This window comes from Populus nigra, chromosome 1 (genome assembly GCF_951802175.1).
Source record: "Populus nigra chromosome 1, ddPopNigr1.1, whole genome shotgun sequence".
Taxonomy (NCBI): Eukaryota; Viridiplantae; Streptophyta; class Magnoliopsida; order Malpighiales; family Salicaceae; genus Populus; species Populus nigra.
The window spans coordinates 46846241-46918329 of record NC_084852.1 but is presented as its reverse complement, the minus strand read 5'-3'; the positions used below and the strand labels follow the sequence as shown (position 1 = coordinate 46918329).

Here is a 72089-nt window from a genome sequence, read left to right as displayed (position 1 = left end):
AATAACAAACACTTATTGAATAAATTTATAGTTCATCGTAATGACAAAAACTTATTGAGTAAATTAAAGTTGACTGTTATGATGAAGATTCTTTATGGCTGGTTGTAATGCCGAAGACTTGTTCGATAAATTCAAAGTTGATTGTTATAACGGAGACTTAATGTAAGGGTAAAGAATATTCAACTGCTCTTATTCATTGTTTGTATTACTATGTATTGCAAGTTCATCCTACCCGCCACCACAACAGTGATCTTGTTGTTGGGATTGCATAGCTTTTGTTATTAGATAGGATTTTGTAATTACTACTTTATGTCTTTATGTCATGTAATTAAACTTGATGCATAGGTTAATAATTAATATTTTCAAGCTGTAACAAGTAAAAGAATAAATTAGTAATTATTCTAGTTTTTTTTTTTATAATAGTTCGAGCTACGCTGCGGATCGTATTAAATTTTTGTTGAACATAAAAAAATATTCAGGTGCTGTTGGTAGCAGCCGTGGTTGGGCTTCCTGCTGCCGTCCAGGAGGCTTATGGAGGGAAAGAGAGAGCTGGGTCTCTGTCCGATCACGTGTTGCTCCTGCAACTGAGAGGGAAGAGAGGGGGCGGCTTGTTGGCTGGGAGGAGAAAGGTGGAACCAGGGGGGATGCCTTGATCTTCTGGTTTTTTAAAAGGGAGGGGAAGATGGCCCGGGTCTAGGCAAGCAGGGGGGGGCGCCGCTCCTTCTATTTTCTCTGGTTTTGGCCCAAAAAAAGAGAGGAGGGGCTGCCTTGTGCAGAGGGCAAGGGGGCCACGGCGCTGGTTTAGGTGGGAGCTGCCGAAATGCAGAGGGGGAAGGTCTCCGCCGAGGGGGATCTGGTTTTTTGATAAAGGGAGGGGGCGCGGCGGCCTGGAAAATGGAGAAGAAAGTGATAGGCTTTTTAGGGTTTTTTTTTGTTTAGCTGATGGACCCCCTGTTAAATTCCTCCGCCACAATGCCCCTCAATTTTTCTCCCCCCTTTCCTATTTCACTGTAGCATAGTATTAATAGAAGAAATATTTTAGGGTTTCCAAACTAGTCCCTCAACTTTTCTTTTTCTTTTCTTTTTTTTTTATATTTTTTAAAGCGAGCAATATCAACGTCGACTCAAAAAATCAGTGATTGTAAAATTAACGCGTTAAAAGTTAAACGTGTTCAAAATACCTTTGAAAATTTAAATTCTTCTAAGATGACGTTGAAAATGCTAAAAATGATGCAAATATATCAAAATGCATTTTTTTGGGGGGTTTTTGTTGTTTTTTTGCAATTTTTAATTTTTTCTGAAAATTTATCAAAAACATGGGTCAAAAATTAGGTAGCAACACATCTCATGGTGAACCACTAATAAATATTAAAACATGGTGATTTAGATGATTGCATTTTTCCCGTTGTTATTGTATAATAAAAACAAAGTTCGCTGAATCGCTGTAAAACACTGAAATTTTGTCTCTGTTTTCCATGGGAGAATAGCGTAAATAATATATTCTGAATACAAAATGGTTGAGCAATTACAAGTGCAGAAGGCTATATTTGAGCTGAAATTTATATCCACATGAAAGTTCTTGTTTGTTTGTTTTTTATGCGAAAGTAGATCCAATGAAATTTATACCCTACATAAATTTTAAAGATGCATTATTTCTTCTCAATGTTCACTTTCTGATTGGACCCAAGAAATGTAGGGTAAGCTATCAGCTTTTGGCCTTCATACTGATGCTTTAGCTTTTATTAATCTTTCTCTGCTCGACAATGCAAAAGATCGACATAATGGAAACAAAAGATGCTGAACTACATGAACAAAGACTTGACCATAAATTTTAAAGATGCATTATTTCTTCTCAATGTTCACTTTCTGATTGGACCCAAGAAATGTAGGGTAAGCTATCAGCTTTTGGCCTTCATACTGATGCTTTAGCTTTTTTTAAATGCAAAAGATTAACAAAAGATGCTGAACTACATGAACAAAGACTTGACCATAAATTTTACAGATTCCATGGGTTCAATCATACACATTATTATTTTTCTGATAACGTCACAAAATCAATTCATTTCATGATGTATCAAATTTTTTTTTTTTTGAAAGGAGCTGATATAATTAATTAGAATATAAGTTTGTTCTGCCATCACAAGAAAACCTAACATAATATCACATAGAAAAGAAAAACGAAAACAATAAGCTGTCTAAACCGGAGGAAAACCAAGCTCCAGGAAAGCTATGAACAACAGAAACACTGGAAAGGTATAAGCTTAAGTTTCTTTATTTCACACAGAAACACCTCCAATAACTTAAGTTTGAGATTTCACATTTGAAATTTCGGTTAAGTTTCTCCATGATATAGATTTTCTATAAAAAATTGATTTAATCAACGGACAAAACTTGAAATATATAAGCTTTAATTTAAGAGTTATAATGGATTATTATTTTTTGTTGAAAAGTAAAACAGAAGAAAAAAATTGTAACTTCCTCTTAGATTATTTAAAATTCTATGATAATACAATAGTTAAATTATCAAGTAATTGTCATGTACTTCTTCACTGCGAGTCGGACTAGAATTTTTTAAAACAAAACACTTGCTAATATTATATAAAAAAAATCCTACAATATTCTTGTTCGAAAACAAAATAAAACATTAATAAAGATATCGTTTGTTCAAATTTTTCTCTCTACTCTCTTTCTTTTTATGGATTTTTCTATCCCTTTTGTATATGTTCATTACATCCTATAACATTAACTAGACACAATCTTACAATCTCTATATAACTCTTTTTGAATTAGGCTTGCTAGTTGATTGCTGATTAATTTCTAAAGATATGTTCATTCTAAGTACTTATCTACTATTTCTAGGTATTCCACATTATAATAAGATCTTGGCACTCTAAAGCAATGGTCAGTGGCGGAGCCACATAGGAGCAAGAGGGGGCAATTGCCCCCCCTCCCTCCCAATTAGCATCTGCCACTCTCGATCCCACTTTAATTATTCCATGGTATAAAGCTGTGTTACTTTTTTAAGTGATTCATATAAATTAATAGTAGATAAATCAATATCCAAATTAAATAAAATATAGAGATTTAACAGCTAAATCAAACATAATATAATAGAAAAGGAGTTGATCAAAACTAATATAAAGCTGTGTTACTTTTCTATTTGTTTCATTATATAATTTTAGTTTTATTTCTTTATAATTAGTTATTAAAAATGTTAGGGTTTATAATAATCTATGGGTTTGTTGAATTAATATGTATATGGGTAATATTATATGCTAATAGATATGAATTGAAATGAGTTTTGATGAATTGATAAGTATTTTGTTATGAATTTCATATGAAAAATGATGATAATGAATTTACTAATGATTAAAAATGAAGTACATAATAAATAAATAAATAAAAACATTTAATATTTATGTTTAATACACTTGTACAAAACAACAAGCCAGCAAGAACAACATCAATTTTAAACAATCCTTTTAAGCTATGATTTTAGATGTTATGTATCATATGTCAGCATAGAATTGTTGTCAAGAACTTTTCTAATCCTTGGAAAATTTAGAAATAGATAAATGAAAATTTGTTGTATATATTGAAAAAGATATTTTTAATGAGATTAAAAATAAAATCATTATGAAACAGTTTTAAAATATAAAATCTCGAAGATAACAATTATAATATAAGTTTTTTCATTTTAAAAGTATTCTTAAATTAATTTTGCTTAACTTTAGCTGGTATATATATTTCAAATTAATTTCTCTATATAACACATGTATGTTTAACATATAATATAAAATATTTGTTAGTAATTTGCCCCCTCATTTAATCATCCTTTATTTGCTTTTTCAAACGCTATAGATTCATATATGGTAAGATGACAATATAATGTTAGATCATCATTAATTAGATTAGTTACTTCATACAAGTCATCAAGGCTCCTCGTCTTTCTTGGTGGACTAAGAGGGCTTCCACTATTGGAACTTCCACTAGAAGAGGAAGATAAAGGTGAAGTTAAGTTCATTGGTGATTGTGAAGGTGTTACAAGTTCTTGATGATCTTCATATCTCTCATCCTCTTCATCAAGAACTGGTAGAAAGTCATATTTCTCACCATCATCTACCTTTGAATCTCATACTCTTTCTTCATCAAATTTGACATCTTTACTAATCATTGTCTTTCCTTTATTGAGATTGTAAAGCTTGTATCCTTTAGACTTTTGATCATAACCCATAAAGATCATCTTTTTGCTTTTGTCATCTAGTTTAGTCCTTATTTGATCATCTACATGCACATAGTCAATACTTCCAAACACTTTCTAGTGAGTAGGAATTGGCTTTCTTTCATTTCATGCTTCTTGTGGAGTTATGACATTCAAGCCTTTTGTAGGACACCTATTTGACAAGTAAATAACACAATCTACAGCTTCAGCCCAAAACTCTTTTAGCATCTTCTTGGTTTTGAGCATGCTTTTTTGCCATATTGAGTATGCTTTATGCTTTCTCTTTACCATGCCATTTTGTTATGGTGATCTAAGCACTATTAGGAGTCTTTTCTACCACGAGCTTCACAAAACTCATTAAACTTATTAGAAAGAAAATTTACCCCTATTTTTCTCAAGTGATTTTATAGAATAATCACTTTTTCAACTATTGTCTTAAACTTCTTAAAATAATTAAATACATTGGACTTTTCTTTGAAAAAGTATACCCATGTTCTATTATAATTATCAATAAAAAGTAGAAAATACAATTTTTTTACCAAATAAGCATGGTTGAATAGGACCACATATGTCTACATGTATCTCTTGTAGGAGTTGATTTGCTCTAGATATAGACTCATTTGGAAAGCTCTTGCGGAATTGTTTGCCAATTAAACATCCTTCACACAACTGATTTGGATATATACTGGATGGTAGACCCTTCAACATCTTTTTTTGTTCCATCATCTTCAAGCTATCAAAGTTTACATGCCTAAGCCTTATATGCCAAAGCCAAGTCTCATCTTTCACACATGTCTTTAAGTATTTAGGCATATTTGTCTCTATGTTTAGCAAAAACATTATTTTCTTTGTCTTTGTAACCTTTGCAATCATAGCTTAATGAGTTTCAAGTAATGTCAAAGTACGATCTTTCATCTTAATCTCATAACCTTTCTCCAACAATTATCTCATACTCAATATATTGCTTTTTACAGTTGAGATATAACAAGCATTACCAATAAATTAATGACTACCATTTTTTAATATAATGAGAATCATACATTTCCCTTTGATAGAAACCTTTGAATGATCCACGAAGGTGACATTACCTTTAATTGATTCATTAAGCTCTATAAACGTTTCTTTATATCCACACATGTGATTGTTGGAACCATTGTCTAGATACCATATTTTTTCTTTGGCTTGCATTCGTTCATCATGGACTAGTAATAGGGTGGCTTCCTCCTCTTCCTCTGCCTTGACTGTTGCTACCAATTTTTGACCCATGTTTTTGATAAATTTTCAGAAAAAAACTAAAAATAGTAAAAAACAATGAAAACCCCAAAAAAAATGCATTTTGATATATCTGCATCATTTTTAGCATTTTCAACGTCATCTCAGAAGAATTTAAATTTTCAAAGATATTTTGAACGCGTTCAACTTTTAAAGCGTTAATTTTACAATCATTGATTTTTCTTGTTGAGTCGACGTTAATATTGCTCGTTTTCAAAAATACAAAAAAATAAGAAAAATCAAAATTTACAAAAAAAATAAAAGAAAATGAAAAGTTGAGGGACCAGTTTGGAAACTTAGGAATATTTCTTCTATAAATACCATGCTACAGTGAAATAGTAGAGGGGAGAAAAATTTAGGGGCATGGTGGCGGAGGAAATTAACAGGAGGGGCCATCAGCTAAACAAAAAAAACCCTAAAAAGCCTATCACTTTCTTCTCCATTTTCCAGGCCGCCGTGCCCCCTCCCTTTATCAAAAAACCAGTGATCTTGTTGTAATGAAGATTCTTTATGGCTGGTTGTAATGCCGAAGACTTAATGTAAGGGTAAAGAATATTCAACTGCTCTTATTCATTGTTTGTATTACTATGTATTGCAAGTTCATCCTACCCGCCACCACAACAGTGATCTTGTTGTTGGGATTGCATAGCTTTTGTTATTAGATAGAATTTTGTAATTACTACTTTGTTTGTTTTTTATGCGAAAGTAGATCCAATGAAATTTATACCCTACATAAATTTTAAAGATGCATTATTTCTTCTCAATGTTCACTTTCTGATTGGACCCAAGAAATGCAGGGTAAGCTATCAGCTTTTGGCCTTCATACTGATGCTTTAGCTTTTATTAATCTTTCTCTGCTCGACAATGCAAAAGATCGACATAATGGAAACAAAAGATGCTGAACTACATGAACAAAGACTTGACCATAAATTTTAAAGATGCATTATTTCTTCTCAATGTTCACTTTCCGATTGGACCCAAGAAATGCAGGGTAAGCTATCAGCTTTTGGCCTTCATACTGATGCTTTAGCTTTTATTAATCTTTCTCTGCTCGACAATGCAAAAGATCGACATAATGGAAACAAAAGATGCTGAACTACATGAACAAAGACTTGACCATAAATTTTAAAGATGCATTATTTCTTCTCAATGTTCACTTTCTGATTGGACCCAAGAAATGTAGGGTAAGCTATCAGCTTTTGGCCTTCATACTGATGCTTTAGCTTTTATTAATCTTTCTCTGCTCGACAATGCAAAAGATCGACATAATGGAAACAAAAGATGCTGAACTACATGAACAAAGACTTGACCATAAATTTTAAAGATGCATTATTTCTTCTCAATGTTCACTTTCTGATTGGACCCAAGAAATGTAGGGTAAGCTATCAGCTTTTGGCCTTCATACTGATGCTTTAGCTTTTTTTAAATGCAAAAGATTAACAAAAGATGCTGAACTACATGAACAAAGACTTGACCATAAATTTTACAGATTCCATGGGTTCAATCATACACATTATTATTTTTCTGATAACGTCACAAAATCAATTCATTTCATGATGTATCAAATTTTTTTTTTTTTGAAAGGAGCTGATATAATTAATTAGAATATAAGTTTGTTCTGCCATCACAAGAAAACCTAACATAATATCACATAGAAAAGAAAAACGAAAACAATAAGCTGTCTAAACCGGAGGAAAACCAAGCTCCAGGAAAGCTATGAACAACAGAAACACTGGAAAGGTATAAGCTTAAGTTTCTTTATTTCACACAGAAACACCTCCAATAACTTAAGTTTGAGATTTCACATTTGAAATTTCGGTTAAGTTTCTCCATGATATAGATTTTCTATAAAAAATTGATTTAATCAACGGACAAAACTTGAAATATATAAGCTTTAATTTAAGAGTTATAATGGATTATTATTTTTTGTTGAAAAGTAAAACAGAAGAAAAAAATTGTAACTTCCTCTTAGATTATTTAAAATTCTATGATAATACAATAGTTAAATTATCAAGTAATTGTCCTGTACTTCTTCACTGCGAGTCGGACTAGAATTTTTTAAAACAAAACACTTGCTAATATTATATAAAAAAAATCCTACAATATTCTTGTTCGAAAACAAAATAAAACATTAATAAAGATATCATTTGTTCAAATTTTTCTCTCTACTCTCTTTCTTTTTATGGATTTTTCTATCCCTTTTGTATATGTTCATTACATCCTATAACATTAACTAGACACAATCTTACAATCTCTATATAACTCTTTTTGAATTAGGCTTGCTAGTTGATTGCTGATTAATTTCTAAAGATATGTTCATTCTAAGTGTAGCACCCACCCGAGAGCTCGACGTCGCGGCGACACTTCCTTCATAGCGAGGATTTGATGTGGGGGTCTTTCTGTTGTAAAAAAGGGAGTCGCCACCTAGTATTATGGTCACTAGAAAACCTAACTAGTCTTTCAGAGATTCTAAGGCAGGGGACTGGTTGCGTAAAGGGAAGGTTTTAGCACCCCTAGTACGCCCTACCTAAGGTAAGCTGCTTGGTGTTTGATTTGCCTTATAATTGTTGTGGTGTTGATGTTCTCTAATCCCATTAGTTTCCTAGGATAAGTCTGCTCTGATGAACGAAATCTAGGGTGCTTTAAAAACCTATTTTTTTTGTCTCGTAAACCATGGAGTAAAAAAAATTGAAATGTCCTCGATTATAATCAAGGCTTCTTTCAAGGATTTGTGCGGATTTATTATTCCGAGAAAATTATTTTGGATATTTACCACTCCGGGTTTCTTTATCCAAATATTAACAGTGAATAATAACAAATTATTCCTAATAATATTTTGGATATTCGTCCTTTAAGGATTTCTTTATCCAAACATTAGCGGTGAATAATAGATGAATTCCCCAAAAATAAGATTTTTATATTTTTTGGAATATTGGCCAATACCCTTTGGAGTTTTACAAACATGTTGTAAAATCCAGAAATGCAAGAAAAATGATTTTTGTTGTGTTTAAGAAATCCATGCGAAAACACATTTTCAAAACTTCAAATATTTGTTTTTTATATAAAAAAAAAAGTAAAAACAATGTTAGGGTATTGGTCGTATGCAGGAAAACAAAACATTTTTTCATTTTATATTTTTTTTTATGTCTCGACAAAAACCGGGTATTTTCATATCGGACTTGTATCTTTACCATATACAAAATAAAAGCAGATATTGATAAACAATGCATCAACAAACTTTCAGAAAATAACATATTGAAAATTTTCCGAACGGGCCAGACCTGGCCCACAAAGAAACTGGGCCGAAATCAGCCCAACATAAAATGGGCCAACTTTCTACAGGGCTGGACTCAGCCCAGCCCAAAACAACATGGACTGGTTACTGTTCACCTGCATAGTAATCTCGTTACTGTTCAAGTGAAATTTAATTCACTTGAATAGTGCAAACACAAAGCAAAAAAATGCACGGTGTGGGAGGTTACAGTTCAATCAAAGCTGGCGGGTTACTGTTCAAGTGAATTAATTCACTTGAACAGTGCACATAAGGTGAAATGCATGCAAAGAGAATTAAAATGCATGCAAAGAGACCCCATTACTGTTCAAGTGAATTTTAATTCACTTGAACAGTGCAAATACAAAGAAAACAAATGCACACAGAAGGTGAAGAGAACAAACCTGGAGACGAAGAAGCTGTCTGTGTTCGTCTGTTTCCAATCTTTTCCTCCTGTCCTGTATTGGCGTCGGTTTTCCTGTTTTTTCCTTTACTCTATGTCTTTGTCACTCTCTCTCCCTGGTTTTATGCTCTTTCTTCTTCCCTGTTCTGCAAATGTTATATGTGAAAAAAAATGAAAGCAAAGACCGAAAGAGATGATGAGCTGGTGCGGTTGGTGGTGTCGCTGCGGCTGCTCTTCCTCCTCTCTAGTGCAGCTGCTGGTGCGGTTGGTGGTGTTGCTGCGGCTGCTCTTCCTCCTGGTGTGGCTGCTGGTTTTTGAGAAGATGACGACGACGGTGGTGCTGCGATATCTCTTCGCCGTGTCCTCTGCTTCCGTTCAGTCAGCTTCCTCTTCTCCCCCTGTTACTCCCTCACTATGTATCAATATCTCCTCTGCTTCCTTACGTTCTTCCCCTGTCTATCTCTCTTTTCGTTTTCTTCAAAAGATCTCCCACTCCCTGTTTCTTTCTTCTTATGCTGCCCAGTTCCCCTTCATATCTCCATTCGTTCCTTTTCTTTTTTCAGGTCCTCCTCCCTTCTTCGTTTCTTTCCTGTTCTTCTTTCCTGCATTCCCCTCTCAACGGTTCTTGGCGTGGCTGCTGGGATGAAGAAAATGATGAGCTGGCGATGGCGTTCTTCCCTCTGTTTTTGTTCCTGCTCCTTCTCTGCTTTCCCGTGGGCTGCTGCTTCGTTGCACCGCTGGAGGAGAAGGAACTGCTGATAAGAAAATGGTTGCTGCTGTTGTGGGGTTCGGTGGAGGCTGGTCTTAAGAGAAGCTGCTGGATCGTGTGGGAGAATCTAGTGGTGTTGGGAGGAAGCCGACGATGCCTCACGGTGGTTAGGAAGGTGGCGGTGTGCTTCCAAACGGTGGAGGGAGAGAGCAGAGAGAGAGGTTACCGTTCTTCTCTTCCCCCTGTTTTCCTCCTTTAACTGTCATTTTTCTTTCGTTCAAAACTTTCCCCCCTCTTTTAGTTTTCCAGCCCTCTCTCCTGTTTTAAAAAAAACTCTCCCTGCTTTTCAAAAACTCTCATCCCCCCCTTGGTTAATTAATTGTGAGCGGTATTCATAGGCACAAGTGGAGCGGGGCAGCTGCATGCGCATGGGGAGCAGGGGACACCAAGCCAGGGCAGCCTGCGCTGCTCCCACGCCTGTGCTGCTCCCCACTCCTGAGGGTCTCGGGCAGCGGCATGCACATGGGAGGAACGGTGTCTACACTATTTTGGTTTTTTTCTTTTTTTCTTTTTATTTTTTTATTTTTATGGGGATCCAAAAATGGGTTACAACACTAAGTACTTATCTAGTATTTCTAGGTATTCCACATTATAATAAGATCTTGTTTCGACTTCTAAACAATGGATTTACAATCTTTCTTCTCTTCTTTCTGTAGCAGCCAAACAAGAAATAAAATTAACGGTAAAAAAAAAAAACTTGAAAGAATTGGAAATAAAAAATTGTAACTCAGTTGATGTTAGTGTTTTTTGTTGGAATAAAAAACTAGTGTTGTAGGAGTTTAATGACAACAAAACAAAGATATAAAACTAAAGAATAAGAAGAAGATTTGAGATGTACTAAAGAACATCTTGTGATTTCTTAATGATTTAATTATGCTTAGAAATTGTTTGAAAGTTTGCAATTTAAAAGGTTTTGTGTACTAACTAAATTTTGATTGAGAAGTTAATAATAAAAAGTATAAAATTGTAATTTGAGAAACAATTAGTACTATGAAAAGAATGACGATGCGATTGAATAAGTATAAACGATGAGTTAAAATGATTTGGGATACTAATTGGAAATGTTTCCTTAAAAATCAAGAGAGATGTCCAGGGTTGATCTTACTTCTTTATTGATTCATATATGTGTGTATGTTTGTGTGTGTGTCATGAGCTTCAAAGTGTTCAAAGTGTGTCATTAGCTTCAAAGATGTCCAGGGTTATAATGACATGACGAAGACTTATTGAACAAATTTAGAGTTCATCTTAATGACAAAAACTTATTGAGTAAATTAAAGTCAATTGTTATGATGGAGACTTTTTATATAATTTTTAAGTGAGTTATTATAATGGAGACTTAATGATTCAATTCATAGTCGATCATGATGATAAAGACTAACTGAATAGACTTAAAGTTGGCTACAATGACAAGGACTTATATGTGATAATGAAATGATGGAGTTATAGTTGAAAATAAATAATTAAAATTAAATGAAATTATGGTAATTGTGTCTGTACCTAAGTTTTAGTATAGAATGTAAGGGTAAAGAATATTCACGTGCTCTTATTCATTATTTGTATTACTATGTATTGCGAGTTCATATTAATTACACGCCACCACAACATTGATCTTGTTGTTGGGATTGCACATAGCTTTTGTTTGTTTTTTTTATAGTAATCAAGTATATTATAAATAAGGCGACCCCATTAAGAAGATGAGGGCTGCAATAAGGAAGATTACAGGGGAAAATTAAAACATAAAGAGAGCGAGGAATTTACAACCCCAACTAGTTAGTCCAGTTCATGATACATTCAGGATTTCTATAAAGATCGGAGCCTGTGTAACTGAAATTTTTGACAGAGGACTTCAACCAAAAGGCCAACCGATGAAAGGTGAGGTCAAAAATCACATCCTAGTCTGGAGTTTTGGAGTCGAAGATCATATTGTTGCGCGCTATCCAAATTGACCAGTATAATCCTTTACAAAGAAGGGTAATTGCTTGACGTTGGAAATTTCCTTTTAACAGCCCGGACCATTCCTGAAGGTTGTGATTTGGGTCTTTTGGCAGACAACCTACACACCCAAACCAACTAAAGAGTCTACACCAGAGAGACCAAGATGTAGGACAGAGATGGAAGAGATGATGTATAGTCTCAATCTCCTTGCAGCAGAAAGGGCAAAGAGCTTCCTCATAATTGATGATTCTTCTCTTAGCTAAGAAATCTTTTGTGCAAACACTGCCGTTTAGGAGAAGCCATATGAACACATCTATTTTCGGAGGCGCAAACCCTTTCCAAAGCAGAGCAGGGGAGTGAAGGTTTGTTGAAACAATTAAACCATCAAGAAGATGGCACCCTGAGGAGACTGTGTAAACGTTGGAGCTGTGGGATTTCCAAATCTTGTTGTCTTCACCATCAGAGAAGACTAGACCACGTTCCACTTCTGCTATCAAGCTTTCCCGCATGCAGAGCTCGCGTGATCGAAGGGGTCTTCTCCAAGAAAGATTGATTGAGTTATCACTTGGGTTATGAACTTCTGCAATGCTTAAAGATTGCTGCAGGGAGAGGTTGTAAAGCCTAGGAAACATGAACTGGAGAGGGGTTGCGTGGCCTAGCTAGGAATCAAACCAGAACCTGATGTTTCTCCCATCGCCCACCTTGAACCCGACATTGGATTGGAGGGGAGCGGATATGCTGTGATTTAAGGAAATTGCAGATACCATGACACGCCAAGTTGGAGATAAAGAGCCTGCAAACACAGGAAGGCCATTTACGAAGTATGGCCGGTGCTTTCGTAGGATAAGATCTTGCCAACCTCCTACCACTCTTTTATCAAGGTTCCAGAGCCATTTAAACATCAGAGCCAGATTTTTGTTGTGAATAGAACCCAACCCGAGACCTCCAAGGGGCTTACTCTTAATTACCTTGTGCCAAGCAACCTTACAAATACCATGTGAATTTGAAGTACCCTTCCAAAGAAAACAACGATTGATGGAGGATATAGCCTTTGTAATGCCCTTTGGCATAGTAAAATCAGACATGTAGTATAGAGGTAGAGAGTTTAAGACAGATTTAATAAGACATATTCTCCCAGCCATGCTCAGAAACTTCCCTTTCCATTTGCTTAACATTGCTATGATTGTTGACAATACCGGTTTCCAAGTGGAGAGCCTAGTTGGGTTAGCACCAAGAGGCAGCCCAAGGTATATGACTGGGAAAGTGTCACTGCGACAGAAAATTGCGTTAGCCAGACTTGAACTGTATTCGTTGTCCAAATTAATTCCTATAAGTGAGCTCTTATAGAAATTAACTTTCAGTCCGGAAATGATCTCAAACCAGCGAAGGATCCTCTTGGCATGCAGAAGAGAGGAATAATCATTTGGCAGGAAAATCAAAGTGTCATCTGCATATTGCAAATGAGTTATGTGATGCCCTGGAAAAGTCTGCAAGCCTTTGAAGTAACCCGAATCAGATGCCCTGTTGAATAAAACCGTTAGCCCCTGAACTGCTATGTCAAATAGGAAAGGAGAGAGGGGGTCCCCTTGCCTAAGACCCCTCTCGACACTGAATTCTCTGCTAGGAGAGCCGTTTATGAGGATGGCCAATTTAGATGTGGACAAACATTCAGAAATCAATTTCCTCCAATGAGAGCCGAAACCCATATAGCCCATAGTAGAATCGATATGCTCCCACAAAATCGAGTTGAAGGCTTTATGAAATCTACCTTTAGCAAAAACCTGTGGTCCTTCTTGCTGCGAATAGCATGGACAACCTCGTTTGCTATCATGAACCCATCTAGAATCTGACGCCCAGCAATGAAAGCATACTGGTTTACACTTATCACATCTGGCATGACGCTTTTGAGCCTAGTGGACAATAGTTTTGCCATTATTTTATATAACCCATGAATCAAACTAATCGGCCAAAATTGGGAGAATCTGCACGACCCTTTAGTCTTCGGAATCAACGTTACAAAGGATGAGCCAATCCCCTTTGGTAATTTACCTGTTCTGAAAAATTCTTTGACCATCACAAAGATGTCGGAGCTGATAAGATTCCATGTCTTTTTATAGAAGGAGTAGGTAAACCCGTCAGGACCGGGGGCTTTTGAACAGTCACAATCCCATACAGCTTGCTTCACTTCCTCCAATGAAGGTAATCTTTCTAACCAAACTGATTTTGATTCTGAGATTTTAGAGAATCCCGAGCCTCCCATTTCAATTCTTTTGCATTGTGGCTTGGCAAATAGAGTTGAGAAGAAGTTGACAGCACCCTTTTTGATGTCATTTGGAGAGACTAAAAATGTATCATTCAGTTCAATCTTGCTAATGTGGTTGCGGCCATTCCTCAAACTTGCCGAAAGGTGGAAGAAATGGGTGTTTTTATCCCCTATTTTACACCAATTTTGGCGGGATTTCTGTCTCCAAATATCCTCAACCTTCCTCCTAACCTCCCAAAGCTCGGAGTTCAGATTCTTAAGCTTTGTTTTTTCAGTCTCAGACAAAAGGCGCACCTCGCTTATATCTTCGATGGTTGTGATGGAGTTCTGAATGTCTTCAAGTTTTGTATTTTGATTACCGAAAGTGGATTTGTTCCATTGTCTCAGTTTTTTCCCCAAAGTTCCTAGTTTCTTTACCAATCTATAGTCCCCTGGAAATTCCTTGCAGCTATCAGACCAGAGGATATGAAAATCAGCTAAGAATGAAGGTGTGACAACCAACAGTTAAGGAAGCGGAAAGGCTTCCATCCCCAATCAACCTTTGGGGTCTGAAGAAGCAATTGACAGTGATCAGACATCCCCCTAGGGTAGCGGCAGAGTGATAAGAATGGAAATTGAAGGTGGAACTCTGGAGATGCAAAGGCCTTATCGATACAGCTCATGGAACCCCCCCTAAACCAAGTGAAGCGGCTGCCTTGCAGTTTGAATTCAATCAGAGCACAATCGGATAGGAATTTACGGAGAGCAGCTGACCCTGAATGATTAATATAGCTGCTACTTCTCTCATGAGCATGAAGAGTTTCATTGAAATCACCTATCACAACCATTGGTAATTCAAAGGCAAACTTCAGAGTGGTGATGTCTTCCCACAGCTTAGCACGGTCTTGCATAGAAGATGCAGCATATACACCAACTACCATGCAGTTAAAGGAAGAATTAACATGTTTGCCGCTTAGGCTAATCCATTGGCCCCCAAATTCTATGGAATTAACCTCAAAGATAGAGCTATCCCACATCACTATGATCCCTCCTGATTTGCCAACAGACTCTAGAAAAGCCCATTTAACAGTTACAACATTCCACAGATTTCTGATAAAGGAATCGCAGCAGTTATTTTTTTTTGTTTCTAATAGAAAGCAGATGCCAACATTACTATTGAGCAACCTATTCCGAATGGAATATCGTTTGTTCAACATACCCAACCCACAACTGTTCCAAGCAAAGATATTCATAGATATAGCAAGACCAAGACTGATCAAACTTAGTAGGGTGAGGAACTTACAGTTGATTGGCTGATGTCCACTCGTCTACTTCTCTGTCAATGTTCCTCCGAACTCCCTCTTCATACCCTATAAGATCTTGGTAGATTCCCAATCCCAGAGCCGCTGCATTATGTAACATTTCCCGAGTCTCCTTGACTCTATCAAAACCATCAGCCTGATTATCCTTGTAGGCTGCTTCAAACCGGACATTTCCTTTCTGAATTCCTGAATTGAGGGAATCAGAAGAGACACCTTTCTCGGTAGTGTTGGCTACACTACCACTAGCTTGCAACCGTTTCAGTTTCCTTGTTTTGCTTCTAGCATTCCTGTTGTTTTCTTTGATCGCTTCTGAGGAGGCCTGCTGGCTGCACTGAGAGCTCAAAGGGCTTGGTAGACTAGTATGTGCATCACTGGTCTCTGTATCCATGGAGGCATGATTTGAGGTAATATCTGCATGTTTATCAGAAGATGACGTAATAGCAGGGGATGAGCTATTGTCTTTTAGATATGTGTTTCTGTAAGAGTCAGGAGCAACATTTGCTAAGCCTCTGTTAGCCAAAGCATGTCTGTTTTTCTTCACTTTCTTCCTTTTTATGCATGTATATTTAGGGCCAATTCTTCTTATTTGTCTAAGCTTCTTCCTTTTTCTTTCCTTTAGTTCTATATCCACTACTTCTTGAGGTTCCGCCAGATCATGTATGAAATTCGAGTAGGAGTTCTGCAATTGATTCTGGTCTAAATTCAAGGTTCTTGCTGTTTTGGAGAAGGACCTTAAAACCTAGGCTGAAGAAGTGTTAGATAGCCTTGTTCCTTTCACCTGGCCTGTGATGCCTTTTTTTACAAAGCCCACTCCTGTAACTGATTGTACTGAGACATCTGTGTTGTTGTCACTGTCGGCTACCTCGTGCATGTTTTCCTTTAATATGTTATCGTGTGACATTGCAGGGGGTGGATGATATGTATCATTGTGTAGTTGCTGATCTATCGTCTGGAGGTTATGTGTTTCATCTGTTTCAGGGAAAAGGCAGGCATTTTTTGAAATTGTGTCAGTATGATCCCAGTTGTTTGTTGGCCCAGTGTGCCCCTGACAGAAGATGAGAGAGAAATCGCTATCCACATCCTTCTTTTGTTGCTCTGTTATAGAAGTGTCCATTGCACAACGGTCACCGCCAGGGTCAGTAGTCTTTAAGCTCGTTGCCGTAATCTCATCTGAAGTTGCAAAGTCGCTGCATGACTCTTCATCTAATGTTGCAGTAATATCAATTGAATGTTTGATTGTAGACAGTAGGGGACAAAAATCCGGTTTCATTTCCATGATTGAGATATCAAATTCGTCGCCGTCTAAAACCAGTAAGACATGCTCATTTAGAGTTTCAAAGGAAGTTGTGCTCAGCAACACTTTTACCCCCGTGAGAGATCCGTGGCTCACGCTAGTGATGTCGTATCCAACCATCTTCCCTGCTTTCTCAATAATGGATTCAATACATCTGCGGTTCCATCCTATCAAAGGTAATCCCAATATAGACACCCTCACAAATCTATCTGTAGCTTTAGCTCCCTTTTTCCATGGTTTCAGATGAGAGAATGATGTTTTCAAAACAGAGGATCCATTAACCAGCTCTTTCTCCATAGATTCTCGATTTGTAAAGGTAATGACTGCTTGGCTTGCTCCCAGAAAATGAAAGCCCACTGTCTGCCTAATATTTGTTAGAACCATATGCTCAAGGTGAGCAAAGTCCACGTTTGTGTTTATGGATCCCACTAAACTTCTCAGAAGCCATTCCTTGTCATCAGGGATAGACTCATAGTACACCATCTTCTTTGGGTGCTTTGTGACAGAGAGAGCTTCAACAAATGTCCGGGAGTCCCTAAAGGTGAGTTTAGGCATGGCTTTTGGTTGTGGTTTTATAACAAGGTTTGGTTTTTTCCCCTCAGGAGGTTTTTGAAATCTGACTGGGTTTGCACGAATTTTGTATGAATCGAACCAGATAAGGTTCAAGCTGTCACAAATTTCTGATTCTGTTAAAGTGGAGAGGAAGGAAACATAGCTTTTGTTATTAGGTAGAATTTTATAATTATTACTTTATGTCATGTAACTAAACTTGATGCATAGGTTAATAATTAATATTTTCAAGTTGTTACAAGTAAAATAATTAATTAGTAATTATTCTACTTTTTACTAGATAATTGTTTGCGCTATGCCGCGGGTCATATCAAATTTTTATTGAACTTAAAAAAAATATCCAAGTGTTGTTAACATGTTTTCTAAAAAAAAAATTATGTGGAGGTTAACCCGATGTGACATAGTCAACTTTACATGTCCAAATACAACTCGAACAACCGGTACAAAATATAGTATGACTAAAAAAAATCAAGATGATATCTTTTTTTTAAAAAAAAATTAGATGACAACATATTGGATCTACTTGGATTTACTTGAATCGACTCGGATTTACTTGGATCAACTCATATTAACTTGCCAAATCTTCAACCGAAATCATGAAACCTTAATAACCCTATAGAAAGCAAAAAAAATAAATAGTTTATTAAGCTCAATTCTCAATTAATATAATATTGAAGGATAAAATTGAAAAAACATCAATTAGAAAAATAAGTTGAGTCAGCCCGGGTATTAAACCTGAGTCATGAGACTGAAATAACCGTATAGAAAGAAAATTGAAATAAATTATAAAGCTGAATTCTCAATCGATGTTGAAGAATGAAATTGAAAAGAATCAATTAAAAAAAGAACACGAAAGAGTCAACCCAAACTAACCGACCAAACTCGTTATTCAAGTCATGAGACTGAGATAACCTTGTAGAAAGCAAACTCAAATAAATTATGCAGTCTAATTCTCAATTAACCTAATATTAAAGGATGAAATTGAAAAAAAAATTAAAAAAGAACAAAAAAAACTGAGGTAACTTGGCTATTGCGTGACCCTGTTTATGAGATCATGATAACCCCATAAAAAAACAAAATGAAGTACAATTCTTAATCAACCCAATGTTGAAGGATTAAATTGAAAAAAAAATGAATAAGAAAACAAACAAAAAAAGTCCCAAGTCAACTCGGGTTAACTTGCCGAACTCGAATCATGAGACCGAGATAAATACATAGAAATAAAAAAAAATATAAAGTCAATTTTTTAATCAACACAATATTGAATGATCAAAATTGAAGAAAAAAAATCAATTAAAAAAGGACAAAAAAAAACCCGAGCCAATTTGGCTAATCCATAAAACTTGCGACCCGGGTTATGAGACCATCATAACCCCACAGAAAGTAAATAAAAGAAACATGAAGCTAAATTCTCAATCAACCAAATATTGAAGGATGAAGTTGAGAAACAAATCAATTAAAAAAAAGAACAAAAAAATTACTTGAGTCAACCTGGGTTAACCTGTCAAACTTGGATCATAAGACCAGGATAACCCCATAAAATATAAATCAAAACAAATTATAAAGTCTAATATCTTTTAAACCTAATATTAGATGATGGAATTGTAAAAAAAAATCTTTGAGGACCCAATTGTAAAAAGCCAAATCATTTCATTGTTAATTGCTATAATGAAATGTCAAGAACTTTTAATATATGTTAATAATGTAAAAATAAATTCATGATATAAATCTCAATCAATATTATGAATTCTACTTTACATGAATGTGGAGATTAACTGTGATTGAAGTTCTTTTAGTAGTAAGACTGAATTTGCCTAAGCATTGGTTGTGTACGCCAAATGTGGTTTGAGTTGTCGTTATGCAAATTTTAGATAAAGCTCCTGTGTAAGGTAGATTCTCCTGGAATTTTATTAAATTAAATAAATTATTTGTTTGAATGGAATATATATATATATATATATATATATATATATATATATATATATATATATTTGGGCGCGCGCGGGGACGTGTGTTATGCCTTGATTGAGAAGGAACCTTATATTAGATTTTTTAGAAAAATATCATATTCTTCCCTACATGTTTCTCTGAAATATAGGGTTGTATAACCTAAAAGGGCTTAGTGTTGGATGCTCACGACGTCAGGAAATTAAACTGAATCTTGGTTGATGCTCCATTTAGAAAAATAAAATAAAATTGAATTGAATTAAAAAATATTAAAGCTATTGTGACTGGATTTGAACACTAGACAAGTGTTGAGCCTCTTTTCTTGCAAACATCGAGGAAGAGATTTAGCTCTTTTTGTTTTTTTTAGATCCCTTGATTTTTTTTCCTTTTATATGGGATCCCATAATGTTGAGGAAAAGTATTTGATACTCTGTTTTGCGGAAAAAAAAAACAATTTCATTGATGTAAAATTAACAATTAAGGCTCGAGAGATCAATTTTTTAAAAAAAATCAGGGACCAAAAAGGACGGGCGGGTAACTTGGCAGCGGTTGCAGGATGAGACCGTGGCGCTATATCGATGCATGCGGCCTCTTTCGGCTGCATTGGAAACGTCACAGCAGATCTTTCTATTTTGTGCAAGTCCTTAACAGAAAGTCGAAGTCTAGCCATGCATTTGATTTTGCAAGTCAATAGTTTTTAGATTAATTTTGTCAAAGAATAATGTCGTTCGATGTCAACTTCTGCTGTAATAAAGGAGGAGAGAAAAATAGGAGGATTAGGGTCCACACAGAAACACTCAGTCCAATAACTTAAGTTTGAGATTTCACGTTGGAAATTTCGGTTAAGTTTCTCCATGATATAGATTTTCTATAAAAAAAATTGATATTCACTTCTTCACTGCGAGTCGGACTAGAATTTTTTAAAACAAAACACTTGCTAATATTATATATAAAAAAATCCTATGATATTCGAAACAAAGTAAAACATTAATAAGGATTTCGTTTGTTCAAATTTTTCTCTCTACTCTCTGTTTTTTTTTTTTATTGATTTTTCTATCCCTTTTGTATATGTTCATTACATCCTATAACATTAACTAAACACAATCTTGCAATCTCTATATAACTCTTTTTGAATCAGGCTTTCTAGTTGAATATTGCTGATTAATTTCTAAAGATATGTTCATTCTAAGTACTTATCTACTGGATATTCCACATTATAATAAGATCTTGGCATGCACTCTAGAGAAACGACTTTTCTTCCCCTGTTTTATTCATAGCATCGTCGCCTACACGCTACCTTTCTATTATCTTTAATTTCTCTATTCTGAGTTCCAACACATTTAAGTGGTCCAAAGCAGACATTTAGCACTGATTCTTTTATTAATTGATTACTGTTCTCTTATCTGACATTTGTTTATATATGCTATAGTAGAAAGGTTATACACGTTATCTAGTCTCTCTTTATTTGCACTGAAACAATGCTAACTAATTCTCTTAACTGACAAACAATACTAACAGCTACTAACAGCATTCTAACAATTTCATTCTCTAATCTTTTGACATGTGGCAGGACTAGAGCCTTTGATTCTGTTAAACAGAGAAACGACTTTTCTTCCCCTGTTTTATTCATAGCATCGTCGTCTACACGCTATTCTCTTTAGTTTTAAACTAATCGTCTTTGAATTGGTTAGACGAAAGTCACCATCACTCAATTTGAGAGCCTTAATTTATAGTCTTGTGTAATTTATACATTATTAATCAAAGCTTGGAAGTTGGGAAGAAACATCCCAACTCCAATTAATCTTACGAATACTCGAATTAAAAATATGGGTGCATTGCTTCAAAGGCCACCATGTTATATATATAGATAGATTGAGAGAGAACTTTTCATTGAATTTGCTTCCAATGATTTGGACAGTTCGCTTACTCTTTTAAGGCAGTCTTCTCTGTCTAAATTCGTATTTTTTTTCTCACAAATATAGGGAGCAAAGAAAGATCTTTCCCCCCTCTCTCTCTATCCTTCCATTATTGATCTCCAGCAGTATCTAAATCTGCAATAGAAGGGAAGGCATGATTCCTCGTGGTGTCTCTTTAATTTTTTTCCCGCTATTTCTAGTTCCTGAAATAGCAACTGTATCAGCACTAATTATGGCGAGGCCTAATTGTACAGAGACTTGTGGAAACATTAGCATCCCTTTTCCATTTGGAATAGGAACAGGTTGTTACATGAATGACTGGTTCTCAGTTGATTGCAACAAAACAACTGCGGATTCTCCCAGCAGGGCTTTCTTAAGCAGAATCAACATGGAGGTCTTCAAGATTTCATTAGGGAGCACTGTGGTTCGAGTAAACAGTCCAATAATTTCCTCCGGCTGTTCTGGTAGAGGTGCCAACTTAGCCATTAATATGACTGGAAGTCCTTTCTCCTTCTCTTCCTCAAATATCTTCACCGCAATGGGCTGCAACAATCGTGCTTTATTGAACGGAATTGAGCCAGAAATTGTTGGGTGCACGTCAACTTGCGGTGCTAGTACAGAAGGTAAAAAAAATAGCTACTGTTCTGGTAACAATTGCTGCCAGACCACAATTCCCTCGAGTCTCCAGGTGTTCAACGCGAGTTTGGGGACCCCAGAGCACCCTATTAATGATCAAGGCAGAAATCAATGCAAGGCAGCTTTTATAGTAGAGGAAGAATGGTTCCGGAACAATATATCAAGTCGCGAGGTGGTGCTATATATGCAATATGTTCCAGTAATCCTGCGTTGGCTTATGTATTATGGTACTGACATCCCTGAAGGTGTAACATTGTATTCTGATGCAAATAATTCTGATGCAAAGAATTCTGATGCAAAGTATTGCGACACCCCTGTGAACTTAACTTCTGGGAGGTGGGGTTCGAGAATAGTAACATTGTATTCCAATTCAACTACTTGTTGGTGCAGCCCGGGCTATGATGGCAATCCGTATCTTCCTGATGGATGCACTGGTATGATTCGAAGACGCTTAATGTGATTTAATCTTCTTCTTTTTTTAAGAAAAAATAATGGAGTACTGAAGCAATATCATTCTACTTTTGGATGGCTCCAATCACAAGAACATACTCACTAATTGGATTTCCTGAATCAGATATCGATGAGTGCAAAATTCCCAGGGGAAATTCGTGTTCGGGGATGACAAAATGTGTGAATGTGCCGGGGTGGTACAAGTGCGAGCTGGACAAAGCTAAGATCACTTTCTTGAGTAAGTTCCTGTCTCTTATTCTTTTTTCCTTCGTAATTTATAGGAACCTGAAACATTGGTTTAGAGGATAAATTGTGTTTGGGAGACAGTAGAAATTATATATTTTCCCTTGTCTGAGAGAATGGAATGGGAGCTACGAGAAAATCAATTCTCGTCCATGACTGCCTAAGTACATCTTTACCCTTCTATAAGTACCCTTGGTTCTCCCTGTAAATCATAGCATACGATATAATTCTGTTCTTTTTAATTTCACCTTCTTTTTCTTTTTTTTTTAATTAATTAAATACATACAAGAACTGGATACTTAATGTATAATTATCTATAATTACGCTTTTCCACTTATATGAGAAAATTTTAAATTTTTTGTATGGTTTTTTCTTTTTTGCGTGTTTGAGGTGTTTGACATTGCTATTGTTGAACAGTGTTTTTTATACTGATCGATTCAGTATGTTTGACTTGGAAAGTTCTCCATTTGCACTTCAAGAAGAAAAAAACTAGCTATTTGTAAAATAAAATACTGATTTTATTTGTGGGAATAAAAAGAAAAGTGGTATGTTAATTAAAAAAATTAGGTTAATATATAATTGATTTATTTATCTTTATGTATTGGATTTATTCTTCCATCTGTTATTTTTAAAAAAAATTCATTTTAAGAAATTAGGTTATATAGATATTTTCTCTTATATACTCTTTTGTTACTGTTTGGATGAAAATACCCCTAAGACCTCCAACATAAAAATTAAGTCTTAAAATATATCAAAGTAAAAAAAATAATTTTTGAAAACTTAACAAAACATGAAAAAAATATTAAAAACATATTTTTTTTAAAAAAAAACTAGAATTAAAAAACCTGGAGAATACCAAAACATTTTAAATAGATCATAGATATTTTTTTAAAAATGGTAACTAATAAATTTTTTGAAAATCCATATCCTGTGGAACTTATTTTGTTGCCATAGATATAATTAATTTCTAGTTGTGAGGCTTTGTTGGCATGATTTTTTTATTTTTTATATTATTCAAGTAAGTTTTTTTTTTTCACTTTTCAATTTTTTTTATTTTCTTATGTTTTGTGGGCTTTTCATGCTTTTTTTAATTTATTTTTGTAATTGTTTTAGGCTTTTTAAAATTAAATTTTCTTTTGGAGGTTGTTGTGGCCTTTTTGTTCAAAATAGTGAAAGGATATATGAGGAAACAAATATGAATATACAATAACATATAGGAATTTAAAAATATATATATATATATAAAAAATATACGGCAGAAGGTTACCTCAACCCAAAAAAGATTCAACCACCTTGTTGACATGGATTGTTGTTCAATAGTAATACGTATGTATGTATCTAACAATTGTTTTTTTTTTCCCCTTGCGAGCAATGGCAGTTCTAGGTGCGGCCACTGGATTGTTGCTGCTGCTTGTTGGTATTTGGCGGTTATATAAACTTCTAAAAAAAAGGAAGAACATTGAACTGAAGAAGAAGTTCTTCAAACGAAATGGTGGTTTATTGCTGCAGCAACAATTATCATCAAGTGATGGAAGCATTCAGAAAACAAAAATATTTACTTCCAAGGAGTTGGAAAAGGCAACCGATCGTTTTAATGATAATAGAATACTTGGTCAAGGTGGCCAAGGAACTGTTTATAAAGGAATGCTAGCAGATGGAATGATCGTTGCTGTTAAAAAATCCAAAATGGTGGATGAAGAAAAGTTGGAAGAATTTATCAATGAGGTCGTCATCCTTTCACAAGTCAATCATAGAAATGTGGTCAAGTTGCTAGGTTGTTGTTTAGAGACGGAGGTTCCTCTGCTAGTCTATGAATTCATTCCCAATGGAAATCTCTTTGAGTATATTCATGACCAGAAGGAGGAGTTCGAGTTTTCATGGGAAATGCGACTAAGGATTGCTACTGAAGTTGCTAGGGCACTTTCTTATCTTCATTCCGCAGCATCCATTCCGGTTTATCACCGTGATATCAAGTCTACAAATATAATGTTAGATGAGAAGTTCAGAGCAAAAGTATCAGATTTCGGAACTTCAAGATCGATCGCCATTGATCAAACTCATCTAACCACTCATGTTCAAGGCACTTTTGGATACTTGGACCCAGAGTACTTCCAGTCTAGCCAGTTTACCGGAAAAAGTGACGTCTACAGTTTTGGTGTTGTTCTTGCAGAGCTCTTGAGTGGGCAAAAACCAATTTCTTATGAAAGGCCGGAAGAAAGGAGAAGCTTAGCCACTCATTTTATTCTTTTGATGGAAGAGAACAAGATATTTGATATTCTTGATGAACGACTTATGGGGCAGGACCGTGAAGAAGAAGTTATCGCAGTCGCTAATCTTGCAAGAAGATGCTTGAACTTGAATGGAAGGAAACGACCAACAATGAGAGAAGTCGCGATAGAGTTGGAGCAGATTCGGCTGTCAAAAGGAGCTCTTCATGCACAACAAAGTATTAAAGAACTTGAAAACATCAGGAATGAAGTTCCCAACGTATGGGAAATTGCTGGACCTACTACTTCAGTAACAATTGGAGATTCTAGAAATGGCACGGATCCATCTATGGATGTCCAACCATTGATTGCTCATGAAACGTGGTGATTAAGGACATCCACGACATTTATGTTCATTTGATTTGCAAGAGTTTTAGACAATTTTATAATTTTCTCGTTGTATTTCCCTTCATCAGACGTTCCGAAACTAATCAAACAACATGTATAATTTAGTATTTTGTGCCTTGAGGCAGTTCTATTAATTTATGAACTCTCCGTGTGATTTTATCACTCCTTTGATTTTCTCTATCTCACCCCAGTACTCCCAACAAAAGTTGCTCTAAATCCGAAAGTTGAAAGATTATATTTTAGTTTCAGTCATAGTTTTTAAATTTGGTCTATTTTGGCTCAGGTTTTAATTTAAACAAAAAAAAAAGATATTAATCCTGTCAAGTTCAATCTAACTCGGCAATAGATCAACACCAAGTATTGTTTTTTTTTTTAAAAAAAAAAAACAAAGAATGAAATAATATCATTTATAGAAAAAAAAATTTGATCCAAGGATCCAATTATATGTACTTTTTTTAAATTAGACCTCAAATCAGGTTAAAGAACACTTGATTAATATTTGTGAATTAACAAATAATTACTTATATGGAGGATTCCAATTGCATATTTAGTGGAAACAGTGGTATTGAAAGGTATATTAAGTAATACTCTAAATGAAATGGAAAAAATATTGTTCCCCGCACCATTATTCATCAAGAAACAAATCATTATGGATTGCTGCAATGATTTTTTTTAATCCCTTTTTTTTTTTAATTAACAAATCATAATTGATAACTAATTATAGCACATTTATTAAGGAATGCAAGATTCAAAGATAGGTAATTAAAATGAAAAACACAATAAAAGGAAATGGTTTTGCTAAAATTGAGACTAAACATATATTTTAGTTCCTTAACTTTTAAAATTATAAACTTTCAGTCCTTAACAATTTATGAAATTCAATTTTGATCCTCAATTTTATTTAATTTTTTTTTTATCCATCGTTTGAGAGAATGGCTGGATTCTCATTGTTGTAACCTATTTTTGGGTCCCCCACAAAATATATATATATAAAATATATATATATATATAGCCAAAGAAGGTTAAGAAAAAATAACAGGAGGCAAAAGCGCTCAGAAAATGGTCGGAAAATTGGTCAATGAGGTTAAGAATACAAAGATTGGATTTTTGACAGTATATTCTTGAAGGAGAAGAGCCCTGTTGAGAAGGAAAATTTGAAATTTGAGGTGAAAAGCCCAAATTTGGATGTTTATGGACTTAATTGGATTTTTAAATGAATTTTTAGGGGATTTGATTCCAAGAAAAATTGATTTTTAAGTCAATTTGGGCTTTAATTAGAAGAAATTTAAGTTCTGGGGCAAAAATATATTTTTTAGGAATTTATTAGGTCAAATCAGGGGCCTAATTGCATAAATATTGAAGTTTAAGGGCCAATTAGGGACTTAATTGAAGAAATCCGAAACCAAGGACCAAATTGAAGAAGGCGCGTAAGTATAGGGGCTGGAATTAATTGATTCAGGGGCCTAATTGAAGAAATTGGAAGTTTATTGATCAATTAAGGGCTCAATTGCATAAATCAGAGGCCAAAGACTAAAGTGAAAAACACGGCCAAATGTAGGGACGAGGATCGAATTTGGCAGGGACACAATTGAAATAAACAAAAGATGATTGAGGGCTGATTTGGACTTTGGTGTGTTCTGGCGCCATTTTTTTTAAAATGAAACGGCGCGTTTTATCCAAAGCGACGCCGTTTCATACTTAAAAAAAAAAAAAAAAACAAAAGGCTGAATGGTGCCGTTTTGAACGGCACTGTTCCCCTTTCTTCTTCCCCCCAAACCTGCAACAGGAAGAAAACAAGAAAAAAAGAAGGACCGAAGCAATGGTTTTCTTCTTTAAGCCTCTCCCTCCTCGCGCCCACCAACCCGAAGCCCCACACCTGTGGACCACCGGTCGAAGTTACTGGCCAACCACCCGCCGCGCGCCTACCAGAAAAACGGGGAAGTCGTACCTCTACAGCTGCACCCGAATGGCTGACCAACCGCCGCAGTCCTTGCTCCCCATGTGCAACCATAAAAAGCCCCGCCCCTTGGCTCTATAAATAGACCCAAGAACACTGAAAAGAAGGAGGAGAAAGAAGGGAGAGAAGACCGAAAGAGAGGGGAGAATGAAGGAGAGAAAAGGAAGAGAAAAAAAGGGACCCGAAGCAGGAAGAGAAAACCAGAGGGAGGAAAGGAACCGAAATTTGAGAAGGGAAAGCTAGAAACGGGTAGTGCCGCTGCTTGACCCCGCCACCGGCCTCCACCGCAGAACCGCAATCAGAGCAGCCTCCATAGCAACGCTCCGCCACAGCCCCGCCAGGTGACCCTTCTTCCCCTATATCTCCGACGTTTATCTTTTTCCTTCTCTGCATGCAGAACGAATAGCGTTCTGCATGCAGGGGTGGGGGGAAATTAATTCCCCCTGCCCGTTTTGGGTTGCTGGGCCAGGCGGATCCTGGCCCAGCCATCTCTTCTGGGTTGGGCCTGGCCTAGAAGAGGATAATTTTCCGGGCTGAGATCGGCCCAATCCATTTTGGGCCGAAATCGGCCCAACACCTTTGGGGCTGAGTCCGGGCCAGCCCAGTTGGTTGGGCCGGACCAGCCCAGCCCATTTAATATTATATATTATATATTATATTGTTTTGTATTATATATATATATATATATAAATTAAAAATTTTAAGAAAATTCTGCAAAAATTATTTCAAAAATATGTGATTTTCTGTAATTTTATTATTGTATTTTGATTAATATCGGTTTGTATTTTTATACTGTAAAAATACAAATCCGGTATTAAAATACCCGGTTTTCATCAAAACAACAAAGATTTTCAAAATAAAAAATGTCTTTTGCTTTCAAGAATTTTCTAAATATCTTAAAAAATATTGTTGATTTTTCTGCATATTTTTATCAAAGTGGATTAATATTTGGTTGTATTTTTATACCGTAAGGATACCAACCCAGTATTAAAATACCCGATTGGCGTCAAAACATCAAAAAAAAATATAATTAAAAAATGTTTTGTTTTAAAATACGGCCTAGTCTCTCCAATATATATATAAATATAATATCATATTTTCATACAACAAAGAAAGTTTCAAAAAAATATATGTATTAGCATGCATTTTGGCTTTAATAACCAGTTTATTCAAGCCATGAGAACTAGGCCAATATTTCAAAAATTCCAAAAAAATCTTTTTGTCTTCTTTTTAGTATATGAGATTACGAATTTATACGTAAAATGTATTCCTGATATTAAATATGTTTTTTTACGTAGATGTCAGAACAGTTAGGTTCTACCCGATAAGATAAGGACCTCCTTATTGAGGAGGACTTTTCTTGAACCATAGACGGACCAACAACTAGGAAACACAACGAGACCTTGAATTTTATCAGACAAATAAACAATGCAGCTTACCTAAGGTAGGGCGTATTTGGGGTGCTAATACCTTCCCTTTACGCAACCAGTCCCTGTGCCCGATCTCTGAGACCAGTTAGGGTTCCTAGTGACCAAAATACTAGGTGGCGACTCCCATTCCATTTTCTACCAACAAAAGACAATATTTTCTTGTCTCCCCACATTTGCCAAATATATACCCACACTTGAGGGTGGACGATCGCCGCGACGTTGCGCACCCGCGACACTCATGATAAAAAAAAAATCTTGATTGAGATTGATACAAGAAAGACATGAAACATGTCTCTTCTATCTCGCCCCAATCATGTCCATCCTTTTTTATCTAGAGATAGTACAAAACACTATCTTAGCAACGTGTTAATAAATTAAATTTATTTTCATTTTATTGTTTTCTTTTTTAAATTTCAAAACTATAAAAAAATACTAAATTAGAGAGAACAAATTAAACAGATACATAGGCTAGGCTTCAGCTGCTTAATTTACATAAAACACATAAATTCAAAATTTATTAGTCTTCAATTTTAAGTCATCATTATCAATTTTTCAAGAATATCTTTAATTGGATTTCCATTAGTTTAGCAAAAAAAAGTTGAGTGCCTATGAATGCAAACTTGAATTAATGCAAAACAAATCAGAATATATAGCTAGCTACTTGGGGGGGGGGGGGGGGGGGGGTGGGGGTATCCGCATAAAATCGAGGAACTTGGAATTAAAAAGTTAAAGCGAAAAAAAAAGAGACGACCCTGAAAATATTTTATAGACCTGAGAGTACAACTCCATTGATATTCCTTCAAACTAGAGTGGCCATGAATGTATCAGGTGCGTAAGTGAATCCTAACCAGCATTCACACAGTCCAAACATCATTCCCTCATAGCCATTCAATTTCTTGAGATCAATTTTAGCACACGACTCCTTGAATCTCACGAATGTTTGAAGAGTTAACAAGCTATCAGATCCTGCCTGGTGCCTTCTTCCCGTTATTCGTTCAACACCAAGTAACATAGCTACCCTCTCCAATCCACCGTGCAAGCCGCCAATTGGGTATGCCGCTTGGTGATTTTTCGTTGTTTGCTTGATTTGATTTGTTATGAGTCGCCACCTAGTATTTAATTGAAGGTTACTAGGAAACCCGGATGTACTGGTCTTGTCAGAGATTCGAAGACAAGGGACTGGTTGTGGCTAGGGAAGGTATTAGCACCCCTAGCACACCCTACCTGAGGTAAACTGCTTTGCGGTTTGATATGATTTGAAAATTTGAAATATTAATCAAATTCTAAGGCTTTAATAAATCAGTTATTAAATCCCGGAATATATGTAGAAACATATTCTTACATTTTCAAGGAAATACAACTTGATTTTATTTATCCTTGAGATATTTAATCATATTCAAATTAAACACTCAATTCTTTGTCTTTTTTATTTTTATAGTTCAATAACATAAATAAAAAGAGATACAAACACACACATCCCTTTCTACTATTTTCTCACCCATAATTACATGTTTACTGATTGTGCATCAAAAATATCATTAAGTCTCTTATTTTACATATGTATTTATTATTTTTATTTGGGTTTTTTATAATAATTGATGTGCTTTTTAGTAATGAAGTTTCTTTTAATGTCTCGATAGGTTTTTGGAGCTTAAATGAATTATTTCAGAAAATTCAACGTCAGAATTCGGAACAAAGAATTGAAGAGAAATTTAGTTGAAGATTGAAGCAAATCTTGGTTCAAATAAGTGCTCCAAATTTGCCCCAAAAATCAATTCTAGTTCAATTCTAGAAAAGAATATCATATGATCTATTTCAAGCCCAAACATGCCTTATGTTGTGTGCAAACTTCAACCATCAAACACTCAAGGTTTCAATGTCAATCTTAGCCCAAATAATAGGTGCATTTGTATCCTTATTTGATGCTTAAATTCAGCCCCAAATCAGCCCCAAATCACCCTCCAAATCAGCCCAAACACAATCCATGATCCTACATGTCCACACAATAAATAACATTTGATTTATTTGGGTAATTCATTGATCCAAGAGGGCAAGCACATGGATGGAAAGCTGGAGGGGACATTGTGACATTATTTTGGGTCAAAAGAAGAAAGAGACAACTCATAAAGGAGGAAGAAAAACGTGCACCAAAGTGTTCTCCAAGCTGGCCTGGTTTGATTTTCCAGAACACCTTTCGGTGTTTTGTCCATAACTTTTGACTCAGATGTCCAAATGAGCTGTTCTTTAATGATCTGGAAAGATAACAGAATGGCCTATAAATATGTCTCTAATAGCCATCTCCAGAGGAGGCTTCCAAAAGGGTCGAATTGCTGTCCAAAGTTAGAGTCAGATTTGTGTCCGAATTTTTACTGAAATTGTGTTGTGTTCTTCTTTATAGATTTCGGTTCTTTAGCTTGTAAAACTCATTATTTCAGTTTGATTCAAGTCATTTTATGTTTATTAAAGTGTTATTATATATAATCATGGTTGGCTAATCTTCTTCTTGGATCCAAATCAAGGATGATGGTGGTTGAGGTGAGTTCTTTAAGATATGAATGAATCTTAATGTCTATCTTTTCATTTTCTTCATGAATGTTTATTATTGCAAAGAAATTTTAGAAATCATTTAGGTAATGTTATAATCTTGAATTTTTATGCACAAACCTTAGTTTTGGTATAGAGATTGCTTGATTCAATGTCTTACTTAATATGAAAATACTTGTTCATTCTTAAGCAATAATCAATCCTCATCTTTTTAAACTTCATTGTAATATCTTCCGATCTAATATCACCATCGTTGATATTAGGTTGAGTTATCTTATATATATTGAAGGAATCACCAATACATCACCATTAAAATTGATTTGGACCAAGACTTATTTTTTCTTGTCATTTAAAATCTATTTACACTTTTTCATCTTTGAAAACAAATCCATCAATCATTTTCAACCAAGTTATTGTTAATTTAATTTCTCTTGAGTTTTGTTTTGTTACCTAGCTTAATTTCCAGATCTAGCTCTCTGTGGATATGACCTCGATCTTACCGAGTTAATTGCTACATCGCACACTCGTGCACTTGCGAGTTAAAACAAGCCGAACATAAAAAGCGGTCAAGCATTTACAAAATAACCAAAAAAAAAACAAGTAAATCAAAACACCACAGTATCCAGACATATACAACAACATTTAAAAATTACAAAAAATAGCTTCGGGAACAGGCTGGAGAATTCTGGGCATCTTCTGTGACTATGAACAGTGGTGGCGCGTCTCCTACACGCGCCACCGCCCTTGGCGGCGCGTGGGTTCATGCACCGCCGCGAAAATCAACCGGGAAACAGGGGGCTGTAACAGCTTCCTCCCCTCTTCCTTTCCCTGCCGGCGGTGAGGAAATTGGTCACCTACAACAGAAAGAAAACGCATAAACAGCAGTGGGTTTTGTTTTTTTAGATATGTTCGGTTCCAACTCCTTCTCCCTTCTCTGTTTATTTTCCTTCTGCCGATGATGGATTTGGTGGCTGGGAGAGCTTCTTCTTCTCATCTGCCTCAGGTGGCGGCAAGACCAAGGGGGTATCGCTGTTGAGCTGGCTTCGGGCGGCCAGTTCAGGCGGAGACGCTTGTGGCGCTGCTTGTGGTCGGTTGCAGAAGATGAAGAAGAGCTAGGGCTGTCTTGGCTTCGGTGGAGGCCAACCTGTGGGGAGATGAAGGGAAAGTTCTCTTGAGGGAAGAGGTAGTGACGAGTGTGGAGGCAGATGGAGAGAAAGGGCTAGTCTGTTGCTGTTGGCAGGATGGTGGAACCGGCTGAAGAGGAAAACCATAAACGTGGGGGGGGGGGGGCGGCTCCTCTTGAAAAAAGATGGGTTTAGGGTTAGGTTTTTTTTGTATTTTTTTCTGATGTTGTCAAAAATGCCCCCCCTTTGAAAATTCAGTGTAGCATGGTATTTATAGGAAAAGTTTTGCTAGGTTTTCAAATTAGTCCCTCAACTTTTCCTTTCCTTCTCTTTTCCTCTTTTTTTTGTAAATTTTGATTTTTTTGATTTTTTGTATTTTTGAAAGCGAGCAAATATCAACATCGACTCAATGTGGAAAATCAATGATTTTAAAAATGATGCGTTAAAAGTTGAACGCGTTCCAAATATCTTTGAAAATTTAAATTCTTTTGAGACGATGCTAAAAATGATAAAAACGATGCAAATGTATTAAAAACATCTTTTTTGGGTTTTCAATGCTTTTCACTATTTTTGGATTTTTCTGAAAATTTACCGAAAACATGGGTCAAAAATTAGGTAGCAACAAACTCGAACCCCAAAGCAAAACCTCATCATCCCCAAAAAAGACCGCATATCACTTGGCAACTCTCGTTTAGTTAAAATCTTGACCAAGAATCCAAAATCATAAGCGTTGTCGCACGTGTGCAGCGTCACGGTGAATATGGTTCCACTTTAAATCTAAAATGTAAATATCTATCTATCTGGCAAATATCTTGTCGTTTATCGGTGAAAAATGGAATGGGAGTCGCCACCTAGTATTTTAGTCACTAGGAACCCTAACTGGTCTCAAAGATCGGGTACGGGGACTGATTGCGTAAAGGGAATGTTGTAACCCATTTTTGGGTCCCCACAAAAAAAATAAAAATAAAAAAGCCAAAGGAGGTTAGAAAAATAACAGGAGGTAGAAGCGCTCAGAAAATGATCGGAAAATTGGTCAAGGAGGTTAAAAATACAAAGATTTGATTTTTGACAATATATTCTTGAAGCATGAGAGCCCTGTTGAGAAGGAAAATTTGAATTTTGAGGAGAAAAGCCCAAATTTGGATGTTTATGGACTTAATTGGATTTTCATTTTTGAATTTATAGAGGATTTGATTGCAAGAAAAATTGATTTTTAAGTCAATTTGGGCTTTAATTTGAAGAAATTAAAGTTTTGGGGCCAAATTATCATTTTTAGGAATTTATTAGGTCCAATCAGAGGCTTAATTGCATAAATATTGAAGTTTAATGGCCAATTAGGGACTTAATTGAGAAAATCCAAAACCAAGGACCAAATTGGAAAAGACGCGTAAGTATAGGGGCTGCAATTAACATAATCCGAGGGCCAAATTGAAGAAATTGAAAGTTTGATGGTCAATAGAGATGAGATTGAACGAAACCGAAAGTCGGAGGACTAAATTGAAAATTGGCAAAGAAATCCCTATTTTTATCAAAACGGCGTCGTTTTGCATTAAAAAAAAACGCCTGGTATTGTTCACTTTCTTCCCCACAAAGCTGCCCGAGTGGCTGCTTTCCAGGCGCATTTTCCGGCTCGTCTGGCCTTCAAATCCGACAAAACGTGCACCAACATGTCCGGTCGGGTCGACAAATTTAGAAATGGCTCTGTTGAGTGGCTCAAAGTGGCCACCTCGGGCAGTTCACAGCCGTGAGCTGCCAAATTTGGCAGCTCGAGGTGCACACTTTGAACCAACAGTTTGGATTCCTCGAGTCGAATCAAGGGCTGAAAATTTTCCCCAATATAGACAATATGGCCCTCTTATACCGCCTATAAATAGAATCTCTGTTGAAGACCTAGGGGAGGAGAAAATCGGGTCCAAAGTCAGCCAAAAAACCAGCATTTTCGCCCAATTTCTGAAGAATTTCTTCCTTTGCTTCCAGCGTCGTTCCTTCCCTCTTTTGTCTGGCCAAAGACAAACCAGAGAACTCATCATCTTCCTCTCCTCTCTCCCAGCCGGCTTGATTTTCTTCTTCCCCTCAACAGCCAGCAACAAGGGACAGCCCCCTCTCTTGCAAAGCCAAACCAGGGCAACCCTCTCCTATTCCTCTCATTCTCTTCTAGCAGCCCCAACACTGTCCTTCCTCAGCTCATCATCTTTCTCCCACACGCCGCACCACTATTAAGGGAAACCACTGTACACTGAGGAGGACGAACAGGTGACAGAAGGAAATACCCGAGATCAAGAGGAGAAGAACCAAACAGAAGCAAAGGAGGAAGGAAAATAGAGGCGGGTGCATCTGCATAAAGGAGAAGAAATACTGCAGAAAACAGTTGTTGACATTGAGCTTCTCAGCCACTGCCACCGTCAGAACCACCGGGAGACCTCGTCGGCTGCCTCTCCACCGCCACCAGCATCACAGGGAGTGTTCGCCATCGTCTTCAACATCGCTTCTGCCACCAGGTTTGTTTCTCTTTGTCGTCGCTGTGCATGCACCATTTCCTTGCATTTCACTAGTTACTTACTGCGCATATGCACAGTAACCCGGTTACTGTGCTGGTGCACAGTAACCAGTCCATACTTGTTTTGAGCTGGAACCCCAGCCCAGCCCATGCTGCTGGGCTGAGTCCAACCCTGTAGAAAGTAAGCCCATTTTCCTTTTGGGCCGGGTATGGCCTATTCAAAAGTTTTCTTCAAATATGTATTCAAAAAATCTGTGATTTTTTGCAAGTTTGTATTTTTGTACTATAAAGATACAAATCCGGTATGAAAATACCCGGTTTTCGTCAAGACATCAGAAAAAAATATAAAAATGAAAAAATATTTTGTTTTCATGCATACGGCCAATACCCTAACATTGTTTTTACGTCTTTTATCTAAAAAAACAAATACTTGAAGTTTCAAAAATGTGTTTTCGCATGGATTTCTTAAACACAACAAAAATCATTTTTTTTGCATTTTTGGATTTTACAACATGTTTGTAAAACTCCAAAGGGTATTGGCCAATATTCCAAAAGATATAAAAATTTTATTTTTGGGGAATTCATCTATTATTCACCACTAATGTTTGGATAAAGAAATCCCTAAAGGACGAATATCCAAAATATTATCGGGGATAATTTGTTATTATTCATCGCTAATGTTTGGATAAAGAAATCCTTAAAGGATGAATATCCAAAATATTATTGGGGATAATTTGTTATTATTCACTGTTAATATTTGGATAAAGAAACCCGGAGTGGTAAATATCCAAAATAATTTTCTAGGAATAATAAATCTGCACACATCCTTGAAAGAAGCCTTGATTATAATCGAGGACATTTCAAAAAAAATTTTACTCCACGGTTTGCGAGCCGTGAGAGTATAAAACATAAAGACAAAAATAGGTTTTTAAAGCACCCTAGATTTCATTCATCAGAGCAGAATTATCCTAGGAAACTGATGGGATTAGAGAACATCAACACCATAACAGTTATAAGGCAAATCAAACACCAAGCAGCTTACCTTAGGTAGGGCGTACTAGGGGTGCTAAAACCTTCCCTTTACGCAACCAGTCCCTTGCCTTAGAATCTCTGAAAGACCAGTTAGGTTTCCTAGTGACCATAATACTAGGTGGCGACTCCTGTTTTTTCATAACAGAAAGACCCCAACATCAATCCCCGCTACGAAGGATGGGTCGCCGCGACGTTGAGCTCTTGGGAGGGTGCGACAGGGAAGGTATTAGCACCCCAAATACGCCTTACCTAAGGTAAGCTGCATTGTTTGATTGTCTGATAAAAAGCTAAGGTGTTATTGTATTTCTAGTTGTTGGTCTGTCTATGGTTCAAGAAAAATCCTCCTCAGTAAGGAAGTCCTTATCTTATCAAGTAAAAACCTAACCGTTCTAACGTCTATATGAAAACTATATTTTTAATATCAGTAATACGTTTTACGTGTAAATTCGAAATCCCAAATACTAAAAGAAGACAAAAAGATTTTTTAGAATTTTTGAAATATTGGCCTAGTTCTCATGGCTCTAACAAACTTGTTGTTAAAGTCAAAGTGCATGCTAATATATATATATATTGAAATTTCCTTTGTTGTATGAAAATATGATGTGATGATTTTTTATTATTATTTTGGAGAGACTAGGCCATATGCATGAAAACAAAACATGTTTTTTAAGACTAAGACTTGACGAAAACCGGGTATTTTAATACTGAATTTGTATCTTTACAGTATAAAAAATACAAACCGATATTGATCAAAATGCAGTAACAAAATTGCGGAAAATCACAGATTTTTGAAATAATTTTTTTGAAGAATTTTTATTTTTGTTTTTATTTTATATATTTTTTGGATTGGGTCCAATTCGATCCATGCGGCTGGGCTGGACCCAACAGGCCTAACCAGGTCACTGGCCCAAGCCAAAACGACACTATTTTTTTTTATTTTTATTTTTATTTTTATTTTTGTATGGGATCCAAAAATAGGTTACAACAGATGCCCCCTCTTTATAATACTTACGGAGCAGGGGTTTTGCGTAGTAAGTTTTATAAAGATAAACAAAACTAAACTTTCGAAACTGATCTTGTCGAAGTCTGATCGATCTGAAACTTTGTCTTTACAGCAATCATCCTCAGCCCAAAAACTATGATCAAAACTTAGTCATCTTGAGATCTTAATCTGGCGATCCTCTGAATTCTAACTTCAGTTTGATTAACATGGAATTCCATCCGAGATCCCTTTTGGCGATCTCTTTTAACTAAAATCTATATTTGTAGTTTGGCCAACCTGGAAACCCATCTGGCGATTCCCTTTAACCAAAGTTGAATTATGAGATCCCTTCTGGCGACCTCCTTAGACCAAAGCTGAAATATGAGATCCCTTCTAGCGACCTCTTTTAACCAAAGCTGATATCGGTATTGCGGTTGGGTTAACCTGAGATCCCTTCTGGCGATCTCCTTAAACCAAAACCAAAATATCTATTTTTGCAGCTCGGTCAACCTGGAATCCCATCTGGCGATTCCCTTTAACCAAAGCTGAAATATGAGATCCCTTCTGGCGACCTCCTTTAACCAAAACTGAAATATGAGATCCCTTCTGGCGACTTCCGTTAAGCAAAACCAAAAAACTATATTCTAGGTTCGATCCCCAGTGGTTCTGTCACACGTCAAATCTGCGCGGTGTCAGCTTGGCGAGATTTTTCTTTATAAGTTTGCTTTGATTGATTCGTTGGAGTCGCCACCTAGTAATTTATTGAAGGCTACTAGGAAACCAGATGTACTGGTCTTGTCAGAGATTCGCGGGTAAGGGACTGGTTGTTGTTAGGGAATGTATTAGCACCCATAACGCACCCTACCTGAGGTAAGCTGCTTCGCGAATTTGATGTGTTTAAAGTTTTAATAATTGTTTTTTCATCGGATATTAGAAATACAACTTACGTATAAGTTAATAATTCTTGACCGTGATCCAATCAAAATATTAAATTCTTCATTAATCTTTACAATTTTATCATAAAAAAATAAATAAAAAAAACATTCATAAACAAAATACAAACAACACATCCATTTTCACTATCCTTTTCTTTTTTTCTTTTCTTTTTCTTTTTTTGCTTTTTTGTTAAATCCACACTACAAATTATAAAAATTCAAAACTAAACAAAAATTACATTAAACAATTTAAAATTACAAAACAGCCCCCCAAAATCCATAACAGTGCTGGGAAACCTTCTGGACCTGCATGAACAGTGGCGGTGTGTCTTCCCACGCGCCACCGCTATTGGCAACGCGTGGGTTCACGTGCCGCCACCAGGAAAGCCGGAAAAACATGTGGATCTGGAACGACTTCCTCCCTCCTTCCTTTCCTCTCTAGCAGTGACCTGCAACAAACAAAAAGAATGCACACGACAATTGATTTTACTTTGTTTTCTGTTTTTTTCAGATTTGCATTTCTCCCTTCTCCTTCTTCGGATCTGCTTCACTGCGGGTCAGTTTGTTATGGGTTTCGTCTTCTTCTCCTCTGCTTCGGGTGGCAGATCTGGCGATGCTGCCGTGGCTGACGTTGTGGACAGTGCTGATGGCTCTGTGGGTGCTGCTGATTTGGCCGTTTGCTGTTGAGAAGACCGAACAGGAAGATGTTGTCGAGAAGGGGCTTCGGTGTTGATGGGTCTGTGGGTGCTGGAGGAACAGCTGCTGTTGGTCGGTGTGCACGGCGGCTGAGGAAGGAAAGACCTACTGGCCAAAATGGAGACCGTAGGTCTGAGGAGATGGGGAACGGCTCTGCCCGTTCTTTGGTCGGGGGAGATGAGGCTATTCTATGGTGCTGCTTGTGGTCGGTTGAAGATGAGAGAGCTGGGTTTGTCAGCTGTGGGCAGAAGCTGCCGCTGCTGGAGGTTGGTTGGAGGAGAGAAGGCTGGGTCGGTCGAGAGGAAGGTCTGTGTGCAGAGGGTAACGGTTGTGGTTTGGAGATGAGAGGCTGTGAATGGGGAAGATGAAAATCAAAAGAGAGGGGCTCTGTGTTATTGGCTGGCAAAGGAAAAGAAGATGGGGGAACGGTGTGGAGGTTGAGTGGAGCAGATGAAGATGGCTGGGGTCCTTGGCTCTATTCTGGGAGAGCAACCACCAAAGACCCTGGGTGATGGTGTGGAGAAAAATTCCAAGTCGGGGGAGGTGGCGGCCTTGGTTTTTTTGAAAAAAGGATAGGTTTAGGTTTAGGTTTTTTTGTGTTTTTTTTAAATGTCCAAAATTAACCCCCCTTTTCTTGTATGTTGAAGACCAGTATTTATAGGCAAAAATATTGCTATGTTTTCAAAATTGGTCCCTCAACTTCTTCTTTTTTATAAATTTTGATTTTTTCTTATTTTTTGGATTTTTCTTATCAACATCGTCTCGAGTGAGGAAAATCGGTGATTTTTAAAAATAACACGTTAAAAGTTGAACGCGTTCCAAATATCTTTGAAAATTTAAATTCTTTTGAGATTGTTGTAACCCATTTTTGGGTCCCCCACAAAATATATATATATATATATATAAAAATATATATATAGCCAAAGGACGTTAAGAAAAAATAACAGGTGGCAGAAGCGCTCAGAAAATGGTCGGAAAATTGGTCAATAAGGTTAAAAATACAAAGTTGGGATTTTTCACAATTTATTCTTGGAGAAAGAGAGCCCTGTTGAGAAGGAAAATTTGGAATTTGAGGAGGAAAGCCCAAATTTGGATGTTTATGGACTTAATTGGATTTTTAAATGAATTTATAGGGGATTTGATTGCAAGAAAAATTGATTTTTAAGTCAATTTGGGCTTTAATTAGAAGAAATTTAAGTTTTGGGGCCAAATTTTTTTTTTGGAATTTATTAGGTCAAATCAGGGGCTTAATTGCATAAATATTGAAGTTTAAGGGCCAATTAGGGATTTAATTGAAGAAATCCAAAACCAGGGACAAAATTGGAAGAGGCGCGTAAGTATAGGGGCTGGAATTAATTGATTCAGGGGCCTAATTGAAGAAATTGGAAGTTTATTGATCAATTGAGGGCTCAATTGCATAATTCAGAGGCCAAGGACCAAAATGAAAAACGCGGCCAAATATAGGGACGGGGTTCGAATTCGGCACGGATTCAATTGAAGGGACAAGATAATTGAGGGCCGATTTGAAATTTGGCGCGTCCTGGCGCCATTTTTTTTAAAATGAAACGGCGCGTTTTATCCAAAGCGACGCCGTTTCATACTTAAAAAAAAAAACAAAAGGCTGAATGGTGCCGTTTTGAGCGGCACTGTTCCCCTTTCTTCTTCCCCCTGAACATGCAGCGGGGAAGAAGGAAAAAGAAGCATTTGTTTAAGTTGTTGGTCCCTCTAGCCCACCGACCAACCCGAGGCCCCACGCCGTTGGACCACCGACCGAAGACATTGGTCGACCACCCGCCGCGCTGCCGAAACTGAGGGAGGCACGCTTGGACAGCGACGCCCCGACCAGCCGCCACGCGGCCAGCTGCTCCCCATGCTCCACAGCGAAAAGCCACTCACTTGGCTCTATAAATAACACCAACAAAGCAGCAACAGAAAAAAGAAAAAGAAGAAAAAAACATGGGAGAGGGAAGACCCGAAGAAAAACCGAAGAGAGAGAAGAGGAGAGAGAAACAGCCGAACAGGGGAGAGGGGCACCGAAAACCCAGCACTGAGAGGAAGGAAAGCTAGAAACCGGGAGGAACGCCGCTGAGCCGTTGGAGACCGGAGCACCGCTTGGAATTGCCGTTGGAACCACAGCGCAGCTTGACACCGCCGCCAGCCTCCACCGCAGCACCAGCAACGCGACCGCCTCCTCCACGCCAGGTACGGTCTTTTTCATCTCTGCATTTTGGTTGCAGGCGTTGGCCTCCTGCATGTAGAATCGTTCTGCATGCAGGAGGCGGGGGGGGAGAAAATAATTCTCCCCCCCGCTGGGTTGTTTTTCTGGGCCAGCCCGAAGCTGGCCTAGCCTTGCATGTCTGGGCCGGTCTCGGCCCAGACTGAAGAAGCATTTTAGTTTTTTGGGCCAAGGTCGGCCCAACCTTTTTTGGGGCTGAATCCGGCCCAGTTGGTTGGGCCGGACCAGCCAAGCCCATTTAATATTATATTATATATATATATATATATATATATATATATATATATATATATTAGATTATTTATATATAGATATGTATATGGAAAAAATTTAAGAAAATTCTGCAAAACTTATTTCAAAAAATATGTGATTTTCTGTAATTTTATTATTATTTTTTTATTAATATTGGTTTGTATTTTTATACTGTAAAGATACAAATCCGGTATTAAAATACCCGGTTTTCGTCAAAGCGTCAAAGATTTTAAAAAAAAATGTCTTTTGCTTTCTAAAAATTTCCTAAATACCTTTAAAAATATTTTTGTTTTTTCTGCATATTTTTTATCAAAATGGATTAATATTTTGTTGTATTTTTATACCGTAAGAATACCAACCCAGTATTAAAATACCCGATTTGCGTCAAAAAAAATATACATAATTAAAAAATGTTTTTTTTTAAAATACGGCCTAGTATCTCTAATATATATATATAAATATTATAACATCATATTTTCATACAACAAAGAAAGTTTCAAAAAACAATATATGTATTAGCATGTATTTTTGGCTTTAATAACCAGTTTATTCAAGCCATGAGAACTAGGCCAATATTTCAAAAATTCTAAAAATATATTTTTGTCTTCTTTTAGTATATGGGATTACTAATTTATACGTAAAACGTATTCCTGATATTAAAAATACGGCTTTTTTACATAGACGTTAGAATGGTTAGGTTTTACCCGATAAGATAAGGACCTCCTTATTGAGGAGGACTTTTCTTGAACTATAGACAGACCAACAACTAGGAAACACAACGAGACCTTGAATTTTATCAGACAAATAAACAATGCAGCTTACCTTAGGTAGGGCGTATTTGGGGTGCTAATACCTTCCCTTTACGCAACCAGTCCCCGTACCCAATCTCTGAGACCAGTTAGGGTTCCTAGTGACCAAAATACTAGGTGGCGACTCCCATTCCATTTTCCACCAACAAAAGACAATATTTTCTTGTCTCCCCATATTTGCCAGATAGATACCATACACACATCCCAGTTTTTTTTTAAAAGTGGAATATTCGCCGCGACGCCGCACACCCGCGACAGAGACGATGCTAAATGTATAAAAAATGTATTTTTTTGGATTTTCAATGTTTTTCGCTATTTTTAAATTTTTTCTGAAAATTTATCAAAACATGGGTCAAAAATTGGGTAGCAACAAGCGCCATGAAAAGTAATCTAAGTTATTGAAGAATTATTGGAAACAAGTCCAGAACTCAAAATCAGCCTTCCAAAATCTGAGGAATCAATACCCTTCTCTCTGTTCTTCTTCAAATCAATACCTTGGCGTTCAAGTTACCCAATAGACTCTTCATTGTGATGATCGTGCTTGATATTGAAATCCCGGAAATTAAACTGCCAATGAAAACAAGATAAAAGAATGTTGGGAAGAATAATAATAGAAGTTTTATTCCATTCAATTGATTACTGCAGAGTTTACAATGAGAATATAGATACAAATACGTAGCTAGAAAGTAGGAGCTGCAAGTGATTGAGTCCAACTCAATCAGTTCATCTACACAACCTCAATTTTAGAGGATAATCTTCAACAGTTAAATTATCAAGTAATTGTCCTGTACTTCTTCACTGCGAGTCGGACTAGAATTTTTTAAAACAAAACACTTGCTAATATTATTAAAAAAAAAATCCTATAATATTCTTGTTCGAAAAAAAAAGTAAAACATTGATAAGGATTTCGTTTGTTCAAATTTTTCTCTCTACTCCCTTTTTTTTAATGGATTTTTCTATCCCTTTTGTATATGTTCATTACATCCTATAACATTAACTCTTTTTGAACTATGCTTGCTAGTTGATTGCTGATTAATTTCTAAAGATATGTCCATTCTAAGTACTTATCTACTGGATATTCCACATTATAATAAGATCTTGGCACTCAAGAGAAACGACTTTTCTTCCCCTGTTTTATTCATAGCATCGTCGTCTACACGCTACCTTTCTATCTTTAAGTTCTCTATTCTGAGTTCCAACACATTTAAGGGGTTCAAAGCCTACTGTTTCTTCTCTTTAGTTTTAGACTAATCGTCTTTGAATTGGTTATACGAAAGTCACCATCACTCAATTTGAGAGCCTTAATTTATAGTCTTGTGGAATTTATACATTATCAATCAAAGCTTGGAAGTTGGAAAGAAACATCCTAGCTCTAAATCCTACAGAAACTTGTGGAAATATTAGCATCCCTTTTCCATTAGGAATAGGAATTCGATTTCAAAAAGATAACCTCCTTCTTGAAGTATTAAATTCCTATGATTCTGAAATTTATTAAATGGTAGGGATTTTAGGGAAATGGGGAAATTTTAAAATGATGTTGGGAATGCTTCGGGTCGAAATGCAATGTTGTGATATGGATCGCTAGGAAGTTAGTTATTGCTGCAATATGTTGGAATGGTGTAAATGTGTAATTTTGGCTAAATTGTCTGGGTTTTGAGGATAGAAAGATGATGTGATGGTTAAACTTGAATAGTATGATGATGAAATTATGTGTGATGAAATTATGTTTGATCATGATTATGATTCTTGATGAATTCAATTTCTAGATATGGGATTATGTAGGTTGAATGTGAAATGATGGAAGGAAAAAAATAGTGTAAATATTGGTGTTTTAATGATTTAATTATGCTTAGAAATTGTTTGAAAGTTTGCATTTTAAAAGGTTATGTATACTAACTAAAATTTGATTGAGAAGTTAATAATGAAAAATATAAAATTGTAATTTGAGATACAATTAGTACTATGAAAAGAGTGATGATGCAATTGAATTAAAATGATTTGAGATACTAATTGGGGATGTTTCCTTAAAAAATCAAGAGAGATGTCCAGGGTTGATCTAGCAGTTGGGATTGCATAGCTTTTGTAATTAGATAGAATTTTATAATTTCTACTTTATGTCATGTAACTAAACTTGATGCATAGGTTAATAATTAATATTTTCAATTTGTTACAAGTAAAATAATTAATTAGTAATTATTCTACTTTTACTGGATAATTGTTTGCGCTCTATGCCGCAGGTCGTATCAAATTTTTGCTGAACTTAAAAAAAATATTCAAGTGTTATTAACATGTTTTCTAAAAAAAACGTTATGGGGGGGTTAACCTGATGTGACATGGTCAATTTTACATGTCCAAACACAACTCGAACAACCGGTAAAAAATATAGTATGACTAAAAAAAATCAAGACGATATTTTTTTTTTAAAAAAATTAGATGATAACATATTGGATTTACATGAATCAACTCATATTAACTTCCCAAATCTTCAACCGAAATCAACAGATTACTTCACCTGCATAAACTCAGAATTGTGTCCTGTATATATACAAAAAACAAAAGGAAGGAAACCTGCAATTGTAAAACAAATACTGGAGAGCTATGCATACCTGCTAGGACCGTCGGTGATGCTGAGCTGCTAGGTGGATGCTATACAGTTAATGAAGGAACAGAAGGACCGCTAAGTTGGTGACAAAAAAAAAGACAATGTAGTTGCCTTTTATAGCCACACTATAGACCGTTGCCTGATTACAAAAGAAGAAGAAAAAAAACTCGTATTCTGTGATAGAAAGGTCGGCTATGCAAGTTGCTTTTCCTCTTATGAAACAAGAGCAATAATTCCTGTTCAGTTCTGCAAATTTTTCCTATTCAAGTCATAGCGAAAAAAGCGATAATTCCTGTTCGGTTCTGCAATCTTCATTTACCCTCTCTCGACAGTTCATTCAGGAAACAAAGGATGCGACATGCTACTCAAGACAAAGTTTTCCTATATTGTTGAAAAGGCAAACTATCTTTCCTAACTTGAAAAGCATTTGATTAGTCTTTGCTCTCAATCGGTTAAGAATACAAGGAATTATAAAGGAAAGAGCATTTGAACGTGAATGAAGCAAGCAAATAATTCATCAGACAAGGAGGGCACGCATATCTAGAGAAGAAAGAGAATATGAATCAAAATCTTTAATTTGTGATAATTCATTAACCACTAGCTGGAATCACGAACGGATTGCGTCGTTGGATTCAGAACAATGAGCTCTTCAAAACAAGATGTTACAGTGACCACTTCCAATGAAAATAAAAAAATTTCCTGCAAGCCGGTCAAAGTATTGGTTGCTATTCGGATATAAAGATAAATTTTGTTTGGTCCTCAAATATGCAACTGTTTCAAATGAGGTATTAAACTTAGATATTCTATCATTTGATTTGATAAAATTCAATAAGATTGGTACATAAATTTCCAATTTTGACAATCATATTTTATTTCACAATAAGATTTTTATCTATTTATTGTGAAAATCTAATATGATCAAATTAAATTTTAGTCGAAAGTATAAAACCCTCTCAACCATATTTTTCGAGACATGCCCACATGTTTCGAAAGTAAGTGAACTTGTCTCGAGGGGGCATCTGTAGAAACACAAATTTTCTACCAATCAAATTTTGCCATGTGTTATTTTATTCTTTAAAAGAAAGGATAAAATAAAATTGAAATAAATGATATGGAAAATAAATGAGCCTTCATATATTTATTGGCCAATGAAAAGTTGACACTTGGGATGAGATATTCAAGATATCTTGTCATAAATACAAGATCCCATCAGATATCTCTTCATAAATGCAAGATTCCGTCAATAAATATCAACCAATAAAATTATGTCATGTGGCATTGGAAAAGGGCATGAGAGCCCCTACAGATCTCTATAAATAAAGGGCCTTAACCTAAAGGCAAAGGATGCCTGGAGATACAAATTTTCTTCAAGACAAGTTCTTCAAGCAAGGAAGCTCTCTTAAAAGTTCTCAAGCCTCCTTCATCAACGCTTGAAGTCTATAAAGAACGAAGCTCTGTTGGATCAAGCCTAAACGCCCCATAAGAGTTCTTCAACAACACTTTGAAGACAAATCAAAGGTACTCTTCAAAGTATCAAATCATCAAATCTTGCTAAGCTCTGTTGAATCAAGCCAAAACGCCTCATAAGAGTTCTTCAACAATACTTTGAAGACAAATCAAAGGTACTCTTCAAAGCATCAAATCACCAAAAGGATTCGAGGAGATACAAATTTCCTTCAAGACAAGCTCTGCAAGCAAGGAAGCTCTCGCTCTCTCTCTCTCTTCAAGCAAGGAAGCTCTCTCAAAGAGTTCTCAAGCCTCCTTCATCTACGCTTGAAGTCTACAAAGAACGAAGCTCTGTTGGATCAAGCCTAAATGCCCCATAAGAGGAGAGCTCTCAAGCCTCCTTCATCTACGCTTGAAGTCTACAAAGAACGAAGCTCTGTTGGATCAAGCCTAAACGCCCCATAAGAGTTCTTCAACAACACTTTGAAGACACATCAAAGGTACTCTTCAAAACATCAAATCACCAAATCTCGCTTCGCAATACACGCCCAAATTTACATTCTTGCAAAGCACAAATCTTGGCTTGATTACTCAAATAAATCAAGTCACCATACATCAAATTCAAGGGAAGAATCAGAGGATTGCCATATTCTTTTGAAAGAATATATTACGTAGAGATTGTACCCATTCATATATTTAATAAAATCATATATTTGTACAGGTGTGCTTGTTTAATTTCAGGTGCTCTACACTTATACATTTCAAGTTTTGTCCGACGTTGATTAAATCAATTTTTTTTTATAGAAATTCTATATCATGGAGAAACTTAACCAAAATTTCCAATGTGAAATCTCGAACTTAAGTTATTAGATTGAGTATTTCTGTGTGGACCCTAATCCTCCTATTTTTCTCTCCTCCTTTATTACAGCAGAAGTTGACATCGAACGACATTATTCTTTGACAAAATTAATTTAAAAATTATTGACTAGCAAAATCATCATAAGTTGACATCGAACGACATGATAAAGCATATTACATGCAATTTGTTACTCCCTCTATTTCAAAGATATTGTTTACCTTTCATTTTGGATGTCCTAAAATTATAATCCATGATTAAAAAAATTAAACAATTAATTACTTGATTTTACTATTATACCTGTCGCGGGTGCGCGACGTCGCGGCGATCGTCCACCCTCAAGTGTGTAATGGGGGATATATATCTGGTAAATGTGGGGAGACAAGAAAATATTGTCTTTTGTTGGTAGAAAATGGATTGGGAGTCGCCACCTAGTATTTTGGTCACTATGAACCCTAACTGGTCTCAGAGATTGGGTACGGGGACTGGTTGCATAAAGGGAAGATATTAGCACCCCAAATACGCCATACCTAAGGTAAGCTGCATTGTTTATTTGTCTGATAAAATTCAAGGTCTCGTTGTGCTTACTAGTTGTTGGTCCGTCTATGGTTCAAGAAAAGTCCTCCTCAATAAGGAGGTCCTTATCTTATCGGGTAAAACCTAACCGTTCTAACGTCTATATAAAAAAAAGCATATTTTTAATATCATGAATATGTTTTATGTATAAATTCATAATCCCAAATACTAAAAGAAAACCAAAAGATTTTTTTAGAATTTTTGAAATATTAGCCTAGTTCTCATGGCTTGAATAAACTGGTTATTAAAGCCAAAATGCATGCTAATACATATATTGTTTTGAAATTTTCTTTGTTGTAGGAAAAATATGATGTTATAATATTTATATATATATATTGGAGAGACTAGGCCGTATTTTAAAACAAAACATTTTTTTAATTATGTATATTTTTTTTGATCTTTTGATGCAAATCGGGTACTTTAATACCGGGTTGGTATTCTTACGGTATAAAAATACAACCAAATATTAATCCACTTTGATAAAAATATGCAGAAAAATCAACAATATTTTTAAGATATTTAGAAAAATTTTGAAAGCAAAAGACATTTTTTTTTTATTTGGAAAATCTTTGTTGTTTTGATGAAAACCGGGTATTTTAATACCGAATTTGTATCTCTATAACATAAAAATACAAACCAATATTGATCAAAATACAATAATAAAATTACAGAAAAATCACATATTTTTTGAAATAATTTTTGAAGAATTTTCGTAATTTTATATATATATATATATATAATACAAAATATAATATATATAATATATAATATTAAAGGGGCTGGGCTGGGCCGGCCCAACCAACTGGGCTGGGCCGGACTCAGCCCCAAAGGTGTTGGGCCCCTTTCGGCCCAAAATGTATTGGGCCAATCTCGGCCCAGAAAACTATTACTCTCTTCTGGGCCAGAACCGGCCCAGAATATTGGGTTGGGTCAGGACCAGCCTGGCCCAGCAACAATGCTGGCGGGGGGAATTATTTTCCCCCCACCCTCCTGCATGCAGAACGTTATTCGTTCTGCATGCAGGAAACAACACAAAATGCAGCAACGGAGGGGAAGAAGAATTACCTGGCGCGGAGGAGGCTGTGCGTCGCTGGTCTGTCGGCTTCGCTGGCGGTGCTGCGGTGGCTCCAGGCGGCGCTGCGGCTGTTCCGAACGTCCGGTGGTGCTACTGTTCCTTTTCCAGTTTTCTACCCGTTTCCAGTTTTCCCCTTCCTTTTCCTATGGTTCGGTCTTCTTCTTTTTTTTCTTTTCTTCCCTTCCCTCTCTTCTCTCGGTCTGTCTTTTCTTTCCTTTGTTTTTTTTTTTTATATGTTTTTCTCTCCTCTCGGTTTCTCTCTTCTTTCGGTTCTTCCTCCCCTTTTCTCCCTCTGTTTTTTTCGTTTTCTCCTCCACCCTTTCAGTTCTCTTCTCCCCCCCTTCTCCTTAGCGTTCTTGGGTCCTATTTATAGAGCCAAGGGCGTGGCTTTTTACAGCTCTCATGGGGGGCAGCCGGCTGGTCGGCCATTGGGCGCGACTGCCAAGGTTCGGCCCCTCCCCCCGGTTTTCTGGCGAGTGCGCGGCGGGTGGTCGGCCAGTGTGTTCGGTCGGTGGGCTCCGGGCGAGAGAGTGGCCGGCAAAAAATTCAAACAAAAGGCATCCCTTTTTTGCCTTCTTCCCCGCTGCATGTTCGGGGGGAAGAAGAAAGATGAACAGTGTCGTTCAAAACGACACCGTTCTGCTCTTTCCTTTTTTTTTTTAATATATGAAACGGCGTCGTTTTGGAGAAAACGCGCCGTTTCATTTAAATGTGGCGCCAGAACGTGCCAAAGTCCAAATCAGCCCTCAATCATCTTTTGTTTATTTCAATTGCGTCCCTGCCAAATTCGATCCCCGTCCCTATATTTGGCCACGTTTTTCACTTTAGTCCTTGGCCTCTGATTTATGCAATTAAGCCCTTAATTGATCAATAAACTTCTAATTTCTTCAATTAGGCCCTTGATTTCGTTAATTGCAGCCCCTATACTTACGCGCCTTCTTCAATTTAGTCCTTGGTTTCGGATTTCTTTAATTAAGTCCCTAATTGGCCCTTAAACTTCAATATTTATGCAATTAAGCCCCTGATTTGACCTAATAAATTCCTAAAAAATATATTTTGGCCCCAGAACTTAAATTTCTTCTAATTAAAGCCCAAATTGACTTAAAAATCAATTTTTTTTGCAATCAAATCCCCTATAAATTCATTTAAAAATCCAATTAAGTCCATAAACAACCAAATTTGGGCTTTTCTCCTCAAATTTCAAATTTTCCTTCTCAACATGGCTCTCCTCCTTCAAGAATATACTGTCAAAAATCCAATCTTTGCATTTCTGAACCTCCTTAATCAATTTTTTTTTGATTCTTTCTGAGCGCTCCCACCTCTTATTATTTTTCTAATTTTCCTCCGGCTATATATTTTTATTTTTGTGGGGGGACCCAAAAATGGGTTACAACAATACCTCTAATTATAATTTGTTTTAATTCTTCCACTCAAGATTCTCTCTTATTTACTTTCAAATGATGAATAAAATAATTTGAAATAAGATACGTAAATAATTGCTGAAAAGTTAAATGAAATAATATCTTTGAAACAGATGGAGTAACAATTTTTCTGGATTTGCCGGCTCATCTATTTGCTGGCAGGGATTGAACAATACATGCAATTTGTTTTTTTAATCCCTCCCTGATTGGATATTAGGTAGGCAATTAAGTGTCTTATTCGTTATGGACTCCTTGATTATATAAAGAGGTTGTAATTATAAGCCGAATTAATTTAAGACACTGAAAGTAGCATTCCATTAGGACAATCCTTCTTACGGCAGGAAACCTAGGAATGATCTCTTTTTTTAATTTTGAGATGGAAAACCTGAAGAAACAAGGATTCCATACACTCCTAATCAACTTCGGACCACCCCTTCTGATCTTGGCTATAGATTGACAACCTAAGCCATTGAAATAGCTCAACTTGCATTAGATCTTCAAATCTCAACGTACAGCGTCAACGATGAAGAGCAGCAAACCAGTACATCTGCGCGAAGTCTGGACAGACAACCTCGTATATGAGTTTTTTCTAATCAAAGAAGCGATCTCTCGCTTCCCCTTGGTTGCTTTGGACACAGAATTCCCTGGTACTATCTTTCAATTAAATCGTGACAAGAGTTGGCTGTCTCATGCCACTCCCTATGAAAACTACTGTCTCATGAAGTGGAATGTTGATCTCTTGAAAATAATTCAACTTGGGATGGCTCTTTCTGATTCACATGGAAATCTTCCAAGTTTCGGAACAGAATTCCACTATGCGTGGCAGTTTAATTTCCGGGATTTCAATATCAAGCACGATCATCACAATGAAGAGTCTATTGGGTTACTTGAACGCCAAGGTATTGATTTGAAGAAGAACAGAGAGAAGGGTATTGATTCCTCAGATTTTGAAAGGCTGATTTTGAGTTTGTTGGTGGGAGGAACCACTGGTGGTGGCTTTGAAACACTCAGAGGGGATAAAACACAAGGTTTTATTACAAGAACAAAAGCTTACAGGAGCAAAATAAACACAACAAGTTTAATAATACACACCCTCTCTTTCTCTCTAGTGTTTCTCTCTACTCTCTCCACACATAATAGCATAAGCTCAGCTTGCTATTTATACACGAATTCAAAACAAGATAATTCAACCTTCAAGTGTGAAGGCGGCTGGCGGCATGCAGCTGGTGGCTGGCGGCTGGTCGGTGGCGGCTGGTGGTTGCCTTCCTTGACCATCTAGATTGAGTTTAATATTCAACAAATCTCCCCTTTAAACTCAATCAAGGGATGTTGATTAGTACTTAAAAGTGCATTTTTATCAAGGTTTTATATCATCATTTTGCACTTAAAAGTATCAATTACTCCTTAACTAAAGCATGTTTTATAATAACATATGTAATTATACAAGATACCTTTAATTTATGGTAAATGTTCATCTTAAATTCAGGCCTATCACATAAATGAAAGAATTGATTGATGAGTTGAAGTACTGAAATTGAAAGGACAAAAAGATGGCCAAAGAGATGCTGGTGCAGTCCAAATTGGAACACAGTTCGGTAATTGGGTCATATCTGGAGTTGTAGATCTTGGATTTAGGTCCATTTTATATGGATGGAAAGATAAGACATAGGCCTACAACTTTCATGTGGAGCCCAAGATTTAACAAGGCCGTTTTCAAGTCCAAATTGTAGCAACAAAGAAGAAGTCTGAATCTGTCCTGCAGCCCAGACACTGTTCCGTGTTCAGCCCATATCTCAAGTTCTAGAAGTCCAAATGATCTCAAATTTTTACCCTGGAAAGATGAGACAATTTCCTAAAACTTTCATGATTCAAGTTTGTTCAAATTATAACGTCATCAATGACGTTTTTGGCAGACAAGAAGATAAGAATTCTCACCAAGTCAAGATGTGGCCACCCACTCATCAATTAGTCAACAAATCAATAGTTCTGAATTTTGGCTTATAAAAGGAAGCATTTGCCATGTATTTAGGCATCTTGGTTTCCAGATCAAGATCATGCTCTTGCTTTCTCTCTTTATATTTTGTAATGCTTAAGTTTTGCTTATATTAATCTCTTGCTTATGCTTTTCATTTCCTTTCCTTGTTTATTTATGTTTCTTTCTTTCATTATGTCTAGCTAAGTTAATTATGTCAAGGTGAAAAGGTTACACTAATGGTGTAAGAATAAGTATAATATAAACTTAACATGGACCTTAATGTTGGATACTAACATGCTTTATATTTGTTATCTTGTTCACTTTTAATACTTTGCTTGTTAAATGGTTAATCTAGATTTATGTTGTATAACACTTGGTACAACAAATACTTGGCACTTTCATAGCCCATACTGTATGGTATAACCGACACCTGAGCTATGAAAGGAACTTGATTTGTTGTTAACATAAGTTATAATCATGAATGCCTGAAAACATTTACAAGTATTAGCATTATTCGAATAAGATAGCTAATGTAATCATGTTAACAATTTATAATCTGATTGGAACCTCCTTGTGTGTGGTTTCCAATTGAATAATAAGAGTTTATACTATACTTGTTTGAAATACCATTAGTGGATCCTCTAACCTTGACATTTGTTGTTATCATTGTTTAATCCTTACGTTAATCTTCCATCTCAAAAGTTCTCATCAACTTCTTCCTCTTCTTCTTCACTATTATTATTATCACTGTTATTATTATTGTTGTTGTTGTTGTTGTTGTTGTTGTTGTTGTTGTTACTTTTGTTTTATTGTTATCTATAATTTATACAAGTAACCTCCCTGTGGTTCGACCCCGGTCTTGCCGGGTTATTTATTACTTCGACACTCCTGCACTTGGAAAAAGACATCAATCTTTTGGTCGTGTCAGATGTCATGCCAAGCATGAACACTTCTCCTTTCAATGCCTTCTCTCTGCTTGTAGCCTTTATCCACTAATTTGGCATTCGTCTTGTAGACCCTTTTGACACCTATTGCTTTCTTGTTTTCTAGTGGATTAGTCGGCTTCCAGGTATCATTCTTCTCAATGGCATGTATTTCTTCATCCATTGCTTTAATCCATTTCTCTTCTGTGACAGCTTTGTTGAAGCTTAGTGGGTCACTATCTGTAAAGAAACAAGACAAATTTGTATCTTCCATTACTTGAGTGGCATCGTACAGCTCTTCAAGATTTCTCATCCTTCTTGGTTTTTCTGATGAGGATGCTGATGGTGGTGTTGATGATGATGCTCCTGGTGTGTTCCTCCTGTTGAATACAGGGAATCTGTGTACCGGACTTTGTGGTTCAGCTGCTGGCATTATCACCGGACTTTGTGGTTCAGCTGCTGGCACAATCGGTTCTTCGACAAGTACTATTGGTACTTCTTCACCTTCAAGGATCAAATCAATGTTGATCCATTTGACTGCTTCTTTATCATCATTCCATTCCCAAGATTTATCTTCTTCAAAGATAACATCTCTACTCATAATCACCTTCTTCGTGATGGGATTATACAGCTTGTATCCCATCCTTCTTTCACCATATCCGACAAAGATGCATTTCTCGCTTTTATCATCGAGCTTTCTCCTTCTTGCATCTGGGATCTTTGCATATGCCACACAACCAAAGACTCGTAGATGAGTAACACTTGGTTTGTGACCACTCCATGCTTCTTCTGGAGTGACTCCTTGCAAACTTCTGGTTGGGCAGCGATTTAGTAGATACACTGCACATGATACAGCTTCAGCCCAGTATTGCTTGGGCAACTTCTTTGCTTTGAGCAGACTTCTTGCCATGTCAAGAATCGTGCGATTCTTCCTTTCAGCTACACCATTCAGCTGTGGTGTATACGCAGGTGTTGTCTGATGTCTGATGCCTTGTTGTGTATAATAGGCTTCAAAGTCATTTGCTGTATATTCTCCACCTTGATCAGATCTCACGGTTCTGATCATGTAGCCACTTTGCTTCTCCACAATTGCTTTAAAATCTTTAAAACAATTGAATACTTCTGACTTCCTCTTTAGAAAGTATATCCACGTCTTTCTACTAAAATCATCAATAAAAGTGAGGAAGTACCTATTTTTTCCAGTCGACATAGGCGTTATTGGGCCACACACATCTGTGTGTACTAACTCCAGTGGCCTCTTTGCTCTCCAGTTGACTTCTTTGGCAAAACTGGATCTGTGATGTTTGCTGAGGACACAACTTTCACAGACTTCATCTAGATTATCAATGTGGGGCAAACCTTTGACCACCTTCTTGCTTGCTAGCGTCTTCAGACTTGTGAAATTCAGATGTCCAAGCCTCAGGTGCCAAAGCCATTCTTCACTGTTGGTGATGGCACTCAAACACCTTGCTGCATCATACTGGATGTTCAAAGGAAACATCCTATTCTTGGACATTTTCACATAGGCCATTAATCTCCAATTTTTTTCTCTAATTGTCAGATGACAATTCTTCGAGTAAAAAATATATCCTCTTTCCAAAAGTTGACCTAAGCTGATCAGGTTCTGCTTTATGGCTGGGACATAATAGACATTGGCGATGTGGCTGGAATCGTCGTTCTTCAACTTGATTGGGATGCTGCCTTTACCTTTGAATGGAACCTTTGTGGTATCTCCAAAAGTAACTAGACCTTGCTTGGTCTCATCTAGATCACTAAATAACTCTCGGTAGCCGCACATGTGATTGCTGGCTCCAGTATCTAAATACCATATATTTTCCTGTTTCTCGCCAAGTTCTTGTTGGACAAGAAATGCAGCTTCTTCTCTGTCATCCTTCTCTGCATAGTTGGCTTGCTCACGTATCTCCAACGGAGCTTTCCTTCTGCATTCAGTGCTATAGTGCCCAAATTGATTGCAACTATAACATTGGATATTCCTCTTGTCACGGTTATTGTAACCGCCTCCTCTTCCTCTAGGAGTGAATGCTTGTTGTCCTCGACCTCCTCTGGTGGTGTTTCTACCACCTCTTCCTCTAAAGCTTGTATTCCAAGAACCTTTTCCTTGGAATCTCTGGAATCCTCCTCTGGATTGTTGACTTCCTGCTTGAGTGGTATATCCACTTGTTGAAATCTCCCCTTGCTCATATCTGTCCTTGAGAGACAGCTTTGCTTGTAAGGCATGCTCGATGGCCTTATCTCCATTTCTCTTTACAATCTTCTGCTCATGAGCTTGCAAAGAACTCATAAGCTCATCAACTGTCAACTTGTCCACTTCCTTGGACTCTTCAATGGCGACAACAACAAAATCAAATTTTGGATCTAGGGATCTCAAAATTTTCTCAGTAATTCAAGAATCTATGATGGCTTCTCCATTTCTCCTCATCTGATTGACTATCACCATAATTCTTGTGTGATAATCAGAAATTGATTCTGAGGACTTCATTTGTAATAACTCAAATTCACCTCGCAAAGATTGAAGACGAATCTTTTTGATTCTGTCAGCACCTTTGTATTTTTGTTGGAGAGCCTCCCATATATCATGTGATGTTTAAGCGGAAGCTATGATCTCGAATGTATCTTCATCAAGACCTTGGTAGATGATGGTCTTTGCTTTGTTGTCCTTCTTTCTGTTGACTTTCAGGGCTTGCTTCTGTGCCTCTTGTAAAGCATCTTCTTCTTCTTTGAACTCTGGTTCATCATAACCATAGTGTACAATCTCCAAACACTCTTGTGAACCAAGGAATGCCTTTAATCTGATGCACCAACTATCATAGTTGTCTTTGGTCAGCTTTAGGATGAGTGTTTGTGTACTTTCTATAGTCATTTTGCTCTTTAAATGCCTATATCACCTTCTGGGAATTGAATTTGGCACAACGGACACTGTAGATCGATCTGGAATGGTCGAAATAGTAGGGAACCGGTCTGAATTTGTAGAAAATAGGTCAGAAAATGGGTGAACCGGTCCAAAAACCAATTCTGTACGGCGGGCGGTTCGCTGGGTTGAACCGGGAATATTCTGTGGAATATTCTATCGGCTCGGCTTTGGCTAATAGCGGCTCGGCTTAGAGGCTCGGCTTGAAAAGGGAATATTCTTCGGCTCGGCTGGAGGCTTGGCTTGCGGCTCGGCGCGGCGCGGCTTAAACGGCTCAAATATGGCGCGCGTGTTGCTCAGTCGTCGTCTACCTCGGGGCGCGTGGGAAAACAGTGCCGAATATTCAGGAGGAGCGTGTGGCTCACCCCGGTGTCCGATTGAGCTGATTTTTGCGGCAGTGAGTTCGTATGGATGACTTCTACACGGTAGAATGATCAAAACTTGTTTTGGACAACTTTGAAAATTCAGATATCTCCCAAAACACTTCTGTTTTCTGACGAATGGGGCTCTGATACCAATTGTTGGTGGGAGGAACCACTGGTGGTGGCTTTGAAACACTCAGAGGGGATAAAACACAAGGTTTTATTACAAGAACAAAAGCTTATAGGAGCAAAATAAACACAACAAGCTTAATAATACACACCCTCTCTTTCTTTCTAGTGTTTCTCTCTACTCTCTCCACACATAATAGCATAAGCTCAGCTTGCTATTTATACACGAATTCAAAAACAAGATAATTCAACCTTCAAGTGTGAAGGCGGCTGTGGACGGTGGTGTGAAGGCAGCTGGCGGCATGCAGCTGGTGGCTGGCGGCTGGACGGTGGCGACTGGTGGTTGCCTTCCTTGACCATCTAGATTGAGTTTAATATTCAACAGAGTTCTGGACTTGTTTCCAATAATTCTTCAATAACTTGGATTACTTTTCATGGTGCTTATGATTTTGGATTCTTGATCAAGATTTTAACTAAACGAGAGTTGCCAAGTGATATGCGGTCTTTTTTGGGGATGATGAGGTTTTTCTTTGGGGTTCGAGTTTATGATACAAAATTCATGATGGGATGCATTAGTGGCTTGCACGGTGGATTGGAGAGGGTGGCTATGTTACTTGGTGTTGAACGAATAACGGGAAGCAGGCACCAGGCAGGATCTGATAGCTTGTCAAGTCTTCAAACATTCGTGAGATTTAAGGAGTCGTGTGCTAAAATTGATCTCGAGAAATTGAATGGCTATGAGGGAATGATGTTTGGACTGTGTGAAGGCTGGTTAGGGTTCACTTACGCACCTGATACATTCATGGGAACTCTAGTTTGAAGGAATATCAATGGAGTTGTACTCTCAGGTCTATAAAATATTTTCAGTGTCATCTCTTTTTTTTCGCTTAAACTTTTTAATCCAAGATCTCGCATTGATTTGTCAGAAAGAGTAATGAGAAAGCCTATAACAGCAATAGTCCTAGCAACTAGCTAGGGACTTAAGCTACAATAACTTGGCTTAGATATACCTACAGGCAGAAAAATGTATAATTAATTGTGGTAACGTAGATGTTCATACTGCATTGATTATCACCAGCAGCAGAGGTGATATGAAATTGACCAAATAAGCAGGCGCAACAAATCTCAACAGTCTTAACATACAGTAAGGAAATTATAACTCAGGAAGACGATCGATAAATAGAAAACAGATGCTCATGTACTTTGTCTCCTGATAAACCAGAACAATCTTTGCAGAAATTATTATTATTAATATTATTATTCAGAAGAGGAAGAACCCGTTTGTCTACTGGGCAAATGCCGCATAAACAAATGGTTTATTTCAAGAGCTAAAAGCGAAGCTGGTGTACAGCCAAACTGCAACATAAAGTCTTTTCTTAAACATTAACTTTACCTACGCACCCAAGGTAAGGGTTGCCCTCATAACCTTTCCGGCAAGAACATTCGTATGCTAAAGTCAAAGAGTTCTCGAGAAGGAAATATTTGCAACTCATGGTCTTGGGGTCATATTTCCAAAGCTTGTAATCCATCACCCAAGCCAGCACCACCGGAACATATTCCCGATCATGAAACACTTGCGGATTGTTTATATCGGAGAACGCAACCCACTCTTGGTCTGCTAGAAAAGTAAGCTTGCATCCACTGCTGTCTTGACTCTCATTTTTAGTTTCTAGACTTGGATAAAAAACCTGCATCCTATAAGGAGCTCTGGCTACGCAGCAGTGCTTCCCAGAACAGAGACTATTGATTTCTTGCCCATAAATAATGGTTGTTTGATTATAGTAGGGAACGCATGTTGAGTCACATCCACTGACTTGGGGCCCAATCTCTGTCAAGAGAGCACGGATGTTGCAGCCGACTGCAATGAACAGATTACCGAAGGAGAAAAAGAAAGGACTTCCCTCCAAGTTCACAGGTGGACCGGATTGCCTACCGGAACAATTGGAGGACATAATTGGACCTTTGACGACGGCAGCACCATCTTCAATATTTGGAGATTATATTAATTTCTCAAGGGGACTTTAATTATTTGTGATGAATTTGCACAACAAATAATATAAGTGCTAATAATGGAATGGGAATATTTAAGATCGAGCTAGCTGTAAAAAAATAATATTATAATTGTTCATTTAATATGAAAAGATGATATTTTTATTAGAGAATAATATAAATTATATATTGAGACTTCATCTAACAGCTTAAGTTTTTTGGTTAAATTGATTTTTTCACTTAGTATAAGAGCCTTGATGACTAAGCGGTTACGAGTTCAAATCTCATCATCTCTATCTATTTAATTAAAAAAATAAAGTATAAAGTAGTGTGAGTCAATGTAAATTTCAAGTTTAAATAATTTTCACTTGAGGGGGTATGTTAGAGAATAATATAAATCATATCTTGAGACCTCATCTAATAACTTAAATTTTTAGGTTGAATTGGTTTTTTAATAATTTTTTCTTATTAGTTGAATAACTACTACACAGCAAATTAATTAAATATTTAAGAGAGCAAAAAAGGTCAGACAAGAAATATTACCTCTCTTGTGATCATTGAATAGTCGAATGAGGGTGCCTCATCAAAAACAAAAAGAAACATCCAAGAAGTTTCTCTGAAGCACAAGTAAACTTCAAAAACTCGAAAAAGAATTAAAAATGTCTAATAACATAGATCCAAGCTCCTAATTATTCAACTATGAAATCTTTAATAACTTTAGACAATTTGACTGTTATCTTAAGAGTCGACACTAAACCACCCTCGAGTAAGAAGATTAATAATAAATTATAACCAAACTCCTCAAATATTTTAAGATTACACAAATATTCAACAGTTTGAAAAACTCGACAAAACTTATTTTTTTAGAAAACAATATTAAGAAATATATTTGTATCCAAAATACATTTAATAATTTTAAAATATATATTCCTTCAGTAGTAAGGAAGATTTTAAAATGTTACATATGTTATAGAGTTTATAATTTTATTTTTCTAAAACACCACTATATATACTTGTAATCTTTCAACGTAAAATAAAAACTTTATGGATTTAAAAAATTTATCAACCAAAGATTTTTAGAATTAATCTTTTATATATTTATAATTGATTTTAATTAGTTATATTAATATTTCATGTTAAAATAGAGAACATTATCAAACAAAATATTAATTCAAAATGTGAGTGAATTCCATTTTTAATTTGATATTAACCATTTCAAAAACAAATCTGTCCATTAGAAATTAGATTAGCAAAGAAAGAAAGCATCGAATTATAATAAATAAATAACTTTCCAAGCAGCTTCTGGCAGTGATAACTTTTGCGCTGAATTTGTCACTGAAGAGACAAATATGCAGTTTGACTCTTCTCTATGTATGTGATATGCATGGTAATAACCTTTTTAGTTAATAATTATTCAGTCTTATCATTCCATCAATAAATTTATCTATTTTGACATGGAAAAAATCTTTAAATATATATTCTCGTGCAATTAACTGTATCAATATTGCAGATCATGGAGTCGATGACCAAAAACCTAACCGTTCTAATGTCTGTATGAAAAATATATTTTTAATATCAGGAATACGTTTTACGTATAAATTCGTAATCCAGATACTAAAAAAAAAGACAAAAAGATTTTTTTAAAATTTTTGAAATATTGACCTAGTTCTCATGACTCTAACAAACTTGTTGTTACAGCCAAAGTGCATACTAATACATATATTTTTTTTGAAATTTTTTTGTTGCATGAAAATATGATGTGATGATTTTTTTTTTAATCTTTGGAGAGACTAGGCCGTATGCATGAAAACAAAATATTTTTTTATATATTTTATATTTTTGATGTCTTGACGAAAATCGGGTATTTTAATACTGGATTTGTATCTTTACGGTATAAAAATACAAACCAATATTAAGCCATTTTGATGAAAAATATGCAGGAAAATCAACAATATTTTTTAGGATCTTTCAGATTTTTTTTGAAAGCAAAACATTTTTTTTAATTTTTCGATGTTTTTGATGAAAACCGGGTATTTTTTTTTACGAGAACCTGTCTGGCCCAGAGAAGAAAAAAACGACAATGCTGGGCCAGAATCAGCCTGGCCCAGCAACCTAACATCAGGGGGGAATTATTTTCCCCCTCTCCTCCTGCATGCAAAACGTTGTTCTGTGATGTTTTGTATTAAAGGGATTGGAAAATACAATAAAGCCCTTGAAGGCTTAAAGGTTAGAATAAATGAATAAGGATATTGTAGTAATTAGATAAACATAAGAAATATAAATAGAAAGAAAAAAGAAGAAGAAGAGATCTGAATATTTTGAGTGAAAAACCGTGAGAGAGAAGGGAGAAGGGAGGAAGAAGAAGAAGAAGAGAAAAGAGGGGAAAATAAGGAAAAAAGAAAAGGAGTCGGAGGAAATAAGTAAAAAGGAGTAAGATTATGCTTTAATGTGTATAATATGTTTTCTTTAGCTTTAATTTCGGTTTTGATAAATGTTAGGGTTATGAAATTTGTGTTTTGAGTTTAATTGATGAATTAAATTGAATGTTAGGGGTTGATTGTTGTGGTTAATTGATGATTTAGTTGATTATGGAAGATTGTGATGATTTTGAGTTATGAATTGTGTAAATGGTGAATGTTGAGTTAGAAATTTGGCAAGAACAGTAGGTAACCTGTGAGAATTCTGAGTTGGAGGTTGAAGATGATGAAAATTCAATTTGGTCCCTCAATTTTGGAAAATTACAGTTTAGTCCCCAAACTTTGGAAAATTTGCAGAATGGTCCCTGGAGCCTATTCCGAGATTCTGAACAGAATAACATATGAATTATGGACAGAATTACTATATATATAAGAGAATTTAACACTTTCAATTTGGTCCTCCAATTTGACAAAAATTACAATTTGACCCTAAAAATTTGGTAAAATTCCAGAATGGTCCCTGGAGTATAATGAGATGATCTGGACAGAAATGAGGATGAATTATGGACATAATTTTCAGTATATTCATGGATTTATGATAAATTTTAGTTTGGTCCTCCAATTTGACAAAAGTTGCAATTTAACCCTTAAGGATATGATAAATTACACATTAGTCCCTAGCTGTAATATTACCTTTTTCAGATTGGTTTGATGAATAATTGAGGGTTATTTAGTGAATTATTATCAATTTTATTATTTATTTTATTATGGATTAGATTTCGGAAAAACCGTTAGGTTTTTAGGAAAGATAACTAGTTAGTTCAAAAATATATAGGGTTACGGAATATACCCTTAGATAAGTGTATTAAATAGGTTATATATTCTTTCGAGTCGTTCTTGAATATATCTCCTTTATATTCAGATAATCCTGATATTCTACCGGCGGGACGTCAGTCGGATTTTCTTCGATATCAGCTTTGAGTTTTGTTGCTTTCGAGTCAGGTGAGTGGATAATTTTCCATATGCATGAGAAATATTATAAATATTTGATTTGTTAATATAAATTGAATCATGCTTCTTGATAATATATATGTTGATTATTATCCTTGTTTTGATAAAGCATGATCAATTGTTGAATCTGAATTCTTGATATGAACCAATATATATTTTGAATTGAATTCTGAATTGATAGCTCCTCATTTGATTGATGTCATGAGTTGAGCCTTGAGATATGAATATATCTGTTTGATTATGATTATGAACCTATGGTATGCCAGTCAGAATACCCATGCTAACAGGGTAGTGTTAGTCTTTGTGCACATCGTATCTGAACCCTAGTTGGTCGGGGGAGTCACCAACCTGTGTGGACTGATCATCCCACAGTACGGAGCCTCATGCTCATTGCATTTTGATTTTCTGACGAGCTTTACCTTCTGATATTCTTGTTATGACAATTTGAGAAACATTTCCATAAGAACCTAAAGCCATACTTGTATATATATTTCTCATTGCTGTATTACCTCGTGTGTGTATATTGAACGTTATCTACTCACTGAGTTGTTGAACTCACCATCTCATTATTTATCCTTTTCAGGCTTATAGCTTGATAGCAGGTCATTTTGTTGGACCTTCCGAACCTGCTTTTTTATTGTAATTTGTACCTTCCTTTTATGTCAAGTTAGTGCTCCAAAACTCTGAACTTTTATAAACTTTTGTATTAAGACAATTCAATTATATTATGAAATTGATTTTGTTATTAATGTTGCGTTGAACTCTAATTGAGTTAGGATAAGTTTGTGTGTAAGTTTGGGTTCGCATAGGCATGGAACCTTGGAGGGGAACCTTGCCTATGTGCCGGTCATGGATCCGGGATTCGGGTCGTGACATGTTCATTCTGCATGCAGGGAAAAAAAACACGAAAGCGCAGACAATTAGGGGGGAGAAAAGTTACCTAGCGTGGAGGAGATGGTGCGTTGCTGGTCTGGCTGCTTCGCTGGCGGTGCTGCTGTGGAGGCCGGTGGCGGTGTTGTGGCTCACGGACGGCGGCTCCAAATAGTAATGTTACTGCTTCAAGCGGTGGAAAAAAAGGCTTATGTTCTTCCCTTCTCCTCCGTTCTCCTCCTCTTCTTTTGCTGCGTTTCCTTTCCCCTTTGATTTGCTTTGTATCTTTACTGGTTTTTTTTCTTTCCCTTTTCTCTAAACCTCACAGTCCCTCTCCCGTTTGTGTCTTCCCCGGTTCTTTCCTTTTTGGTCCGTTTTCGTCCCTCTCAGTTTGGGTTTACTGGTGGTTCCTTTCGGTTCCGGTTCTCCTTTCCTTTATTCACTTCCCCTTTTCTTTTTCTTTTTCGGTTCGTTCCTTTCTCTCTTTTCCTTTGTTATTTCTCTGCCTCTCTCTCTCCCCCCCTTTCTCTCTCGCGCGCTGGCGTTGTGGTGGAGTATTTATAGGGCAAAAGGAGCGGGGGCTCTTTATTGCTGTGCATGGGGAGCAGGGCAGCGCCGGGTTGGCCGGCCAGTGAGCGTGGCTGGCAAGGTGTGGCGACCCTGACTTCTCATCATCAAGGCTTGGGGTTTCGAGACTTCTGCAGGGCACGCGGCTCGCAAGAATTAATGAAGAAAGAGGAAGAAAACTGTCTACCTTCCCCTGCTGCACGTCCGGGGGAAGGAGAAAGAAGAACAGTGTCACTCAAAACGACACTGTTCTGCCTCTTTTTTTTTTAACATGAAACGGCGTCGTTTTATACAAAACGCGTCGTTTCATTTAAATGTGGCGCCAGCAAATGTTTTCCAAATTAATTCAATTGCATCCCTGCCAATTTCAATAGTCGCCCCTATGGTTGGCCGCCTTTTTTATTTTGGTCCTTGGTCTCTAATTTATACAATTTGACCCTCAATTGACCAATAAACTTCTAATTTCTTCAATTTGGCCCCTGATTGGGTTAATTACAGCCCCTCTATTTACGCACCTTTTCCAATTTGGTCCTTGGTTTCAGATTTCCTCAATTAAGTCCCTAATTAGCCATTAAACTTTAATATTTATGCAATTAAGCCCCTGATTTGACCAAATCAACTCTTAAAAATTATAATTTGACCCCAGAACTTTAATTTCTTCCAAATAAAGCTCAAATTGACTTAAAAATCAATTTTTCTTGCAATCAAACCCTCTATAAATTCAATTAAACCTTCAATAAAATCCAATTAAGTCCATAAACATTCAAATTTGGACTTTTCTCTTCAAATTAAATTTTCTTTTCCCACAAGGCTCTCATCATTTAAGTATATACTGTAAAAAATTTCAATCCTTGTATTTTTGAAACTCCTTAATCAATTTTTTTGGTCCTTTTCTGAGCGCTCCAACCTCCTATTATTTTTCTAATTTCTTCCGGCTATATATTTATATATTTATTTTTATTTTTGTGAGGGGACCGAAAATGGGTTACAACAAGACTAATAAATTTTGAATTTGTGTGTTTTATGTAAAATTAAGCAGCTAGAGCCTGCCCTAAGTATCTTTTAATTTGTTCTCTCTAGTTTAGTGCATTTTTATAGTTTTGATATTTTAAAAAAAGAAAAAGAAAAAGAAAAAAATTAATTCATTAACACGTCGCTAAAATAGCGTTGGATACTATCTCAAGATAAAAGATAGACATAGTTGCGATAAAAGAGACACGTTTCATGTTTTTTCTTGAATCGGTCTCAATCTATATTTGTTTTCTCTATCACGAGAATCTAGCCACTCTTTCAAACTAGGGACCAATAAAAAAAAATTAAGTTTATGACTAAAATTAAATTTAATAAATTGTTAAGAACTAAAAACTTATAATTTAAAAAGTTGGGAACTAAAGTACATGTATAGCCACAATTCTAGCAAAACCATCTCTTTTTGTTTTATTTTTTATTTTAGTTTTTTATTTTTGAATCTTGCCTTCCTTAATAAATGTGATATAATTGGTCATTAATTTGAGTGTACTTGGGTGTGGTAAAAAAAAGAAGAGGGACTAAAAAAATCATCTAATTTAAAAAAGGTGCATATTATTGGATTATTAGATGAATTATTTTTTATAAATGATATTAAATTTGACATTATTAATTTTTATTTATTTAAATTAGACAAAATTTAAAAACTATGACTGAAACTAAAATATAATCTTTCAACTTTCGGATTAGAGCAACTTTTGTTGGGAGTACTGGGGTGAGATAGAGAAAATCAAAGGAGTGATAAAATCACAAGGAGAGATCATAAATAGAACTACCACAAGGCACAAAATACTAATTATACATATATGTTAATTGTTCGATTAGTTTAGGAACGTCTGATGAAGGGAAATACAACGAGAAAATCTTAAAATTGTCTGAAACTCATGCAAATCAAATGAACATAAATGTCGTGGATGTCCTTCATCACCATGTTTCGTGAGAAATCAGTGGCTGGACATCCAAAGATGGAGCCGTGCCATTTCTAAAATCGCCAATTGTTACTGAAGTAGTAGGTCCAGCAATTTCCCATACGCTGGGAACTTCATCCCTGATGTTTTCAAGTTCTTTACTACTTTGTTGTGCATGAAGAGCTCCTTTTGACAGCCGAATCTGCTCCAACTCTATCGCGACTTCTCTCATTGTTGGTCGTTTCCTTCCATTCAAGTTCAAGCATCTTCTTGCAAGATTAGCGACTGCGATAACTTCTTCTTCACGGTCCTGCCCCACAAGTCGTTCATCAAGAATATCAAATATCTTGTTCTCTTCCATCAAAAGAATAAAATGAGTGGCTAAACTTCTCCTGTCTTCCGGCCTTTCATAAGAAATTGGTTTTTGCCCACTCAAGAGCTCTGCAAGAACAACACCAAAACTGTAGACATCACTTTTTCCGGTAAACTGGCTAGACTGGAAGTACTCTGGGTCCAAGTATCCAAAAGTGCCTTGAACATGAGTGGTTAGATGAGTTTGATCAATGGCGATTGATCTTGAAGTTCCGAAATCTGATACTTTTGCTCTGAACTTCTCATCTAACATTATATTTGTAGACTTAATATCACGATGATAAACCGGAATGGAGGCTGCGGAATGAAGATAAGAAAGTGCCCTAGCAACTTCAGTAGCAATCCTTAGTCGCATTTCCCATGAAAACTCGAACTCCTCCTTCTGGTCATGAATATACTCAAAGAGATTTCCATTGGGAATGAATTCATAGACTAGCAGAGGAACCTCCGTCTCTAAACAACAACCTAGCAACTTGACCACATGTCTATGATTGAGTTGTGAAAGGATAACGACCTCATTGATAAATTCTTCCAACTTTTCTTCATCCACCATTTTGGATTTTTTAACAGCAACGATCATTCCATCTGCTAGCATTCCTTTATAAACAGTTCCTTGGCCACCTTGACCAAGTATTCTATTATCATTAAAACGATCGGTTGCCTTTTCCAGCTCCTTGGAAGTAAATATTTTTGTTTTCTGAATGCTTCCATCACTTGAGGATAATTGTTGCTGCAGCAATAAACCACCATTTCGTTTGAAGAACTTCTTCTTCAGTTCAATGTTCTTCCTTTTTTTTACAAGTTTATATAACCGCCAAATACCAACAAGCAGCAACAACAATCCAGTGGCCGCACCTAGAACTGCCATTGCTCGCAAGAGAAAAATAAAATAAAATTGTTAGATGCATACATACGTATTAATTATTATTGAACAACAATCTATGTCAACAAGGTGGTTAAATCTCTTTTTTTGGGTTGAGGTTAACCTTCTGGCGTATATTTTTTTATATACATTTTTTTTAATTCTTATATTCTTATATGTTTTTGTATATTCATATTTTTTTCCTTATACATCCTTTCACTATTTTGAACAAAAAAGCCACAACATCTCCCAAAGAAAATTTAATTTTAAAACGCCTAAAACAATTACTTATAATTAAATATATTTCTACCGTCGTACCATGAAACACAAAACTCAAAGCAAAAGCAAACAAGTACTCGGTAATTAGAATCGAAATCAAGTTTCAACATCATCAACAGCGATTAGTAGATTACCAGACAACAAATTATCTGTCTCTCGTGATGCTTTGGTGGGGCCCTTGCATCACCATTAATCCCCGCGGATTATCCCTCCATCAGGTTTCAAAATATTAATCATGATGCTATAAGCCTATAAGGACGCGGTTGCATTACATTCATCCGTGATGTCCGTTTCAGGCCATTTATAGGCTCCACTTGAAAGCTTAATTTAATACTGCCTTCTCTCTCTCGTTTTCCTTTTCTTTTTAAAAAATAATTGTTTATTTATTGATTAAAATGTTTGTCACTAGACAAGCGTGTAATTACAGGGGTACCATGACAGTATGAGATCAAAATGCTTTAATTTTTTAAACTTTTTACTGGGCCCAGGATAGAAGTCCTGATGAACATAAAATTATATAATCCACGGTTGTTGTTTGAGAGATATAATTAATTAATTGTATGGCTTGTAAGGATTAACTTACTTTTTAAGAAATATAATCCACTGTGCTTTTTTAAAAATTATTTATTTTTTAGTTTAAAATTAATTTTTTATGTTTTTAGATTATTTTAGTGTGTTAATATTAAAAATAAATTTTAAAAAATAAAAAATATTTTTTTAAAAAAAGAAAAAATATTTAAAAAAAATACTTAAAAACAACAAGTATGACAATAATAAACACCAAAAAAATATTATTATAAGCTCTATTTGATGTATTATATATATCTTAAATTATAGTAAAATTTATTTTAAAAAAGCTACAGTTTATAAAAAAATTTAAACTATAAATGTAAAATAAATCATTAAGAAGTTGGAAATCATGTGTTAAAAAAAGGAGAAATTTTATTCATTCAAGCTTTTCAATGCCGTTGTAATTTATTAATCAACTAGGTTGGCAGTTGACTGCCAATACTAAATTCACTTCTATTTAAATCTTAAATTAAATTATTTATATATGAATTGATGCATTTTAATATGAAGAACAAACTTACGAGAGGCTTTTAAAAATAAAATTGTGAATTTGTATAAACAAACATTTGATATATTCAAGATTCAATACCCACGCAATACTAATTTAAAAGTCACCATAGGGTTCGAAATTCAAATTTCATTTTTAATATAATTAAATTCGTAGACAAAACATACATTGAATTTACATCCTTTTTTTCTCCTTAAAAAGAAAATATTTATATCAAAAGGAAAAAAATCATCCACTCGAACTACTTGAAGATAACATCTCAAATTATTTGTAAAAAAACAAGAAATGGATTTAACTAAAAATTTATAACAAGAAAATATATTTTTTAAAAAATAAAGATGAATAAATCATGAGGATACAAGATATGATACATTAATTACACAATACAATATTAAAAATAAACTAATAATAAAAACAAGCAATTAAAACCCTTGCCATATCCCATGTTTCCTTCTTTATTTTTCCAATTCCTCCCCAAACTTTAATCCAAAAAATGTTATGATAATTAAACGAAAAGTCCTTCCATTTCTTTTTTTTTAATCATATCCATTGCTTGGATTTAAAGGCAATCAAGCCGATAATTTATGATTCTACTAAAAAAGGTAGATAATTAATGACTCATAACTATCCACCACATGATGATGATGATTAGATATTAGATGAGCCCAGATCACCACATGATGATAATTTATAATCCGTGGAGTGAGAACCACTCGATCCCAACAGACCAAAGACAAATTAAATAATAAATTAATAAACACGGATTCAAAATATCAAAACATAGCATGATCCAATACATCCCTCCTCGCACATTAAACTCCACGATGCACGCCTTGTCTTAGCTAAACGACACCGAATTTTTCATTTTAATATTTTTTTCATGTTTTGTTAAGTTTTCAAAAATTATTTTTTTTACTTTGATATATTTTAAGACTTAATTTTTATGTTGGAGGTCTTAGGGGTATTTTCATCCAAACAGTAACAAAAGAGTATATAAGAGAAAATATTTATATCATGTACTGAAAATTTCTTAAATGATTTTTAAAAAAAATAACACATGGAAGAATAAAAATTCGGTTTGGTTATTTCTTTTATTAAAACCGAACCGAACCGAAAATAATTATCCCTACAAAGATCAAAAAAATTTTAAAATGAAAAATTCTTAAAATAACACATGAAAGAATAAACCCAATACATAAAGATAAATAAATCAATTAACCTAATTTTTTTAATTAACATACCACTTTTCTTTTTATTCCCACAAAAAAATCAATATTTTTTTTTACAAATATTTTTTTTCTTGTTGAAGTGCAAATGGAGAACTTTCCAAGTCAAACATACCGAATCGATTAGTATAAAAAACACTGTTCAACAATAGCAATGTCAAACACGCAAAAAAGAAAAAACCATACAAAAAATTTAAAATTTTCTCATATAAGTGGAAAAGCGTAATTATAGATAATTATACATTAAGTATCCAGTTCTTGCTATATTTAATTAATTAAAAAAAAGAAAAAAAGAAGGTGAAATTAAAAAGAACAGAATTATATCGTATGCTATGATTTACAGGAGAACCAAGGGTACTTAGAGAAGGGTAAAGATGTAAATTAATAATTAAGAAAGTACTATATCGTCATTGCCTCATTCTATCCATTTTGGGGAGATAAAAAAGGCAGTCATGGACGAGAATTAATTTTCTCGTAGCTCCCATTCCATTCTCCCAGACAAGGGAAAATATATATATAATTTCTACTGTCTCCCAAACACAAGTTATCCTCTAAACCAATGTTTCAGGTTCCTATAAATTACGAAGGAAAAAAGAATTAAGAGACAGGAACTTACTCAAGAAAGTGATCTTAGCTTTGTCAAGCTCGCACTTGAACCACCCCGGCACATTCACACATTTTGTCATCCCCGAACACCAATTTACCCCGGGAATTTTGCACTGATCGATATCTGATTCAGGAAATCCAATGAGCTAGTGAGTATATTCATGTGATTGCCTTGTGATTGGAGCCATTCAAAAGTCGAGCTTTTGACTACTGTTTAAGCTTCAGTACTCCATTATTATTATTTTATTATTATTAAAAATCACATTAAGCGTGTTCGAATCATACCAGTGCATCCATCAGGAAGATACGGATTGCCATCATAGCCCAGGTTGCACCTACAAGTAGTTGAATTGGAATACAATGTTACTGTTCTCAAACCCGACCTACCAGAAGTTAAGTTCATAGGGGGGTAGCAATACATTGCATCAGAATACAATGTTACACCTTCAGGGATGTCAGTACCATAATACATAACCCAATCCAGGATTACTGGAACATATTGCATATCTTGCACCACCTCGGGACTTGATATATTGTTCCGGAACCATTTTTCCTCTACTATAAAAGCTACCTTGCATTGATTCCTGCCTTGATCATTAATAGGGTGCTCTGGGGTCCCCAAACTCGCGTTGAACACCTGGAGACTCGAGGGAATTGTGGTCTGGCAGCAATTGTTACCAGAACAGTAGCTATTTTTTTTACCTTCTGTACTAGCACCGCAAGTTGACGTGCACCCAACAATTTCTGGCTCAATTCCGTTCAATAAAGCACGATTGTTGCAGCCCATTGCGGTGAAGATATTTGAGGAAGAGAAGGAGAAAGGACTTCCAGTCATATTAATGGCTAAGTTGACACCTCTACCAGAACAGCCGGAGGAAATTATTGGACTGTTTACTCGAACCACACTGCTCCCTAATGAAATCTTGAAGACCTCCATGTTGATTCTGCTTAAGAAAGCCCTGCTGGGAGAATCCGCAGTTGTTTTGTTGCAATCAACTGAGAACCAGTCATTCATGTAACAACCTGTTCCTATTCCAAATGGAAAAGGGATGCTAATGTTTCCACAAGTCTCTGTACAATTAGGCCTCGCCATAATTAGTGCTGATACAGTTGCTATTTCAGGAACTAGAAATAGCAGGAAAAAAATTAAAGAGACACCACGAGGAATCATGCCTTCCCTTCTATTGCAGATTTAGATACTGCTGGAGATCAATAATGGAAGGATAGAGAGAGGGGGGGGAAAGATCTTTCTTTGCTCCCTATATTTGTGAGAAAAAAAATACGAATTTAGACAGAGAAGACTGCCTTAAAAGAGTAAGCGAACTGTCCAAATCATTGGAAGCAAATTCAATGAAAAGTTCTCTCTCAATCTATCTATATATATAACATGGTGGCCTTTGAAGCAATGCACCCATATTTTTAATTCGAGTATTCGTAAGATTAATTGGAGTTGGGATGTTTCTTCCCAACTTCCAAGCTTTGATTAATAATGTATAAATTACACAAGACTATAAATTAAGATTCTCAAATTGAGTGATGGTGACTTTCGTCTAACCAATTCAAAGACGATTAGTCTAAAACTAAAGAGAATAGCGTGTAGACGACGATGCTATGAATAAAACAGGGGAAGAAAAGTCGTTTCACTTGATTGCATGCCAAGATCTTATTATAATGTGGAATATCTAGAAATAGTAGATAAGTACTACTTACAATGAACATATTTTTTATAGAAATTCTATATCACGGAGAAACTTAACCGAAATTTCCAAGGTGAATCTCAAACTTAAGTTATTGGACTGAGTGTTTCTGTGTGGACCCTAATCCTCATATTTTTCTCTCCTTTATTACAGCAGAAGTTGACATCGAACGACATTATTCTTTGACAAAATTAATCTAAAAACTATTGACTTGCAAAATCAGCATAATTTACACCCTCCTTTGATAAAGCATATTACATGTTTATATGTTTAATTCGCATCAAAATAGTAACAAGGGAAAGGAAAAACAGAGACAGACACACATGTGTTTAATTTATAGCGATTCAGAAAACTTTATTTTTATTATACAATAACAGTAACAGCAGGAAAAATAATCCCATTACTCCATTGGTATGTCTTCTTAAATCACCATGTTTTAATATTTATCAGTGGTTCACCATGAGATGATGGAGTCCTGCCACTTCCAAAATCACCCGTATCCCAGTCATTGCTTGCATCATTCATGACGTTTTTTTTTCCCTTCATATTTTACAGTTTTGTTGAATATTTGGCTCTTTTTGAGACAGTCCAATTATCCTCTCCAATTCTATGTGACTTCTCTCATTCAAGGTCGACTTTTCCCATTCAAATTCAAGCATCTTTTTGCAATATCAGCAACAAAGATGACTTCTTCGTTTTGATAGCACCCCTTAACTCTAACATCAAGAATATCAAAGAGTTATTATCTTCCATCAACATAATAAAATGCATGGCTAGACTTCTACTTTCTGTCAAGGACTTGCCCAAAATAGAAAGTGTTAAGATACTAGCATGCAAACCCGACAAGATAACAGGCAAGGGATATGATAAAATGAGAAATTAGACACACAAGAATTTACTTGATTCATCCAATTTAGCTACGTCCACGGGCAAGTATAGAAGGATTTTACTAAGTAATGTGGGAATTACAACATCTCTCTAACAATAGGAGAACAACTGAAATCTCTCTCTATTACTAGGAGAAAACACCTCACTTACTCTCTCTCACAAATACCTCACAACTTTATGGGATTACTCTCTCTTCACTCTCTCTTTTTCTCTCTATCTTGGTGTGCATTTAAGGCTTAGATCAATTGCCTATTTATAGGCAAGAGTGAGGGGATAAAGGCCATAAATTATGGAGGAATATATGCCTAACAACTCATCCTCCACCAATTATGCCAATTCATCTCCCACTCAAATCCCATCAATTATGCCACCTAATTAAATGGCTTTACATTCTCCCA

The 72089-nt window shown here is 35.9% G+C and overlaps 4 protein-coding genes and 1 long non-coding RNA gene across 5 annotated transcripts; 3 read left to right on the top strand and 2 right to left on the bottom strand.

The window, feature by feature from the left end:
- The first annotated feature begins 21030 nt into the window (after positions 1-21030).
- LOC133700737 (wall-associated receptor kinase-like 8) lies at positions 21031-25269 on the top strand. The gene is made up of 3 exons (XM_062124384.1): positions 21031-22233; positions 22374-22487; positions 23871-25269. The coding sequence occupies exons 1-3, from the start codon at positions 21318-21320 to the stop codon at positions 25085-25087; spliced, it is 2247 nt and encodes a 748-aa protein (XP_061980368.1). The 5' UTR covers positions 21031-21317; the 3' UTR covers positions 25088-25269.
- Positions 25270-50100: 24831 nt separating this feature from the next.
- LOC133682444 (probable CCR4-associated factor 1 homolog 11) lies at positions 50101-56715 on the top strand. Its single transcript, XM_062105795.1, has 2 exons — positions 50101-50550; positions 56362-56715. The coding sequence occupies exons 1-2, from the start codon at positions 50101-50103 to the stop codon at positions 56713-56715; spliced, it is 804 nt and encodes a 267-aa protein (XP_061961779.1).
- Positions 56716-57229: 514 nt separating this feature from the next.
- LOC133682440 (wall-associated receptor kinase-like 1) lies at positions 57230-57883 on the bottom strand (the record flags this gene model as incomplete). The annotated part of the gene is made up of 1 exon (XM_062105786.1): positions 57230-57883. A coding segment is annotated over one exon (612 nt), but the record flags the coding sequence as incomplete, so codon positions are not given.
- Positions 57884-61220: 3337 nt separating this feature from the next.
- On the top strand, positions 61221-62061 carry LOC133688063 (uncharacterized). Its single transcript, XR_009841102.1, has 2 exons — positions 61221-61303; positions 61896-62061. It is a non-coding gene; the product is annotated as an uncharacterized LOC133688063 (long non-coding RNA).
- A 2453-nt stretch (positions 62062-64514) lies between these two features.
- On the bottom strand, positions 64515-70515 carry LOC133689575 (wall-associated receptor kinase-like 8). The gene is made up of 3 exons (XM_062109487.1): positions 69392-70515; positions 69117-69230; positions 64515-65916 (listed from the first exon to the last, which is right to left on the bottom strand). The coding sequence occupies exons 1-3, from the start codon at positions 70275-70277 to the stop codon at positions 64700-64702; spliced, it is 2217 nt and encodes a 738-aa protein (XP_061965471.1). The 5' UTR covers positions 70278-70515; the 3' UTR covers positions 64515-64699.
- Between the last annotated feature and the right edge of the window lie 1574 nt (positions 70516-72089).

Coding starts and splice junctions, on each gene's coding strand:
- LOC133700737 (XM_062124384.1), top strand. CDS start 21,318: ATGATTCCTCGTGGTGTCTCTTTAATTTTTTTCCCGCTATTTCTAGTT. Junction 22,234..22,373: donor TCTTCCTGATGGATGCACTG/GTATGATTCGAA, acceptor TTCCTGAATCAG/ATATCGATGAGTGCAAAATT. Junction 22,488..23,870: donor AGCTAAGATCACTTTCTTGA/GTAAGTTCCTGT, acceptor GAGCAATGGCAG/TTCTAGGTGCGGCCACTGGA.
- LOC133689575 (XM_062109487.1), bottom strand. CDS start 70,277: ATGATTCCTCGTGGTGTCTCTTTAATTTTTTTCCTGCTATTTCTAGTT. Junction 69,231..69,391: donor TCTTCCTGATGGATGCACTG/GTATGATTCGAA, acceptor TTCCTGAATCAG/ATATCGATCAGTGCAAAATT. Junction 65,917..69,116: donor AGCTAAGATCACTTTCTTGA/GTAAGTTCCTGT, acceptor GAGCAATGGCAG/TTCTAGGTGCGGCCACTGGA.
- LOC133682444 (XM_062105795.1), top strand. CDS start 50,101: ATGAAGAGCAGCAAACCAGTACATCTGCGCGAAGTCTGGACAGACAAC. Junction 50,551..56,361: donor GGCTGATTTTGAGTTTGTTG/GTGGGAGGAACC, acceptor TTCTTGATCAAG/ATTTTAACTAAACGAGAGTT.